Source organism: Vipera berus (assembly GCF_964194415.1).
Source record: "Vipera berus genome assembly, chromosome: 5".
Lineage (NCBI taxonomy): Eukaryota > Metazoa > Chordata > Lepidosauria > Squamata > Viperidae > Vipera > Vipera berus.
Window position 1 is genome coordinate 36377377 of NC_138207.1, and position 72089 is coordinate 36449465.

The 72089-nt window shown below is 37.1% G+C and overlaps 1 protein-coding gene across 2 annotated transcripts; it reads left to right on the plus strand.

Moving 5' to 3' along the window:
• Positions 1–6205: 6205 nt before the first annotated feature.
• NMNAT3 (nicotinamide nucleotide adenylyltransferase 3) lies at positions 6206–49176 on the plus strand. 2 transcript variants are annotated; one of them, XM_081328926.1, is made up of 7 exons: positions 6206–6244; positions 15664–15728; positions 21820–21997; positions 22076–22218; positions 35490–35673; positions 37880–37989; positions 48814–49176. In XM_081328926.1, exons 4-7 carry the CDS (start codon positions 22110–22112, stop codon positions 49152–49154), a joined length of 744 nt encoding a protein of 247 aa, XP_081185052.1. In that variant the 5' UTR covers positions 6206–6244; positions 15664–15728; positions 21820–21997; positions 22076–22109; the 3' UTR covers positions 49155–49176. The 2 variants fall into 2 exon arrangements, with proteins under 2 accessions (XP_081185052.1, XP_081185053.1); XM_081328927.1 differs by lacking the exon at positions 15664–15728 and having other exon boundaries at positions 6233–6296; positions 21820–22218.
• Positions 49177–72089: the final 22913 nt, after the last annotated feature.

Consider the following 72089-nt stretch of genomic DNA (forward strand, 5'->3'; position numbering starts at 1 on the left):
CAAGGCACCGCAGCCAAGCAAGGTGCCACAAGTTGTGACTGCTGAACATTTATTGGAAGAAGAAAGCATCTGATTAAAAAATGTTCAGGCAATTATTTCTAAATCTTGAAAGGAACAGAGTCTGGATGCATTGCACCTTCATAAGATGGTAGGTACTGCCGTGCCCAAGTTGTAACCTACCTATCCTGTGAGATCCAGCATGGAGGCATACGCTGGATTCATCCTTTAGGAATGTGGGTCCCTGGAGGAAAGCCTTTTCTGTTGTGGTGCTTGCCCTCTGGAATATCTTTCCCCCAGGCTTGCCCTGTCTCTACTGGCTTTTCATATGAACTTAAAAAAACTAGTTTTGTTGCAGAGCTTGTGGCCCAGGCTATCTAGTTGAGTCTGTATGTTGCTTATATTGACTATGATTTTGTTTTCATCTTGTCTCCTGTAATTATTTATTTGTTATTGTTTTTATGATCTCATCTTGCTTTAATTCTGTTAGCCTAGAGATGGGTGACCATATAAATGGAAAAAATAAACAAATCATCCTACAAAAGCATACTTTAAAATGTGATTAGCATTAAAGACAAAGATTTAATGCTATCCCTTTTAAAAAAGAAATCCAATGAAATAAACTCTAATCTCTAAAAATCAATAGAAAAGTAATATTTGCATTAGAACCCTGATTCTATATTCCAGTAATGGTGTACTTTACTGTCTTAACATATAAAATGCTAATAAAAATCTGAAGTTGATATAAATAAAATTTCCTGTAGCAATAAAATACCATTGATATTCTTTATTTCCCAAACATTTTTAAAAAGCACTATTGCAGATGAGTCATTGGAATAGTATTTGTTTGACTTTGTAAATATTGCTGTTTTCCTTGTCTCATAAATCCTATTCTCAGTCTTTTATCATTATTTACTATCTTATTTTTCATTGTATTATATTGGTTGCACATGATAAACACTTCTATTTAAACTGTGAATATTTTATAAGGTGAATACTTGTTAACATCTGAATCTGGAAAGGGTTTTAAAGAGTAAGCACAAGTTTCTGTATTGGGAGAACAAATTTGAAGTCTCGTTCTTTCTTTGTTTAGAGAAAATTAAAATAGACAATCCTCCAACAACACCATTTGTTCTACAAACATAAACAAATCAACATAAATTATCAGAAAAAATATCATAATTTAGAAAAAAAAGATCACTGTATATTTATCTTGACTGAAAAAGCAATGAGATTACATTGATCTAGCATGTTTTCAAACCAATGTTATCTGAACTGTTACTTGAACAATTTCAGTGTGTATTTCTGTATAGGTTTAAAGGTTTTGTAAAAAGGTGAGCACTCATTTACAATAACAACTGCTTTGTATTAGTTCACATTTTTTTCAGAGTTTTAAAAGTTTGAATAGTTTTTAAAGAAACTTAATCATAACAGAGGTGATGCTAACTGACTTAATTGTTGGGTTTATTATTGATTTAGAGACTCTTGTATATGGTCTGTTCATTTGTTTTCTGAGAATTTCTATTTGTGTTTCCCAAACCATGATGGTTTGAAGTAATGCCTGTGATTAATCACATTAACAACAGAAATTTAGCAGAACTGTAATAAAGTATTCAGACACCTCCCTTCAAAAAGTAGTAAAACTGAAATTAAGTGGCAGCTAAATAGTAATGAACTTATTAAAAGAAAAAAAAATATTCAGATGCCAACCGGGAAGCTATTTTTTTCTAAGATGTCATTAAACCACCCCTTTGTGCTTTTTAATTTGGATTAAGAAAATTAAAATTGTTGTTATGTCTCCTGCTGTTCACAGAGAGACAGAAAATATATGGCTTTCAACAAAGACAAAGAGCCCATGAAGTTAATAGCTAAACTTTAATTGATTTCGATGATCCTGGATTTCAAGAGCATTGCTTCCATTTTGTCTTTCTGCCTATTAACAGCTCTGCCAAGGACAGCAAAAAACAAATCAAAAGACTTTTCTCAGTGCTATTAGCATTGCTACTGTTAAACAACAAGTCAGCAAGAGGAGAATATACCACAGAGTAACTGGTAATGCCCAGAGAATGTTAATATTGGAAAGGTTTCATCTATTCTAGTTGGTTTACCTTTTCTCTCTTTTTATAGAAAGTGAGGTAGGGTGGTTTGAAAACCTTATCTGTCGTGAAAGACAAACTAGGATAGGCTTTCACTGTCTTCTGGGGCTAATGGGAGGGTTTCATTGGTGGCGGGAAGGTTTCACATGTAGATATTTTTGTTGAAGGAATAGCTCAAGGAGAGAGAGAGACTGAGAGAGAGGGGGGAGAAGGAGACGTAGGGAGAGGGAGAGGGAGATTGGAGTTAATGGTTAGTCCTTGTGGAACAGTAACAGTTGGTATTGGATGGCCATTGGGATGAGAATATTTTGATAAAATGGAGAGGATGCTATTCAATTATCTTTTTGCAACTGCCAACTGGATTCCATGGTTCTTCTAACCTGTATGGGAACTTTGGGAGGGGTGTTTTCCATGAAATTGTTATTGTCTTATTGGAGGACAGGAAGTTTCTAGAAAGAGCTGGTAAGAGGCTGTTGTGGTTCTAACATTCCATTCCTGAAGAGGGCATCTTTGGACCCAGTGTTGTTAGAAATTTTGTTGAGATAGTGGTGGTGGATCAACCTTGCAACACAGCTTTTGATACCATCAACCACTCTATCACTTGGACGACCTGCAAGGACTGGGGTAGTAGATGTTATTTCACAATGGTTTCACTTCTTTCTTAATGGGAAGTTCCAGTCTCTGTTGGTGGGGTAAAAGAAGTGAGCCTAGTGACCCCTGTCATAAAGGGTGCCACAGGAGTGAGTACTCTTTTTTTGGTTTCTGAATATCCATACAAAGTTACTAAGAAAGGTCACTCAATAGTTCAGCATGTGATATCATCAATATGTTAATATTGCCCATTGCTACTCCAGGCCATGAATAAGATGCTGTCTGGAGGCTGTCATGATCTGATTGGGAGATAACAAATTGAAGTTGAACCGTAGAAAGACAAAGCTGCTGTTCATATGTTGGCAGCCTCTGTTGCTGTCAGAGGTATTCCTTCATAGGCAGGCACTATCCATCAGGGAAAGGTTTGCAACTTGGGAGTGCTTCTGAATTCACGGCTACTCTTGCAACACAGGTACCCAAGCCTATCTTCAGCTGGTGCACCAATTGTAGAGTTACCTGGGAAGGAGAACTTTGTTATAGTTATTCCCACCAGGTTAAACTAGTGCCCTTTTCTTGGGCTATCCTTACAGAGTTTGGGGCTATCCTTAAGGAGCATACAGAAACTGCAGCTGATCTAAAATGCAGTGGTTAGCATCCTTTCAGGCTCCCAATGGGGAACTTTTTGACCAGTTTTGCAGACCCTACATTTGTTGCCAATTGGTTTCCGGCTCCAATTTAAGGTGATAAAAAGTTCTTTTCCCATCAACATTGGCCTGCCAACCTTCCCCAGGTTAACAACACAGGAAAGGCAACCAGATGAACTAATATTACTTTATTCTAAGGCTACATTAACATAATTTTTCAAGTCTGAAAGTAAACATTTCCCACTGTCACTTTTGACAGCCTGATCAATTAGGGTGGGTCTTTCCTAAGTTTCTTTCTCTGGCTGTTAAGCCACTGGGAGCTTTTATTTCTCTTGTCTAATCATTTTCTGGGCAGCATTTCTTTCCCTCATCCTTCAAGGTTATTCCCACATACCATTCCATGGCCTGACTATTTAGATCTATCAGGGAGAAACAGCTTAAATTCCATATTTTCAGATTTCATGGACTGACGCAAGAAAACATTGAAGAGGTCAGAGTGGCCCCCTCCTTTTGGTCTTTTAGAAATTTTCAAAATATAATTGCTTGGAAGAGCTTTCCCCTAATGTGAATGTTGCCGTCTTTATTTCTATTTAGGTTATTTATAATTTAGATTGTATGGTTTTTATTTTTATTCTGTTTGTAGTGGCTTTATTCCTGCCATGGATATTTTAATCTGTATCCGTTCAGAGAAAGCTGCCAAAAGTCTTTTTTTGAATTGCAGCAATATAAAAGTACATCCCATAAATAAATAAAAACTTTAGTCCTCTACTCAGTGTAGAAATCTAATACTTTAGCATCCCCAAGAGATGTCTATTTAGCCTCTATTTAAATATTTTCAGAAAGGTGAGTCCAGCAGTTCCTGAGATAACCTATTTCATTTGAATATTTATTGGTCGAACATTCTTTCTTATGTAGAATTAAAATCTGCTTCTTTGTAACTTAAGTCTATGGCTTCATGATAATGTAAACCTTTATCATTTTGATTGTTCTCATTTGGCCACACTATAATTAATTCACGTTCTTCCTAAAATGTTGTGCCCAAACTATTGTAGACACATTTCAAGAATACTGTGTCTCCTGGCACTCATTTTGTTGGACAGCCATTTGTCTGTAATGGTATAGGGTGTCCTGCTTGAATAAGTCCTTACCAACTGTTTTATTTTGTATTCTATATGTCCAGATTCTCTTTAATAAAATAGGAAAGTGTAAGCTAGGGGTATAACTATTAGTTGGATCCATAGTTGGCTGAATGGTCTTTAAAGATATTCATTCAGCTTCATCAAGGATACTGCTACAGGGCTTCTCCCAGGCTTCACATTATTCAATATTTTTATCAATAATTTGGATAACAGAGTTGAGAAGTTACTTATTAAATTGCAGATGACACTAAACTGACTGAAGATCTAATGCTATTATGTTAAAGGAGATCTAGATAACCTTGAGCAATGAGCTGAAATGAATAGAATTTAACAAGGAGAAATGTAATGGTAGGAAAAATGAAAGGGAAAAGTACAGGGAGGGAAAAACCTGACTGGGAAATAGTATGTGTGAAAGTTAAACCAGTCCTATGATTTATTCATTAAAAAGTTAAATATTATTTTACTTTCGTCAACTGGAACCCAGAGTCCAATCACAAGAATTAGTTCACTCCACTCTGCTGTTTATACCCCATTTGGAGCATGCAGCTCTTGAGTACACCAGTTTAAAAAAGGCAATAATAAATTGGAGCAAGATATTGAAGAAAGTCAAAATTGAGTTCAGAAGACGACTACCAAATATGAAGACTACCAAGATCTTTGAGAAACAGCTAAACAATCTGAGTATGTTTAGCTTTCAGAAGACTGACTGAGGAGAGATAATATAGCAATGTTCAAATATATTTGACCCAGAAGACAGAGTGGACTTAAACTCTATTGCCTCAGAGAGTAAAACCAAAACCATTGGATTAAGACTTATAAGAAAATAAGTTCAGGTTAGACATCAGGAGGAACTTCCTGACTGTATAAACTATCACCCATTGAAGTTAGATGTTATGCAATGAGTTGGTTTAAAAAAAAAAACTGGAAATCTCCAAACAAACTAGATAGGAACTTGTCAGAAATGCTTCAACCAAGCAGAAGATTGGACTACATCCCTTCCAACTCTATGGCTGTTCATTTCCAGTTTGTAGAAACTCAAATGGCAACAAATCCAGTTTCAGAGCTGCTGAGCTGAAGTGCTCCTCAAGTGTTACCAGAAAAGTATGTGTAAATAAACAAATACAGGCATGGCATTTACTGACTCACTATCTGAACTGTACCCTACCACTCTAGTTTGTTTCAGATCGCTGAAGTAATTCCCTTCCTTCCAAACTAATTGGTGGATAACAGATTATGTTTTTGCATTCCCCTTGGAAGAAGGTATAGTAAGAGATGAAAGGAAATGCCAGTTTAACAATGACCAAAGACAATCATTCTTGGACTGTGAGACGAAGAGAAATTTAGGGACACAAAGGTATGGGTTGGTTTCATCCAGGACATTGGCTTCACTCTATTCCGAAGTCATGGATCTCCCAGTACAATATTTGGACTCAAAATTTCTCCCCCAACAAGTGCTTTGTTATATTTCTCGTTAGGAAAAAAAAAATACTGGGTACAGCGGAATGAGCGCGTACTACAGAATTTAGAAACTATTTTTGCACTCCCCGCTGAACGCATAAATCAGAAGCGAGGAAAATAGGATTTGTTAACCATGCGTAAGACCCAATTAAGTTTATGTTTGTTTACGTTCAAAAATTCTGCTTTCTGGCTCGCCTCACACAAACCCCACCCCGCCTTGCCTGTCCGGGAGCAGCACCACCCCTCGAGGGGCAGAACTATGTTCAAGTTCGGGAAGGTGAAAAGACTCGGCGGAGGTTAGTGACGTTGACGCTGGCTGGTAAGGGAGGACAAGACGGTTCAAATCTTATCCTCCGCTTGGGAGGTGCAGGGTGAGGCTTCGGAAAGCGGGTTTGTGACCGTGCTTTCCCTGCGTTAAGTAAGCGGAGGCTAGGACCGGCCAAGAAGGGCTGTTCTTCAAAAGTGAAAATAAACCGTTCAGCATCAGGGACAAGCCTTTTCCTCTGAGCCTGAGGGCCCGCACGGGCTTGGATTTTCCACTTGACATTTTAAACTTAAAAGCTCTCTGCCTTTAGGTCAGAGGCAGCCTGGGAAAGTGGCAGGGTTTCAGTTTAGAGCAGACCAAAAAAAGAACATTTAAAATAAACAACTTTGCTGACTTCTGGGATGTCCTCGGGATTAAGAGGCAATCCGAAGAAGAAACGCTTTCATAAAGGGCATGGGGCTAACGGCTGTTAAAAGGCCCCGGCGCTTCAGTTGCCATAAGAAGCCACTGTGACTTTAAAAAATGGCTTTTCTCATCTGGATTAATGACTTTTACAAGGACTTCAGATAAATTTAGAGCCCAGTCGATTCAAGCGGATAAAACATTTGCTGTTTTTTTTAACTGGTTATTAATTATATATTTTGATATCTGTGCACACCAGACCTTACTGCAGATTGTTAGTACCAATCTTTAGTACAAAGTACAAAGCAAAGTGAAGCTTGTCATTTTTGAAATTATTTAATATCTCAATGATATCTGTGATGTTAACCAAGCTTCTATATTGTTTTATGCATGTTTACATTTATAAATCATTGAAATATTATCTGTTAAATTAATATCATCCCTTCTGTGCAGCATATGCTACCTTTAGGGTTTTCACTAAAATAAAAACAGGAAAGAATGAAATATAAAAGTTTTATACAAATTGTGTCTTAAAGATATCTGCTAGCTCCATGTTTAAACTAGTGAAATTTTTATAAGATCTTGAGCTCTAGAATGTATGTTTGTGCAGAATTAAAAGAGTTTGTAGGTGTAGGCTTTTAAAAAAAGAGTATTTCTGTGTGGAGGGTAAAAATGTAGGCTGAAAGTTAGCCATATCACTGCTTTGAAAGTGGGAACAAATATTTAAATGCATAAAAATGATCTGAATCCTTTTCTGCACCAAGCCTTTTTTAAAAGGAAATTGAAAATTATTTAGTATTTTAAAATACAATCTTTAGTTACTGAAAATGCTTTAGTTACTGAAAATGTTTCTCTTCCTATCCATTTAATTGCTGGTCATACCTGTCAGAATACCAACATATCTGTCAGTCCTCCATGCAAAACCTGGATTTTTGACTTGATTTAATCTGACATAGAAGTAGACACTCTGACATTTATTAAGAATATTAGGGCCATTCTATTAGTGATTCTCATCTATTCTGCCTGCTAAACTGGTTTACCATGAAGATAAAATGCATAAGGAATGTAAAATAATACTTTATCACTGAGAATTCTGACTTGGTGTTAAGGAAAATATTGCTTCTACAGTACTAAATATTGATAATATCAGAATTACTACCCTTCTTAGCTAAAAGCTACAGATCTGTTGATCATAAGTTTTCTTGCACTCCATGTAATATTGTTGTACAATGCTGAAAAATCACTATCATTTTAACCTGCAAAGTAAGTGATTATAATATGCATTATTTCTAAACTATCTGAATCCTTTTAACATTCCATGGGTTTTTATATCATTATATCATTAATTTTATACAATGGCACTCTTGGCTGGTTGTCACATTATGTTTGTTGTACCAGAGATATCCATTTTCAAATTTAACCTTTCTTTAGTTGGCCTCTCACCCAATTCCTATTCTATTTTTGCTGACACTCAGACAGATTTACAATAATCTTCTTTATATTGGGTGACTTTTGAGCCACTCTTTCTTTCTCAGGCCAACCTACTTTACTGTTGAGGGGAGAAGTAGAAGAGTACATGCTATATATTGAGCTTTTTAATGAATGAATGAATAATAATTAAGTAACAGGAAATAGATTATTTAAAAAATGGCAAAGCTGCAAGTTTAGTTGGTGTAACTCAGAAAATGTTAAAAATTGATGGGACAGTATGTTTTGTTTAACTCGTGTGGATTCTGCATCTGGCCTTGATGATTGGAATAATTCTATTTCTGTTCCCTTCTAAAGAGAAGGTAACATGTGAATGCAAGAACTAAACGGTGGGTTAGTTTGTTAATTGTGCTGGCATGGGAATCTTTGATGAAAGGATATAATAGATGGGGTTGAGCAAAATTTGGAAAGGTATGCAGACCAGATTTTATTCTTCCATAATCATTATTTAAGATTTTTTATCCCACATTTATTATTTTTATAAATAAATGAAAGCAGTGAACATATCTAATACTCCTTCCTTCTATTTGCCCCATGACAACAACCCCGTGAGGTGGGTTGACTGGAGAGTGATCAGCCCCAAATCACCTAGCTGTCCGTCATGTCTAAGGCAGGACTAGAACTCATAATCTCCTAATTTCTAGGTTGTGGCTTAACCACTGGCCCAAACTGGCTCATTTCTCATTGATATATACTGTACAGGAGCCCATATTTGCCTTAAAACGTACTATAGTGCTGTTGATTTGCAAAGATATTTCCCATATTTGGCAGAATCTTTACAACATACAGTTAGACCCCAAAACAAATACTAAATGTTTTTCAACATACTTAATAACGCATAGCTGCAAAATAACACATAGCTGCAAAAATGACTTATTTTTATACCTTTGTCTAATCAAGACATTATTTCTTATTATTATTATTATTATTATTATTATTATTATTATTATTATTATTTATAAATTTTTATTGAATAAACATTTAAAAACAGGTTGAACACAGTGTGACTTTTCTGGATGTTATTTTGCCATACATACTATACTATATACCGTATACCATATATCTCCCAAGTCTTTGATCTTTTATACCATTTACATATTGCATTTTATATTATTTATATATTTACATACATATTTACGTCTGTTTACAACATAACTTCCATTTCCATTCTTATTTCATATTCTTTCTGATCTCTAACGCTCATTTTGGGGTTGAAAATCTACACTTTCTCTCTTCTAGACAAGCTTTCTTTGTTCTGACTTTTTCTCCTCGAGTCTAACCAATAATACATCTTATCCCAAACTTTGTAATACTCTTTCATCCTTGTCGTTAATTTCTAAGGTTAGTCTATCCATCTCTGCACATATCAAATTTTTTTTAATTAATTCACTCTCCACCAGAGAATTTCTGTTTTTCTAGTTCTGGGCATACACCAACCTTGCTGCTGTTATGATATGCAACACTAGATATGTCTCTCCTTTGTTAAACCTCCCATCTATCATTCCCAGTAAAAACAATTCTGGTCTGAGATCTATCTTCAGTCCCATCATTTCCTCCAACCAAGTCTTTATTAACCGCCAAAATTCTTTTGCTTTGGAACAAGTCCACCACTATGATAATAAGTCCCTAACACTTTCTTGTACTTCCAACATTGTGGTGATATATCTTTTCTCATCTTTGCCTTTCTTGTTGGGGAGAAGTGCCACCTGTAAAACATTTTGTACAGATTCTCTTTATATGAGGTAGCCAAGGTTAACTTTCTATTTCTTTCCCATAAAGTTTGCCATTTGTCTAAATCAATATTATATCCGAAATTTTGGGCCCATGTTATCATCACTTCTTTTACCTGCTCCTCTTCCATTTTATATTACAATAAATATTTATATGTTCTTTTGATTGCTTTCTCCTCCATTCCTAATAATATTTTATCTAGTGTTGTCAGATCCCTCCGTATACCCCATTCCTTTTTGTCTTTCTTATAATGTGACTGGATTTGCAAGTACACCCACCATTCCAATTGTACCCCATTTTCTTTTAGCTCTTGTCTAGATTTAAGTTCCCCTTGTTCATTTAAAATATCTTTGTATGTAACTTCTTTTCCCAAGTTCATGAAATTTGGATGCACTAGCGCTTCCAGTGTTGAAAGCCATACTGGTATTTCTATATAGTTCTGTTGTTTAACTTTAATCCACACATTAAGTAATGCTGCTCTGATATGGTGTCTCTGGAAGTATTGATGAATGTTATATCTCTCATCCCACAAAAATGCGTGCCATCCAGATTGTAAATCATGACCCTCTAAAATTGATAGCCTTCTGTCTTTTAAATTTACCCAATCCCGCACCCAGGTGAGTATTGCAGCTTGGTAGTACAGCTCCCAATCAGGTAGTCCGAATCCCCCTCTCTTTGGCTTCTTGTAGTAGTTTTAATTTAATTCTAGATTTCTTCCCCTGCCAAATAAATTTCAATATTATTTTATTCAAATTTACAAAATATTTTTTCTCTAATTTTATGGGGACATTCTGAAATAAGAGTAAATTAGGTAAAATGTTCATCTTTACTGCTGCAATTCTCCCCATGAGAATTGCAAATTTTTCCAGCTTTCTAAATCTTTATTTATCTGATTGTTGAAATTAATATAGTTATCTTCTTTAATTGTAATACATCTTGCTGTTAGCTGTACTCCCAAGTATTTAACTTTCTTCACTATTTGGATATTTACTTTCTCCACTAGGTCATTTTTCTGTGTACTAGTCATGTTTTTTAACTATCATTTTCGTTTTGTCTTTGTTGATTTTCAGTCCAGCTACTTCTCCATATTCTTCTAATATTTCCACAAGTCTTGTATCCAAATGTAGCGGTTCCTCTTAAGATAAATACAAGGTCATCCGTGAATGCTTGCAGTTTGTAGGTTTTTTTCTTAATTAAGCCTCTAATATGACTTTCCTTTTGAATCATTCTAGTCAGTACTTCGAGAGTTAGTATAAACATTAGCGGTGAGAGCGGACACCCTTGATTTGTACCTTTCCTAATTTGGAAGCTTTGTGTCGCTTCTCCATTGATTATAACTCTCACCTCTTGTTTATCGTATATAGCTCTGAATATATTTATAAAATTTCCGCCAAAGTCCATATAGGCTAACTGCCTCAACGTGAAGTTCCAGTTTACGTTGTCAAAGGCTTTTTGTACATCCAAGAACATCAGAGCTACTTGTTTTTTACTGTGAATCTCGTAGTATTCCAAAATATTCAAAATCGTCCTCATATTGTTTTGAATTTGCCTTCGTGATACGAAACCATTTTGATCTACATGTATAAATTCGTTTAGGTATCTTTTTAGCCTTCCCGCAATTATTGCCATAAATATTTTGTAATCCGAATTTAAAAGCGATATTGGCCTATAATTATTGATTTTTGTTAAGTCTGAATTTTCTTTTGGGATCAGCACAATGTTTGCTTCTATCCGGGATGCTGCCATTTTTGCTTCTTTTACGACTGCATTGAATGTCTCCAGTAATATTTTGCCAAATGAATCTTGAAATTCTTTGTATATTTCTACTGGCAATCCGTCTGGGCCTGGTGCTTTTTTGTTCTTCTGTTTTTTCAATGCCTCAGTTAATTCAATCATTGTTATCTCCGCATTTAACATACACTTTGTTTGATCCAAAAATTTTGGTAAATCAGCTTTTTTAAAACATTGAAGTATTTTTTCATCCGTAGCCCACTTATTCTCATCATATAGTTTTGTATAGTAATTTTGAATTATCTTTTTCTTCTCTTCACTTTGATGTTGTATATTTCCCTCTTCGTCCTGTAATTTATTAATCCAGCTTCTTTCTCTCTGCTTCTTTAGCTTATACAATAACCATCTCCGTGGCTTGTTCGCATTCTCAAAGAAATTCTGGCCACTCCTTTTAATTTGTTGTGCTAGTTCTTTGATAAGAGTGGTCAGCTTATGTTTAATCACATCCATTTGTTGTTTCAGGCTTTCATTTTGGGGCTTGTGTTGTAGTTCTATTTCTAATCTTTGGAATTCCTCTTCTAGGTGTTTTCCCTTTTGTTTCTTTTTATTTTCTCTTACCATGTAAGCTATAGCCATTCCTCTCACATACGCCTTCGTTGTATCCCATAAATTTTGTATATTCGTATCCTCTTATTTTCCTGGAAGAACAACTTTAGCTGTTCCTCCAGCTTTATTTTAAATTCTTTGTGTTTAATAATCGCTATTTTTAGTGTCCATCTGCCTATTTTTTTCCCCTCTCCACCTTATTCTCACTGGGTTGTGGTCCTCCCAAGGTTCATTTCTATTTCCATTTCCCCCATTAGTTCTGTCAATACCCAAACCATATCGCCTCTCCTGTTCAACATCTACATGAAACCGCTGGGGGAGATCATTCGTAGCTTTGGAGTAGGGTACCATCAGTATGCTGATGACACCCAGCTTTTCATCTCAACTCCAAACAGCATCAGTGATGCCCTCGACGTGATGTCCCGCTGCCTGAAAGCGGTCCGGGAATGGATGGGGAGGAACAGGCTTCAACTGAACCCGGACAAGACTGAATGGCTGTACGTACCGGCAAGCCAGGATACTCAGAGCATCCCACCCCTTAACATCGGGGATGAGTTACTACCCCCTGTTGATAGGGCCCGCAACCTGGGTGTCCTCTTAGACTCACAGCTTTCCCTGGAAGACCACATAGGAGCTGTGACCAAGGGGGCCTTCTCCCGGGTTCGACTGGTGCGCCAACTACGGCCTTATCTGGACCTGGATGCCTTACGTACAGTCACCCATGCCCTTGTGACCTCTCGCCTAGACTACTGTAACGCTCTCTACATGGGGCTGCCCTTGAGATCCACTCGGAAGCTTCAACTGGTGCAAAGTGCAGCGGCACGGACACTTTTGGGAGCCTCCCGATACTCCCATATCACACCTCTCCTCCGTGCGCTGCACTGGCTTCCGGTTGCCTTCCGAGTGAAGTTCAAGGTGCTAACAATGATATACAAAGCCCTACATGGCATGGGTCCGGACTACCTACGGGAGCACCTTCTGCCAATGTCAACACCCCACCGCCCTGTGCGCTCCCACAGAGAGGGCCTCCTCAGGGTGCCACCGCTCAAGGAATGTCGGCTGGTGGCCCCCAGGGGGAGGGCATTCTCAGTGGGTGCGCCAGCCCTCTGGAACTGCTTACCAACTGAAATCCGGATGGCCCCCGACCTCCGCACCTTCCGGCGCGACTTAAAGACTTACCTGTTCCAGCAGTCCGGCCTGGCCTGATAGCTCTAATTGGGGTCCCAGTTTGTTTTGATTATTGTTTTTCAGTACTGTTTCATTATGTTTGCCTACCTTACTCTGTACACCGCCCCGAGTCCCTCGGGAGAAGGGCGGTTTATAAAAACAAATAAATAAAATAAAATAAATATCTATCCTGGACCACGTCTTATATCTACTCGAATAGTACGTGTATTGGCTTCCCCCTTGGTTCCTTTCTCTCCAAATATCTCGCATCCCTATTTCTTCCACCAACTTAAAAAAACTTTTGGAAATATTCTTCTAGGTCCCTTTCTTTTTTCCTTGCTTTTATAGTCTACCTTCCTGTCTATTGCATTAAAATCGCCCATAATACAGATGTTCTCACAATCTATTGCCCATAGTATATTATATAGTTTCCTATAGAACTGTTCTTGCCCCTCATTTGGGGCGTAGATTCCTACTAATATTATTTGTTTTTGGTTAATTGTCATCTCCACTAGCAAAATCCTACTTTCTGTATCTTTATAAATTTGCTTGGCTAAGATTGACTCTCTGATATATATCACTATTCCTCTTTTTTTGTGCTGTGATAAAGATGCAAACATCTTGCCCAGTTTAGGGCATTCCAACACCTGTCTATGCTGTTCCTTAATTTGAGTCTCTTGGATAACTATAACATCTAAATTTCTTCTGATCAATTTATTAAAGGTTTTTTTCCTTTTTTGAGGAGAGTTTAAGCCATTAATATTCAAAGATAGGATTTGGAGTTCTCCCATCATGTTTCTACTTATATCTAGTTTTTATACCCCTCGTTATTCTAGTCTCCCTTGGCTCCTGTCTCAACTCTTGTTGTTTCCTTTCATAGTTTACTATTTCCTCGCTCTTCTCACTTCTTGTTTTTCCCTGTTGTCCCTCCTCTTCTGCTCTAGTCAACCTTGACTCCCTCACTTCTTTGACATCTTTCTCTAGATCTTCTTCACTGCTAAAATTTTACTTATAAAACTCCTCCGCCTTATCTGGAGTATCTATTCTAATCTTCTTGTCCTGCCACAAAATCAGTATTTCCCTCTGGAATCAACCATCGAAGGTTAACATTATATCTAGTCAATTTCGTTGTCAAGAAGTGATTGGGTCTTTGTAGATCTCTAACTCTTTTCGGCACCTGCTTTAGAACAATCAGCTGTTTCCCCCTATATTCTAATGGCTCATCTCTTGCTCTGTGGAGAATCTCATCCCTAATCGACTTTTTTACGAACCTAACATGAATCTCTTTAGGCAGGTTATGTCGTCTTGCGTAGTTTGTGTGGATCCTATAGACCTCATCTATTTCACTCAGCATTTCTTCTTTCCCTATTCCCAGAGCTTTTGCTAGTAAGTCCATTATCATTTCCAATAAATCCTCTCCCCTTTCCTCTCTTATGTTCTGAAACCGTAGGTATCGGTCAGCTTTTTCAGATTCTAGGGCGATGACTGCTGCTTCTAGTTTTTTGTTCGCTCTGGTTAGCTTCTCATTTATTTATTCGACTCTTTTTTTTCCTTTTCCATCCTTTCCTCCATCTTTTGTAATTTCTGTTCATTCTTTGCCATCTGCTGTTGGAACAATTCCAGTCTTCCATCCATTGTTTGCATCCGTTCTTTAAGATCGCTTGTGTCATTCCTCACCTCTCCAATCTCTTTCCTCAACTCCTCATGATTTCTAGTCATGGCTTCCTGCATCACTTGTAACATAACCTGTAGGTCTTTAAATGAATTAGACCTTTCTCTTTGCAAAAGCTCATCAATTGATTTTTGGCTTGATGGACTTGAGGTAGCTGAGGCAATCTGCGCCCCCTTTTTCGCTGTCCCTACCTTGGATAGGTTTGGAATACTCGTCATTTTGAATAATTCTTTAAACCAGCGCACCCCACCCTTTATTCCTTTACTGTATCTCTCCACACTTCAATCAATAGGATATCTTACTTAGCTTAATTATACTTAAAATAACAATAGTAATAACAATACAAATAGCCCATACAACTTAAATTTATTAAGTTGAAACAACTGGCCTATGTCTAAAATATAAACTGTTTCCAGTATTTAGTCTACCTTTTCTAGTAGTATATTCCCGAACTGAGTCCTGCTTGTTTTATTTCATAGTTCTATCTTACTATAATAAGGTATTCGGATCTTCCTTGCTTAGTCCCAGAATAGGATAACATTTCATTTACAGTGGTGAAAAATAGATTGATGTAGCCTATCTTTATGGGTCTGTATTACTGGGCTTGAGATTTTCTGAACCAGTTATCCTTGTCCTATAATTTTCTAATTACTATATCCCATATTATTTATTCTAGATGTCTGTTTCTAGAATATTGCAAAGTAGAGAAGAATTACAGTCAGAATTTGGAAGATAAAAACTGTGAGTAAAGAAAAGGTTAAACCTTCCCAGCTCCTTTTTATTTAAAATTCACATTAACTCTGTCTAACACACACTCATATAAATCATTACACGGGCTATACTGCATTGATGTGTAAAGTGTTGTTTGCCACTGAATAGTATTATAAAACAAAATTTAGATTTTGTCTCTCCTGCTGCTATAGACACCTTACATTAATATGTTGCATTCAATAATTTCTTTTCTCTGCAGGTGTTGGATTACTGATGGAATTCATTGTTCAGCCCTAGCTAATTTATGCTCACCATGAAGTAGAAATTATAAATAATTATAAAAGGAAAAGAAGTAGTTGCAGTTAGGGCAAATAACATCAAACGATTTTAGTATGAAATATGTTGCAAATAGTTGTTTATAAATTTGGGGGTTTTGTCCAGAGATTTTGAAAATCTAAGAGATCATCTTTAAATTGTTATATATTTTTGAATGTAATTATTTGATTTTTCTGAGTATTGATCTCTTATGCCTAACTACTAAAAATTAAGATTCATTGAGTATATCTAGATGTGTCCATCCTTGCTATTAATTATATGTTTGTGTCCTAGGTAGGTTCTATGGCAAACTAAGAAATAATAAACTTTTTATCTAAGAATGTAGTGCCATGTTCACAAGGATATTTCTCATTAAATCTCACCCATATGCGAGCTGTGATTGCATAATTATCTCTCTCTTTTTTTCTTTAAAATTAGCCAAACTTTGCTATGGTCTGTATTACTGGGCTTGAGATAGAAAGATCTAAATTATTTTCCCTTCTGTTTTTCCAGGACTAACCTGGAGGGAGAAATAGTTACTAAATGGGTTCAGAAATCCTAATAGAAAGACAGGTTGTCAGTAGATTCAATCTGACTTACTGTATGTACATTTTATAGGGGAAACCTTAAAGGAAAGTATCTGCCAAAAAGCTTTTAAAGTGTCCATCTATATAGTGTATATAAATTATGAAATACTATGCCTATGTCAAAATTATTTAACATGATAAAGTGGTAAATATCACTTTAGTTATTTCTTAATATTTTCTAAGGGTACCTAGGAGCTTAATTTGCTTGATTAAGCCTCTGAGGTAATGTAATAATGTATACCAAATCAGTACTGCAACTGGTGTGTTTTTAAAATTAAAGTTAAATGTTTAATTACATTCTCATTGGTATTTAGTTTGTTAACAATTGACATAAACACAAAAACAGTTGAATGTCAAAGACATTCATGGGACTATTATTATTTTCAGAGTAATAGTGAAAAGTACATGTAAAAATAATGAGAGCAAGTGTTTGGAATAGGATTCTTAAAAGAATATGCAAAGCGAACCCCAGTGTGTTCATTGTGGGAGAAATAGCTGGTGGAAAATAACTCTTTTCATTGTGACTTGCATTTTCTCCCTAGCCAGATAAGATGCCATGCTAAAATAAAAAAGCTTGCTATCTCTACTAGTCTACTCTTGCAACATAGTTTTGAAATCTTTGGTGAAGATGGGAGAATCTAAAAGCAAGATGCAACTGAGCTTACATCAGGCATGTCCCAACTTGGGCTTTTAGGAAAGAAAGACCCTCGGCTCCATTTGTAGCGAAAGGTATACTTTTACTAAAGCAAAGTGGTTACAGCATAAGCAAAGCCCGATCTGAATATTCCTGGAACACCCAGTGATTTTCCCTTCTCCCAGGCCCTCCCCCTTTGATCATTTCGTTAATGCCCCAATAGTATTCAAACTAGGTGTTTTGGTAAGAGTTCTAAAATTTGGCGCCTCTTTAGAGGCTGTTTGCATTCCATTCTCACAACTAAGTCCTTGGATCTTTCAACCATTGTCTCTTATCTCGGGTTGGCACCTCTGGTTCCTTATATATGCCCATTTGCCCAAGTCCCACGATAGAAATGATAAAAAACACAATTTGCAATTTAACACAGAAAACTTACAAACTTTTAATGTCCACTCCTAACTTTACCCTACTTTCTCCTCCCTCCTTTTATGGCAGAATGCCATCATAGCAAAGCAGGACTGAAGTAGTGTGATGGTAGATCTGGCAGTTTTGATCAAATATATATAAAAAAAATTTTGCTATTTTCCCACCCCCCCCAAGTTAAGATTAAAGTAATTTTACAATTAAATATAGAGATGAAATTCTTGAGTTTGGAGTATTTGTTTTAAATATATTTTTGGAGTGTTAAGTTTGAACTAACATTGTCAGATACAATGCTAAACTGGAATTGTAAACTGTTCTACAGATAATTCCTTTCTCAATTAACCTCTTGGACCTTTAATATTAAAGATAGAAAAATAGAGTGTAAGTTGATTGTTATGAGTTATGCCCATAAATGACCTATTACCATTTACTGATTAAAACCACTGCTTTTTATTAAAAATATAAAATGGCCATTGGTCTGCCTGCAACTGAAAAATAATTATCAGAGCTTTAAAATCAAATTTTAGCAGCATATACGCCCATTTGCCCAACTCCCATGATAGAGATGATAAAAAACACAATCTGCAGTTTAACAGAGAAAACTTTTAAAAACTTTTAATGTCTACTCTGAAAAGATTTTGATTTAACCATCCATATCATTTTGATCTATTAATGTTAATACCCAGCTAAGTCTACATATCTGATTTTGAAAAAATGAATTTTTAAATTTTGTAACAAATTTGGGTAAAAGAACTTGGACATAAACACATGTCTGAATTCATAAACACATGTTTAAAATATAGCTGAATTATAATTTCTATATTGATCAAACTATGTATTTGTAAGAGGTTTTTAAAAAGGGACACAAAGTTTGCAGATTGTTTTTCTCTAAATTATAGTGCTTACTATTGTGAGGTTTTAGATATGTAATTTATGCATATTCCCAGTAGGTAAAATGACATTGGTGTAACAAATTATACACATGCAATTCTACACAGAAAATTCCAAATGGAGCCTTTTTAGAGTGTCTTAATCACAGAACATCAGTACTTTCACTTCAGGGATGACTAGTATCCTGACTCAGGAGGGTGGGGGTGGGAAGAAGAAAAAATAATTCCTTTCTAGATTCCAGAATTTTTGTTGGCTATTCTTAGTGATGTTCTCTAAAAGCAGCCCTACTTTCTTCCAGCTAATCTTTCAGCAAACCTCACCCATGGTTTGCTTATTCCTGTTGGTTCTTTAGCTATAGATTCCATCACCTATGCACAGGCCATACTGTGCAAAAGCAGATCCAGCAATGTCCAACAACCTCCTCCTTCACAGCTTAACAACTCTGTTCTTTAATATGTTTTCAGCTATGGCAGATATGCCTGCATTCAAGTGTTTCCATTAGGCCTGACATTTCATGATGTTTACATGACTAAGTCTGGTTTTGCCACACAGGGAAATTATCTTGCTACAGAAATACTTTTCCTCCTCTTGGTTTATCCGGTCCCTGCTTTTAAGAATTCCGTTTTTTTCTGGATATTCTTCCATGCAATTGTCATATTGTGGAAGATGAAAGATAAACATGTTCACAAGAATAAAGTCTTTGCTTTCTGATTAAAATAATCAGAATCTGTTTATGCACAAACACTGAGGACCAGTACAAAAGGAGGACATAAAAGGAAAGGAAAGGACAAATCAGTTGGCTGGCAGTTGATTTCAGGATCTGAAAAGATCACTTAATACAGTATGAAGAATGTGATGCTTAAATCAGACACCACTTAGAACTAGTCTGTGACTATTTCTCTCCCTTTCTGTAGTATTTTAACTCTTTGGTATCAGATAGTGGGGTATGTATATTACTTGCTTTAATGTTTAATTACATAATTCATAATCTTCACTGTGTTATTTTGTGAACCTTTAAAATATAAGCATTCACTTATGCATTATTTATAGACTAATACTGGATAGTCATACAAACAGTTGGTTAAAGAAGTATGAAATAAGGATAGTTTATCTAGCTTTCCTCACATACTCATATAAAATATTGTATAGATTCTTCCTAACCTTTCTTTGGATAGAAATGTAATGCCTCCCACAACTGTTTTGGCCCCCAGTACTGTATTAGCCAAAATTAAATACTTAAACCACGGGTGTCACCAATACACGGACCAGATGCGTCACGCGGAAGCCGTGCCCACCCCATTGGCAAAACAGCCCCAGTATATTGCGCGACGTCACATGACATTGCAAGTTTGACATGTCTGACTTAAGCATGCAAGATCATGCAAAATGAATAGCAGCAATATAGTTGGGAAATTTGTGAACAGTATGTTCAGCTTGTGGTATTGCAGTATAGGATTTCTGGAGCCACGTGGATGCTTAATTTGACATACTTACTGAGCAGAAATGAGTATTTTTAGCCATAGGCTTTATTTGGCTTTCTTCATTGTTGTACGCACATTATCAGTGCTCTGTAACTACCAAAGAAAAAGTTATATTTCTAAAGTATTTCTTTAAAGCAATAATCCTTACAGCTGTGATTCTTCGTTTGATCTAATGTTCTACCTCAGTGTCTTTATTTAAAATACAATGGATTTTCTGTAGATTGGTTTATATTTAAAGATCCCAAATTTAATAGAATTTTTATGATGGAAATTGGAAGAATAATTACTTATAAAGAGATGTCAATATTAGAATAAGCAGCAACCTCTAAGCCAGGGGTGTCAAACTCAATTTCATTGAGGGCCGCATCAGCATTGCGGTTACCCTCAGGGGGCCGGGTGGGCGTGGCCTACTGGGTAGGTGTGGCTAGAGTGCATATGGCCTACTGGGTGGGCATGGCCAGCTCTACATCGTTCGCATCAAGGGTGCCTATGGGGGCACGGGCAGGAGTGGGACAGATCTGAGGGTCTCTGGCAGAAGGAGGGTCTCTGGGCAAGAGCCAAGGCAGTGGGGGCCGTTCCCTCACTGTCTCCAGGATGACTTCGCGGGCCGCATGAAACCACTTCGCGGGCCGGATCTGGCCCCCGGGCCTTGTGTTTGACATGTCTGCTCTAAGCCATGTAGCAGCAAACTGCTTTCTGAATATGAAGACAGATGAAAAACACCCAATAAATTGTTCAGCTGAGGATTCTAGGGACATTTCTTTTTTTTTTCTTTTCTGTTTGAGAAGAATCAGTGCCATACTAACAGTTGCAGAGAACATTGTTGAATATCAGAAACAATTTGGTATTCTGGGCTTGAGGTGAAAGAAAATGTACTTTTATTTTGTATTCTTTAGCATAGTTAAGGAAACATTCTCAGACGGAAATAAATAAGCCAGCCTTGTCTTTAAACAAAGAAATTCTATTTTAACTTGTGGAAAGCTAGTTACAGAAGAGGTTTTCCTTGCATTAGATTTCCCTGAGACCTGAAAAGTGTCTCTCTCCACCCTTGCTTTTTTCTTTGTTATTCTATTATTCAGTCTTATAGATAGAAAGAATATTATGTAGAAATCTTTTGGGTATATAGACAGAGATAACTTGAGTGGGTTATATAAGTCTATTTCAAATGTTCCTACTATTCCCAGTGTTCAGAATATGCTATTTCTGTAGCCAAAGAGAAAATTAACAGCAGGCTTGATTTAAAAAACCCCAAAAGTTTCTGGAAATGCAAAATAGCTTTAGAATTAAGCCTAAAGGAATGGGACAAAAAGGTCAAGGAAAATTATTTGAACTTGATAGACATGGTAGGCTGAGAAAGATGAAATGCAGATAGAAAACTATGGGGGAATGGAATAATTCTTCGAATCCTGACCTGATTTTGTTTCAGGTACCAATTATCTGTGCAACTGTGCAGAATCATATAATTGACCAATTACAGTTAAAGAATCAAATCCAACTGCCTGCACAGTGCACAAATTTTAAAAAATCAACCTCCGTGTGAATTCATTTGCCTGTCTGGGTAAGTTGTATCATTATTAAATCTGTTGTTAATTTTTTTTCCTAACATTGAATTGAAATCTGCCTTCCTATAACTTTTCATAATTCTTTGTCTTGCACTATGGAAAAAATAAGGAAAAGATCTTGACTTTCTTCTGTATGACATCTTTCTAGGTGTTTGAAGAATGGTTATTACGTCTAATACATCTTTGTTTTCTTCTTAACTCTAAACATACCCATTTGTTTCACCCTAGTCACGTCCATCTTTGTTGTCTTTCTCTGAACCTGTCAACATTCTTCTGAATTATTTTGACATCGTGCTGATAATTGTGGACCTTGTCTGTTAAGCAATTGCAACTGGCAGGTCCCAGGAGGGGCGGTCTCCTCTGCCATGGTGCCAGCCTTGTGGAATCTTCTTTCACTGGAAGTCAGGTTATTAATTATTTATTGTTTTCAAAAATAATTGAGAAACCTGAATGAATTGTTGCAACTGTTATTTTCTCCTTCCAGATGAGAGGTGTGCTATTGAAAATTACTTGGTTCAATGAAACATCTGACACCCCTCATTCTTCTTGCCTGTGGCTCTTTTAATCCTATAACAAATATGCACATGCGTTTATTTGAACTAGCAAGAGATCACCTCCATCAAACAGGTTAGTTTTATTTAAAGTTTCCAAAAACTGAGTATGCTATGTTGCAATAAGGAATCATTTCTATCTCCAAAAATGGGGCAACATTCCACATTGTTTCAACACATTTTAATTTCTGTTAATTAAAAGTTCAAAACTTAGACCAAGTACTTCACAGCATCTAAATTGAAAATTTACACATTTACTTCTTGAAATAAAACTGATGATAAGCCAATATAAAATTGTTCCCCGTCAGTATAATTAAGTTTTGCCAATGGTTCAATAGAATAATTGCAGACTAACTTGTGATGAAAGGGGTCTTAACTCTTCTCCCAGATGCTCTCTCTTTCTCTTTTCAAGGTGCCATGAAACACTTAAACTGCAATGTCACATCTGTATGCTAATTTTATCACTTAAGCTAAAGAAGTGATACAGTCTGCAATTTTAACTAGGAAGAGAAATCAGAAAAAAGCCTCTATGTATTCATTATGACTTTGAACCATTTCTTCAAAATAGAAAATACAGGAGGAAAAACCATGTTTTAGCTGCTTGTGTGTTCTGCTGTAATGAGATCCAAGTAGCTAATGATCCAGGTAGTTGACTGGGTTATGTTCACTGAAGCACTAACAATGATCTAAGATATGGATGAGCAGGTTCATTCAGTCTCAATATCACTGATAAATGGACTGTAAGATGTGAATGCTTGGAAAGCATCAGGAAATAGTTCACAAGCAATAGCAGTCAATGATGGGCAATTAGGAAATATTATAGTATAATAGTATAGTGATACATAAAGTCATTCACAGTTAAGGCTTAAATTTCAAGGTTAACCAGAACCTTATAGTTTCACTTTTTGATGATGATGCAAATAATGAATATACTTGCAGGACCATCTGCTGCCGGGAACAAATTCCCATCGTCCAGTACGCTCACACAGAGAAGGCCTCCTCAGGGTACCGTCAGCTAGGCAATGTCGGCTGGCGACCCCCAGGGGGAGGGCCTTCTCTGTGGGAGCACCAACCCTATGGAATCAGCTCCCCCCTGAGCTTCGGATAGCCCAAAACCTCCAATCCTTTCGCCGCGGCCTCAAAACACACCTGTTCCACCAAGCTGACCTAGACTGACAGGCATCTTAATTAATTTATATTTAGTATTTTTAATTCATTTTTAAATTCTCTAATTTTTTATTGCACTGATGTTCTCAATTTCATTTATCTTGATTTATGCACTTATTATATGTTTTATTGTGAGCCGCCCTGAGTCCTTCAGGAGATAGGGCGGGATATAAATCCCATCAATAAATAAATAAATAAATATTGATATCTCTGTTAGTTGTGGAAATAGAAGATAATTCTTACAAACTGCTAGAATCAAATGATACCCTGGATGTCTTCCTGACTAGATGACTTAAAGTGTTTTTTTTATTCTCAAAGCAGAGAACCTATACTGTTTTTAAAAATTGCTGTAAACCATTTTTTCTGTCCACTCAGAGCAAGCTACTTATTTTTAAAAATTTTTTATTGAGGCAAGATAGAGAGCTATATGGAGCTATACAAGGTTCTTACAAATGTTTTATTCTATAATTCCCATGTGTAAACAGAACAGGGTGGAAATGAGATTGTTTTGAAATTTATTCGATCTCATCGTGCAAAGTCATGGGCTTGTGGTGAAGCATATTCTCTCTTAGAGTTTCCTTTGAATTATTCACTTTTAGGGGATAGAAGAAATAATTGTTTAATATTACCATTTAACATAGTATTTCTTTCATTATCTCTAATTTCTGTTAAGGAACAAAAACTCAGGCATGTTAATAAAGTTCTGTTTTATTCATACCAATGGATGAATTTTGTGTAATGATTTCTTAAATATAATGCATAGGTCTATATCTTAGTGAATAATACATACTATTGTGTTTTATTATTAATAATGTGCAACCTTATTTATTTTCCATTCCTTACGCTTGTTTAGGGTTTTTTTTCAATGTGATTCAATTTATTGTTCTATGAATGACTCTTAGTACTGACTGATGGTATCTGATGCCAATATCTTTTGGCAGTCTCTTATGGCTAACACTCTCCACTCATGTATTCTTCTGAACATTATTATCTTGCACAACTTGCTATGATTTAAAAAGTCAGAAATGATCTATATATTTTACTTTTAATGAAATCTTTCTCGTAAAATGAAATCAGGGGAAGAATGTAAAATGCGACTTCCGGTTTGCCTACGCACCCGACATGGATGTCTGGAGGACGGCTTTCGTCTTCCACATCCAGTTTCGCATCGCTGGGGGGCCCTAAAAGGGCCGAAGAGTCACCCTGGAGGGGTGACCAGCAAGAAGGGGCCTTTGCAGAAATGCGGGGGAGCTGCAACCCCCCCGTTAGTGCCTGCATTCCCTTTGAACCAGCGGACGAAAGACTGGCCATAGCAACATGGCCGGTTACTAGGCTGCAGACAGCTGAAGTCACACCTACCACCAGGCAACATTAAAGCAACGTGGAAGAGACTGGTAAGATTCCTCTCTGATATTCCAATCTTCTTCCTTTCACCTAAATAAGCTGCTAAGTATTTCCCCCCCTGTGGAGAGGGAGGGGGGAGTTTCAACCCTCCCTTCAAGAGACCGGCAATCTAGCCTCCAGGGGCGTTTAAAAAAAAAACATTGAAAAAAACCGAATTGATCTCAATTAGAACTTTATAACTTGTGGACTAAAAGCTTTTGATTATATACTTCTTATTTCCTACTCATATTTGAAAATTTGGCTTTGTTCTTCCAAAATAGAAGAAATAATTGAAAGAGATTTACAGATACCCCCCAAAAGAAACAGAAAAGAAACTCTCTAAGCGCTTGGGGGACACTCAGTGGCCAAACTTAAAATTGCAATTGAAATTGCAATTTGATACTCTTTAAAAAAACAGAGAGAAGAGATTTGGCTGGCTCCTTAGAAAAACAAGATAAGACTAGCCTTCAACACCAGATGTGAGACTCCGCCATGGAAGAAATGCAAACACAAATCTATGTTATGTTGAAACTATCCTACCAAACGTATCAGTTTCTGTCTACAGCTAGTGATGAAATAAGAGCTTTTGGGGAAAAACCAGAAAGCGTCTTGGAGAAGCAAACTCAAATTTTGACTACAACTAATAATTTATTGGGACAGAACACAACAGAAAAAAATGAACAATTAAATACATTGATGGAAGAATTAACTACTCAACAAACACAGACACTTGAAGATAAAAATGAGAAACAAATGGAAGAGAAATTATATAGTCCAGGACAACTATATCAAAAGATGAAAATGAGAGGATTTGGTTTTTTCATCAGACCCCCTCAACCCTTCAAAAAGGAAGACTGGAGGACCACTTCAATACGATATAACAATACAAGAATTCTTTCATGGCCCTGAAGCAAAGAAGCGAAAAATCATATGGCAAAGGAAAAAAGCAAGAATAAGACTGAAAAAGAATGGACATATCTAAGGCCTGAAACGGAATACCAGATTAGACAGGATTGTACTTGGATTATGAGAGTGTTTTGATGAGTAGATTAAAATGCTAGCTAATTAAAAAAATAAAAAATAAAAACAAACTGAGATGTATGAATATTAACTGTTAAATTGAAATACTGAGCTGTTTAAATGAAATTGATTATGATGTATATATGTTAAGAGTGATATAAATGTAATCAATATATGGATGTAGTGATATGAAAGATGAAAGGATGTATTAAATGTTGAAATGGGAGAAATTTTTGGCTAATTTTTAATATGTGGAAATTATAATGAAAACAAGAATATTATATTGTTTTATCAACTGGTTGATATGGAAATGAAATAGATAAGAAGTGTATCTATATCACCAGGTATTAGAAATTGTGTAAAGGGAAGGGAGGTCACTTAGAAATATAAAATTGAGAAACTTTCAAACGTTTAATTTTAATATAAATGCAAAATTAAAGCTGGAAAAATATATAAGGTGTTTGATGTCTTAAAGATGGAATGTTAAAATATAACACATATTAAAGTATTGATAAATGTAAGAAAACTACTTAATAACTGATGGATAAAAAATAAGTATGTTTATTTAGATAAGAGATAATATGTATCAAAGGAAAAAAGAGCGGAAATTTTGGTTATAATAAATTGGAGATTTGTAATAATATGTATTTGTACGAAATGGAACTATTGTAACCCAGACACCATGTTGCTTTTTAAAGATATTATTGTAATATTGGAAAATCAATAAAAAACGTATAAAAAAAAGAATGTAAAATGCATTTGGGGAGAAAATACAGAACTAAAGAGTTGCTCACCTCTTTACTAATTGAGATGGATGCTAAATGTATGGATGTAACTCTACCAAGACTTGATCAGTAAGTCCTAGTTGAAGCTGAAAGTGTTAAATCTGGTAATATTCTATTTAAAAAGAAAACCATTTCCTTCAATATCCTCCCTTTTATGGAAGGAATAAATGATTATACAAATATGCCATAGCATTTAATATTTTAAAATAACAAGAAAAAAGTCAAGGAAACAATCGGTCCACTAAAGAGAGAAGATGGCAAGGAAGTATTTGTGCTTAGATTGTAAGCCGCCCTGAGTCTTCGGAGAAGGGCGGGATATAAATGGGATTTAAAAAAATAAAAAAAAGTAATAGGCAGTAGAAAACAGAACTTCTTGACTCTTTGCATCAGTCTTCACACAAAAAGAAACTATAGCCCAGCCTACCAAAAACATAACTGTAAGACAGGCTAGAAATAAAAATTAAAATAAGAAAGAAAATGGTGCCTGCCTGACCTTGATGAATATAAATCACAAGGACCTGATGGTTTACATCCCAGAGTTCTGAGGGAGCTGGCAAATAATTATCTCAGAACCATTAAACCATATCTTTAAAAAATCCTGGAGCACTTGGGAACTACCAGAGGATTGGAAAAGAGCTCATGTGGTTCTTATTTTCAAAAATGGGGAAAAAACCAGAGCCAGGAAACTACAGACCAATCAGCCTAACATCAATACCTGGGAAGATAATGGAAAAAATACAAAAAAAAAACAGATCTGTGAACATCTAGAAACAAATAAAGTTATAACTTGTAGCCAGCACAGGTTTGTTAAAAACAGATCATGCCAAACCAATCTTATTTCATTATTTGACAAAGTGACTAAATTAGTAGACCAGCAAAATGTTGTGGACATAGTATACTTATATTTCAGCAAGGCGTTCAACAAAGTTCAGTACAATTTATTTCTTGATAAACTAGAAAAATGTGGGATAGACAGCATCACCACCAGATGGATCTGTAACTGGCTGATAAACCATACTCAACAAGTAGTTCTTAATGGTGCTACATCTACATGGAGGGAAGTAAGCAGCGGTATACCACAAGGTTCAGTCTTAGGGCCATTACTCTTCAATATCTTCATAAATGACTTAGATGAGGAAATAGAAGAGGAACTCATCAAATAAGCTGACAGGAATAGCCAACACCCTAGAAGACAAGATCAGGATCCAAAAAGATCTTGACAGACTTGAACAATGGACCCTATTCAATAACATGAAATTTAATGTGCAGAAAAGCAAGGTTTTACACGTAGGCAGGAAAAACCAAAAGCACAGGTACAGAGTAGACAGTAACTGAGAGGGATCTTGGAGTCCTAGAGGATGATCACTTAAACATGAGTTAGCAGTGTGCGGCAGCAGCCAAAAAAGCTAATAAAATCCTGGGTTGTATAAACAGAGGCATAGAATCAAAATGACATGAAGTATTAGTACCGTTTTATAAAGCCTTAGTAAGGCCACACCTGGAATATTGCATCTAGTTTTGGTCACCACATTACAAAAAAGATGTTGAGACTTTGGGAAAAAGTGCAAAGAAGAGCAACTAAGATGATTAAAGACTTGGAGATTAAAACATATAAAGAATGCTTGCAGGATTTGGGTTTGGCCAGTCTAGAGAAAAGAAGGATTAGGGGGAACATGATGCAGTATTCCAGTATTTGAGAGGTTGCCACGAAGAGGAGGGGGAGGGGTCATCTTATTTTTCAAAACACCAGAAGGCAAGACAAGAAACAAAAGATGGAAACTAATCAAGGAGAGAAGCAACCTGGAATTAAGGAGAAACTTCCTAACAGTGAGGACAATTAATCAGTGGAACAGCTTGCCTTCAATAGTTGCAGGGGCTTCATCACTGGTAACAGCCACCTATCTGAAATAGTATAGGGCACAGGTCTGCAACCCGCGGCTCCGGAGCCGCATGCGGCTCTTTCAGCCGTCTCCTGCGGCTCCCAGTCTTCTGCCATGTGCAGTCCCCCCCAAAAAAAAGTAGGACTAAAAAAGTTCAACCAGTCAATTCAAATATGCAGGGTAGGTGCATATCTCACCTTGGCTCCACTCTTCAGTCAAACCCTGTTCTGCGCATGCGTGCATGTACGCACATGCGTACACATTTTTTGCGGCTCCCAGTTTTTCCTTTTGTGAGGGAACCGGTTCCGAGTGGCTCTTTCACTGTTTCAGGTTGCTGACCCCTGGTATAGGGTTTCCTTCTTGAACAGACCTCCAAGAAGACCTCCAAGGTTCCTTCTAGCTTTATTCTTATGGATTGAAAATAAAATCTTACCAAGAATAGTTAAACCCATATTATGATACACTCTTGGCATATAAAACTTATTTGCTTTTAGTTTTTCTTTAATATTATATAATTACTAAATAAATTCAGTTTTAGAGGCAGCATTTGCAATGTAACATTTTTCAGATTCTTGTTCATATTGAAGACTTAAAATTTCAAAGCTATGTGTCTATGTAATTCGTTACTACATCACTACCTTAATATCTAATTCAGTTGATGAAGAATAATCTTACAATGTCTAATATAGAGATACAAAAATGGATTTAGCTAGTGCTTGACACATTCTGAATGCCATTTATTTATATGAGCTCTTGTATATATATATATTGACATTTTTGGACAGACACATAGCGCACACAGACACAATATTACAAGACCATATTTAAAATACTAAAATCTCCCAAAATTTGATGTTAATGGAAAATATTATTATCCATGGAACCCCAAGAAACATTTAGATTCTTATCTTTTTATTCTTCATGTAGTATTTTGACATGTATGTATTGTAATCAAAAAGATGGCACATATTGTTACTAGATAGACATAAAAAGGTTTTTCTAGCGGCAAGATGTAGTTCTGATAACATTCATTAGAAATTGCCCTTTAATCCTCAAACAGATGCTGAACATCTTTTGAGATTTCAGGTAACGAAGGAAATGGTCCATGTACTACTATTCTCTTCCTCATTTTCTCAAGGATTCTATTGGGAATATTTCAGTTCATCTCCACCTCCCCGCTGCTTCTGGAAGTACCAATCAGCTGGAGCCCTGCCGGTTCCTGGGGCTTCTGCCGAGCCCAGACAGTCCTGTAGCTGCAGCTGCCTCTCTCTCAGGCTTGGCTCGCTTTGGCTCATTCCCCTCCCCTGCTATACTTGGCTAGCAGTCGCATACCACCTGCCACATGGCAAAATACCACAGGTGGTATGCATACCACCAGTTGAAAAGCTCTGATGTAAAGAAAAGATTAGAGCTTCATTTAATAACTCTTTAGTCTTGCAACAGAATCATCTTCAAACTTCTGAAATGCAGAGGCTTCTTTAAACATAAATTTAAAACCCTTTATGCAGTGGTGGGATTCAAATATATGAACAACTGGTTCTCTTGTGTGGATGCCACTTCCGGAAGTCCATTCTGGGCCTGAGCAACAAAAAATTAGCTACCGGTTATGCCGAAGTGGTGCGAACTGCTTTTATGTTGCATTTATACTTGGTTTAGCTTTCTTTTTTTTAAAAAAACTGCTTAATAATGGAAGGTTGGTCTCCAGAAATTGCATCTAAAGCTCTAATAGTATGCTTCTTGTTGTATTGTGCACTCTTTCCTCAAAAAACAATCACTAGACTTCTAGAATATCTCCAGCCTTCCCATTTTATGGAAAATATGTGTGTTGATAACATCCAGCTGTATTTCTCTGACTTTAGCTGACTAAGCAGTGCTGTTGAGGTCCTATCTCAGTGTCTGAAGACTGCAATGTATGTATAGAGAATAATTGAGCTCAGATCAGGCCTAGTAAACTGAGCAGCTTTAAGTTTTAGGTTTTCTGAATCCAGTTGTTTTCCATCTTTAGTTCTGGATGAGATAACACTACTTCAGATAGTACTGCCATGCAAACTTGGGAATCCTCCTGGATTTTCAGCAGCTGTTCAAGGCTTTTTGAAAACTTTATATAGTACATCAATGTATGATACACCAATTTCATCCCTTCCTGTATTGAGAGGCACAAGAGAGGCACAAGACACTCATGCTTATGAGTAGATTATTGTAATATGATATACGTATGACTGCCCTTTAAGAATATCCGAACTTGCAACTATTATAAAATGCAATGGTGTGAGAAATTATGGGCATTCTTCAATATATCCATGTTATACTTTTGTTACATGAGCAGAATTGGCTCCCAATAGCTTTTGAGGTGCAATTCAAATGCTGGTTGTCACCAGTAAAACCATTTTAAAATGGGCTAGGATATTTAAGGGACAGCATGTCTCTAGTTGTTGCTAACAATATCATTAGATCTGCATGTTGCTCATCTTGTTGCTTGAAGAGTGTCATTTAGTGCAGAGGTCTCCAACCTTTTGGGCACCAGGGACCGGTTATGTGGAGAGAGGTTTTTCTATGGACCAGAGGGGCCATGGTTTTGTGTTCTGCCTGCATCCCATGGATGGGGCTTTGCTTGTTTGTGCGGCCTGTTGCTGGCATGCTGCAACCCAGTACCGGTCCACAGACTGGGGGTTGGGGACCCCTGATTTAGTGGGACTTAGGAAGTGTGCCTTCTCTATTGTATCACATGCTCTTTGAAACACTGTTTCACCAGGAGAAATGTCATGAGGATTTGGAAGTGGTTGAACTGATGAGCTGTGTAATTTTGTTCTGATTTGCCCTTAAATGCCATTATTTCCTTTGTTTCTGTTTTCATGTGCTTTTATCATCTTTGTTATTTGTTATTATACAGTGTTTTTTATTGCTTAGTTACCTGAAATTGCTTTGCAATGAGTGGCAAATAAATCAAATAAATATTTATGCTGTAGGCTGGGCTCAATTTCTTAAGTATTATCTTTGACTGAACTCAGTGAAAGTTCTGAAATGAAATTTGTATTGCCCATTCCTCCATGTTGTAAATTCTTCTTGGTCTTTTATGTAAAACTCCTGGTTATATTTGTAATAGCTGCTTAATTATCTTCTATTATTACTGCAACGTTTGTCTTATTGCTTTACTTGTTTTGCCTCTTAAAGCAGGATAGTTTATTTAACAATGTTTTTGCTTTCTCTTTGCTATGTTCCACTATAGCTACCAATGCAGCCTAAATTAAAAGGTCAGGAAGCCCATGCCATCAATACTCAAGGAATATCAGCCCTTTGAGAAAATTTCTGGATAGCCTTTTTGTGTGTGTGTGTTAATTTGGGATATCTATGTCCAAATGGAAGGCAGCAGAATAGTAAGCTGGTACCATGCATTCCTGAAGAAAATGTTAAGATGAGAAAAATTACAGTAGTCCTCAATTACCAATGGTAATTGGGACTAAGAACTTGGTTGTTAAGCAATATACTCATAAGTTCAAAAACCATGTGATTGTGCTGCTTAATGACAGCAGTTCCGGCAATACACTTGCCATTATTAAGTGAGTACCTGACTGGGTCATTAAGCAAGGGCCTCATGTGACTTCCAGGTTCTTGCTTCCTCATTGACTTTGCATGTGGGAAGCTGACAGGAAAGATTACAGATCGCTATTGTATGACTGCAGGGTTACTGCACCAGCCATATTTATAAGATCCAGTCATAAGTATTACTTGTTCAGTGACCAAATGGTCACTGAATGAGTGGCTCATTAAATGAGGATTACTTTATTTTAAATTGTACACTTCAGTGACTTCATGGAAAGATATATATATATATAGTCAGTAATAGTTAAAAATCCAAGTTGCATAGTATTTTATGGGTGGTATAGATTTCTCATCCATTCATAGTACCAAGCTAGACAGACTAATGTTAAGTAGGACTATGCAAAGCATTCAAATGTGTGTTAAATGTGACAAGTGAAGCAAAAAGCAAAGGAGCAAAAGTAAAGTGAGACTGACAAGGACAGTTTTCCAAGTAGCTATGTGAACATCTCAAAAGTTGCAGCTACTTTAATGATTCAAGGAGGGATGGTTCATTTCTACAAATACATGTTGCAAAGCCTCAAAAAAATAACTCTATAAATAAGTTTGGCAAAATCACTCTGACCTGAAAAATATCACAACTGTTATTGTAGAAACATTGGTAGGAGGAGCTGCTATTTTAAGTCATGGAAGAAAAGTGGGCTAAAATCTAATATTTATTTTATGACTTAGATTTATATAACTTGAAATGATTTGGAAAACAGGAATATTATTTCAGGGAGTTTGGTTTTCCTGTATACGTTGCTGTTTATCCAGTTTTATAATTTATAGGAAAAAAGTGTTATTAAACATCATAGTGGCTTTTATTTATCTGAATTGTGAACTTTAGCATCTATCTTGAAGTAGACATTAATTAATTATATTTCAGTGCATTTTTGAAGATCCTTGACTTTACCTTTTAATTAACATTGTCACTCATATAGAGAGATGACAGCACATAATATTAATTAAATTAGTCCCTTGTAGCTCTTCACACATGGTCTAAAAATCTGTGATAATTACTTTTTTCAATGGCTAACATTATTATGAAGATTTGCAGAAAACATTTTAAAGCACAGTACTTTATAATAAGTACAAGAATTTAACAAGAATGCATTCTACCAAGAAGCAAATAGTTATTTGATAAAGTGTACATTAGCTAGGCTATCTTGGAGCTGTTCTTATAGTTCTGGTACATATTTGAATTAATCATTAACCCAATCTTAAATTGTTCTAATCCTATACATTATACATGAAAAATATTTCCATTTGCAGAGTGATTTATGATTATCTGCTCTTCTTTTTAGTAAGGTCACAGGGCCAGGTTATCTTCAGGACCACCTCTCCCTAAGGACATTATCCTGTCCTAACAGATTGGAGATGGTGGGCATGCTCCTAATCTGTCTCTTAAATATTGTCTTACTTGGAGATCTGGGGATCATGCATTTTATTTGTTCAGGGATTGATATAATTTTTTCATTGTTTTTAACTCTTGTATTTTTCGTTTTAATCACCCTGTAAACCGCCCTGAGTCCTTCGGGAAAGGGCGGTATATAAATATAATAAAATAAATAAATAAATAAATAAATAAATAAATAAATAAATTTTCCATGGCAGCCCCTGTCCTGTGAAACACCCTGAGGTTTGTCAGGCCCCCACCATCCTAGCCTTCCAAAGAGCACTTAAGACTGGCTTTTCATCCCAAATACTTGTTGGATAATCATTTTTTGTGGTAGACTGCTTGTTAAACTTTATTAAGGTACTATTTGTCATTTTAATATATAGGTAGATCCATACATATATTACATACATACATACATACCGTAGTTTCCGGCGTATATGACTACTTTTTAACCCATGAAAATCTTCTCAAAAGTCAGGGGTCGTCTTATACGCCGGGTGCTGAAAATTTAGGGACAGGGCTGGCTGGAAAACCTGGAGCGGATCTCCCATTTAGTCTGTGCAGGGAAAGCGGGAGCAATTGGAGAAGAAGCTGCAGTCTGTGATTTTTTACAGGCTGGGGTCTGGGCGTCTTTTCTTCTAAAGTTGAAGAGCAGCTGTAGTATATCCCAACTTGAAAGGCAGGTGGGGAAGGCAGCAGCCAGAGCAGCGGCTTAGCTCTAAGGACACATTTGACTCAGAAACTGGGCGGGCTGGCTGGAAAACCTGGAGCGGATCTCCCATTTGGTCTTTTTTTTTAAAATCCCATTTATATCCTGCCCTTCTCCGAAGACTCAGGGTGGCTTACAATTTAAAGCACAAATCAATGTGCTTAGCAATAGCCTTCATTCTGTGTATATGCCTGTTTATTACGGCTTTCACACACACCCCAAGCAGCATTATTACAAAGTCAGCTTATTGCCCCCAACGATCTGGGTCCTCATTTTACCTACCTTGGAAGGATGGAAAGCTGAGTCAACCTTGAGCCTGGTGGGATGCGAACCTGCACTAATTGCAGGCAGCTTGTGTTACTTAAGGCTCTGTGCAGGGAAAGCTTTAGAGTGAATTAGGAAAAGTGAAAAAGTGAATTAGGAAAATAGAGAATGGTTGCTGGAATCGGGCTGCCACAAAGAAGAGGGAGCCAAGCTATTCTCCAAAGCACCTGAAAGCAGGACAAGAAGCAATGGATGGAAACTATTCAAGGAGAGAAGCAACCTAGAACTAAGGAGAAACTTCCTGACAGTTAGAACAATTAACCAGTGGAACAACCTGCCTCCAGAAGTGGTGAATGCTCCAAAAACTGGAAGTTTTTAAGAAGAGACTGGACAGCCATTTGTCTGAAATGGTATAGGGTTTCCTGCCTTAGCAGGGGGTTGGACTAGATGACCTCCAAGGTCCCCTCCAACTTCTTCTTCTTCTTCTTCTTCTTCTTCTTCTTCTTCTTCTTCTTCTTCTTCTTCTTCTTCTTCTTCTTCTTCTTATTATTATTATTATTATTATTATTATTATTATTATTATTATTATTATAGTTTAAACCACTTGCACTGTTTTATGTTTACATGTTTGATGACAAACAGCCTTATGTTTATAAGTGACAGTTTTCCTACTAAGCACCTGCATGTCATAAGCATTTGAATTAAAATTACCATATTAAAATCAAATCTGATGTTTTTTAATTTTTATTTGGTGTGCGTTGGAAGAGGGGTAGTCTTATACGGCGAGTATAGCCCAAACCCTATAATTTAACAGGAAATGTAGGGGGTCGTCTTATACGCCCAGTCGTCTTATACGCCAGAAAATACGGTACATTTTCTTGTGAGGGCAAATTGTAATCATCTTAGCATTCCTAAAGTTGCTGAAGATGCTGTTTTAACTGTTGCTTTGGAGTACCCCAGAATTCAGTATAAGATGGGTGGCTATAGATATTTAAAATAAATAAATAACTTAATACTTCAGTAATAGAACTTTCAATAGTTTAATTGCAGAAAAGAAGGAACTATCATTTTTATTGTTCACACAGTGAAGAATTTCTCAGTCTGTCATTTATCACTATTAAAAAATATAAAACATTGGATTGTATTTTTTTCTCTATCAAGGAAAATACCACGTGATAGAAGGTATAATTTCACCAGTTAGTGACAACTATGGGAAGGAAGGATTGGTTGCAGCAAAGCATCGGATTGCAATGGTTCAGCTTGCAGTTGAGACATCCGACTGGATCAGAGTGGATCCTTGGGAAAGCGAGCAAAATCAGTGGACTGAGACTCTCATAGTACTAAGGTAATATTACTGATAGTTGCTGGCACTGATAGAATTTAATCAAATATTTTAGTAAAAGGTATAATCCACAAGCAAAGAAGTTAGCAAACTTTATTTTGCTTGGAATAAAACAGATTGTAAGTAAGAGTCCTCTCATATATAGAAGATAGACTAATAACTTTCAACACTTCCATTTTTCAGAATTCTTATTCTTTTCAGAGTTGGCTACAGGTAATCCCTGAGTTATGAGTGTTCGCTTAACGCTTGTTCAGAGTTATTTGATGAGCGCCCCATAGTGCTTACAAGCAAGTCCTGAAGTTACAAATATTGCAGCACCACGGCAGTCATTTTCCTTTATGAGTGACCACAGTGGCTCTGAAACATTCACCCTGGTTATTCCCTCTAATATTCATTTGATTACTGAAATGCAAGATTCTGTATATTTTTCATTCTAAATTTCTATAAGAAACCATGTAGATCAATTATATATAACTTATACTCTGATAACAAGGATTTTTTTCTAGTTACTTGACTTGTAATCCTTGCTGGGTTTTTCCTAGTACCGTAACATATCTTTGCTTGGGAAAAATGATTTGCTTTTCATGCAGGAAATCTACTGCCGTCTGTCATACTGCTGTCAGCACAAGGGAAGTTGCTTAATACATGGCCAAGGCCTTTGAAAAGTCCTGACTTGCTTGATTTCCATCTGTTCCATTCCTATTAGTTCCTCCACTGCTCTCAGATCTAACAATCCCTTTCGTTTAGCCCTTAGTAAGCCATGTAGTTCTTGTGTAGACAGCAATTACTAAGTTCCTAAACCGAAGGGCCTTACAGCACCTTCTATTTCAGGGACTCATTTGGCTCATTTTTTTAAGATACAGATATCTGCAATTTTTGCACATTTAAAGAAATGTAGAAAATATAATAAGAAGGGGAAAAACAACGTAGGCAAATATAATATGGTTGGATATCCAGAAAATTGCACTAAACCAGCACATCAAATGTACCTTAACACTTGCTGATATGATTGATATGGTTGTCAGTCTAACAAGTGATTCTGGACAGTGTACAAAGATTCAACATGTATTCTAGTGTACCATTTACAACTTAGAGTAGTATTAGTCATTTCATTTCTGTCCAAAAAATGTCTCAACATAACAATAAAAATAGCTAATTAACAAAATCAATGTCAAAAAAAAGAAATTAAATAGTACCCAGTAAAGTAACAGAATATAGTAAGTACTATAATGTGTATAGAACTCAAATGGTTTTTAAATAAGATTAAATCTTACATCAACTTACATTTAGATATGAAGTTATTCAAGACATCAAAACATATTTTCCCAGTTTAATTATTCATTATTCCAGAGAAGATGTTTTACATTCTCAAAATCTCAAATTGCATAGTATTTTCTCTGAACAGGTAGTACTAGATTTTTCATCCATTCATGATATCAAATTAGATAGACTAATATTAAGTAACGGGGCTTAATATTTTAGCACCTAAGGTACTGTTAATTTTAACATGCTCTTTGTGATAATCTATTTTGTTTTGAAATTTGCAGGTAATCACTAGGGCAGAAAGTTGGGTTAGAAATTAAATAAATTAAAACACAGCACTATGTTACATACAATGTTGAAAGCATTAGAGGGACAAATAGTTTTGCTTTTGCAGCTCAGGTCCTCATACTTCCCAGAATAGATGGGAACAGAAATATTATTTTTTAGTCATTGCCTTTTGGGAAGCTGGGCATTTAAGGCAATTCTTAGAATTTGGGAAACTCTCTTGTACTTTTTTGGTACAGTGTCAGCATTCACCACAAAGCTTGACATGAGCCGACAGATATTTGGCATCTGGTTTAAATTATAAACATTTGTTAACAATTATTTAATTGGCTTAGATGATTTCATTGCAACTTTTAAAGCAATACATGAAAATCATTTTATTTATTTTGTTAAGAAGTGATTGAACAAAATACTATCTCCTAAGAGATTATATAAATAACAAATGGGCAGTAGTCATTCTAATTGAACAAGAGTCTGAAGTACTGTTTGCACACATCTTGCAATGGACAAAATTAATCTGGCAAATTCTCCAACCCTATCATTAAATTCTGACCTGAAGTTGGCAACAAGCCAATTGAATTTTAGAAAGTACCAATAGAAGATAATCACAAAATGTATCCCTGAGAGAATTACCTTATATCGAGACCTTTATTTTGTACAGGCGTCATTACAAAGAGCTACTTAAATTACACAATAGCAGCAAACTGTGTAGAGAAAATACTTGGTCCAAAGAAGAAGCAACTGATTCATCAATCGGATCATCAGTGACAGGTTTGTTTATGCTGTAACTTAAGTAGTACTTCTTGTTAAGTGACAAAAGCCTGTTACTTTAGTAGACATGTATGGCTGATGTTAGACATTCAAAATTTTGTTAGCTAGAGCTAATGGTCAAGGAACCAACTATAATTGAGCTTTCCATGTTCAAATGTGTATATATGGAAGGGCAAAGTGGGAGGGTGAAGCTAATATCATGAATATCTTCCCCCTCCCTACAGAGTGCTGATCCCAAGCATCTGAGATTTCTGCCTTTATTTCTGCCTTTATTTCTGGATTCCCAGTGGGAAAGCCCTTTGCGTGTATTTTTTCATGTTCTAATGAATGTGCATAAAGATGCATAGTAGTGCACTAAGACCTAAATGAAATATTTAAATAAGCTCAAATAATGTGAGAATATCCTACTTATGTATATCTATGCATATAGGTACTGTATGAACTATGTGTGTGTGTTTATTTATTTTGTATCCCATCTTTATTATTATTACAATTTACTCAAGGTGTTGAACGTAACCAAAACACCTTTCTCCTCCTATTTTCTCCACAACAACCCTGTGAAGTGGGTTGGGCTGAAGGAGAGTGATTGGCCCAAAGTCACCCAGCTGGCTTTCATGGCTCAGATGGAACCTGAATTCACAGTCTTCTGCTTTCTAGCTTGATGCTGATTGATTGATTCAATTTATATGGGCACCCATGTCAAATTCATGAATCTGAGTAGCTAACAACAATTTAAAACACTGTAAAACAAAACTATAGAAACAATGCATACATAATGCATTGGCTAGTCTGAAGAAAAGAAGAAATAGGGTACATGATAGCAGAATTCCAGTATTTGAGGGGTTGCCACAAAGAAGAGAGGGTCAAACTATTCTCCAAAGCACCAGAAGGCAAGACAAAAAACAATGATTGGAAACTGATCAGAAAGAGCAGCTCCTTGCTCTGGCCATGTGGCTGCTGTGCAACTGCCACTGCCCTGCCTGACCTTGGCTCTGTTCACCGCTTGCGGCGCCCGAGATCAAGCTCTCAGTGTGCCCTGGTCTCTGCCCACCCTGCCTGCTGGCCCTGCTGCTGCTGGGACATTTCTTGGCCGTGTTGGGTGCCGTCTGCCCGAATGGTTGCCCGTGCTGCTTCTGACCTCACGGCTCTTTCTCTCCTGGCCACACTGGTCTGGGCTGCTCCTGCATGGTGTGGGGTGAGTTGGCCCAGATCTTCCAATGAAACGGTGCCTCTGCCTTCGGTCTGAGCATCAACCTTCACAATCTACTCAGTGCTGCAGATGCTGGGCTACAGGCTGAGCCTCCCCCAAGCATTTTTTCACTAACCTGCCTTTCAGCTACATGGTGTTTCTCCGTCCATTTCTCAGCTGCCGCTGTGTTTTTGTGGGACTAAAAAAAAAGTTCGTTCAGACCTTCCAATTTCACAGTATCTTTTTTCTTTTGTGAGAAGTTGGAAGGTCTGAACTTTTTCTTTTTAGTCCCACCACGCAGTGGTGGCTAAGAAATGGACAGAGAAACATGATGCAGCTGAAAGGCAAGTTAGTGAAAAAACGATTGAGAGAGGCGAGGGCATCTGGGTGGGGAGGAGGGTGTGGCAGTCTCCAGCTCTGCAGGGGCATTAGCAACTCCACGCTCTTTGGGCCCTGGCGGGCACTTCAATTCTCATGCCGGCTATTCAAGGCAGGCGTGGGGCTGCCCCTGGCTGCTTTCAGACGTTACCCTGAGTGGCTTTGGCAGGAGTCTGGCAGGCAGAGGGAAGCAGCTTCACCTCTGCCACCTGCCTCGCCTTACCTCATGGTGGCGGCATCAGCTGGATGGGCTGGGGCAGCTAGACCGGGCGGAAGGCGAGTCAGCAGCAGCAACTGGCGGCAGAGTAGCCGCAGGTGAGGTAGAGGCCAAAAGCGGCCAGGGCCCACCCATGTCCGCCTCACACAGCTGGGACGAGAGCTGCAGCACCCGAAAAATGCCGGGCTCAGCCTGTAGCCCAGTGCCTGCAGCATCTAATAGGTGTGCAGGCTGGCGCTCAGACCCAAGGCAGAGGCGTGGGTGGTGCAGTTCCACCAGTGGCTGTTGGCGAAGGGGCCTTGACAGGCTGGTGGCAGGGAGACGCTCTGGAGGTCAAACAGAAGATCTGAGCCAACTCACCCCACATCAGGCAGGAGCAGCCCAGAGCAACATGGCTAGGAGGGCCAAGAGCCCCATGAGACCAGACGTAGCATGGCCAACCAATGGCACATGATGCAGCCAAGAAATGTCCCACCAGCAGCAGGGCCAGCAGGCAGAACGGCAGAGACTGGGCTGCGCTGAGAGTTTGGCTCGTTGCAGTCACAGGCAAACAGACAGTGGGACGAAGAGGGCAGGGCCAGTTGTAGCAGTGCTCCCCATTGGCCCCTGCGCTCTCTGTCTTTTGTACATGAAAATAATAAGCCTTACCCCAGTGCCTTTTTTGGAGGCCAAAAAAAAATAAGACTGGGTCTTATTTTTGGGAAAACACGGTAGGGTTCAAAAAAAAAGATTAATATACCCATGGATGGCTGTGCTTGTGCATCCAAATTCCCAAGTTGGATGATACAATCTTGAAAGACAGCAGGATTGGGGCCAATTTAATAGCTGAGGGATTATGCTCCAAAGAGTAGACAGTATGGCAAAAAATTCTCTCTTCTTGGGTTCCATCAGATGGCACTTACTAATATCTGGAACATGACTTTCCTGCTAGATTTAATGAGATGGTATGACATAACTGGGGACAAGCAGTTCCTTCAAATAATATACTCCTGGAAAGCACATAAAATGCTATAGATAACAGCAATGTTTATGTTTCTTAGCTATGTGTATTTCTCCTAGTTGTGCTCACTCATCACTAGGTACTTTAAATGAACATTTAAACTAGTACATAGTCAAGCCAGGATAAAGGTTTTTCAGAAGAGTTGTACTTTGATCTAGATTCTAAGAGAAATTGTGAGTTGTAGCTTGTATTATCACACTATCTGAGTTACCTTTTCTCTTTGGATCCAGCTCACAGTAAAATCCTACTTCAACTACCTACAAGCAACCAGTGATTTCAAAATTATTACTCCTAAATTATATTTAATCCCATGCATGCTGTTGATTGGCTTGCCTGATGTTAAATATTTCTGTATGTCTTGTACCTTGTATTAATAATTGTGTTGTGAGTCATAGAAAGTAGTCCTAGTACAATGTACAGTCACTTTTTTTCCTACCCTATAGTTCACAATAGAAAACCAATGAAAGCACATAAAGAATATGTAGTACTTGAAGATTAAGCCAGATAATTAGAAGATAGTAACTGCATCAAAATGTGAAGGCTAAACAACAGTGTAATAACCAAGTTATATTTTGCATTGGAGGCAAAAATAAAATGTAAGAGATCTGTCCAATAATCATAAAATCAAGATAATGACAAATGAAAACTAATGTTCAAGTCACACAATGTCTGTCCTAGAATGCCTTTGAAGGGAGAGAAAGGGTCTTTTGACAGGTTTTGACCAAATTATAAAGTATAACTTAATATATTCTTTAACTTTCCTTGAAAAAAAGATAAAGCTGTTCTAAGCTTATGTTAAGGTTCTATGAATAACCTGATTCCTTCTGAGAAAAACTTGAACATCTGAATTCATCTGGCTAAAGAAAACATTCCATCTTTCAGTCTGAAACCTATTCAATAAACCTATTCAGTAAAATGATGCTGTTCTATAGATTAAATAAAAGATAGTAAAAAAGTAACAGGAGCTGAACCTCAAAATGTAGGAGAAGTCCAACTTGTTTAAAATGTCTATATGATTTATCTATGCATATTTTTACCAATTCAGTCTTTCATATTTAGACTGTCTGCTTTAAAAGCTGGAGATTGTATGTATGGGTAAAATAATTGTTGGGTATCAAACATGTCAGGACCAGTTTTTAAAATATTGGTAGAATCTTTCAACACTGATTATGCACAGCTCTATCCAACAATGTATTTTGCTAGCTGGTAAAGTTAGAACTGAGGTGTTGTAAAATTTCCTTTTCTTAGGTATGGCACAGTCCTCAAAGTTTGTTTTTGAGCCTATTGAGAAAACATTATTTCTACATTCTTAGTTTAACAGCTTGAGAAGATTTCAGTTATTTGCAGTTTGCCTTCAAAAAGAAAAAAATCTACCCAGGCATTTTTAAGGATTCTGACTGTTTTATATCTTTTTTTCTTCAAATTACTATTGTAGTGCTTCACATTTCTAATTAGGATCACTAATTTAGCACTATATACACAGTTATTTCTTTAAGATGGAATATCTATTTTAATTTCAACTCAGCCATATAAGTTATATGTTGTTTCCATGGTTGTGTGAGAGTTCTGCCTCTTAGTAAGATATTGTTGAGTGTTAAATCTAGCTGTTTCTATCATGCTGTTAGTGATCTCTACATTGTCTAACCTGGCTAAGCTTCTGGAAAGGTCTTAGAGAGTGTTATAATAACTTTTGCACTATGAGTATTGATTCTGATAATACCGGTGAAAAGTGTACAAAAACAAAGGGTCAAGAGTTGGAGTATTATTATTATAGGCACTTGACTTCAGCAAAAGCTATTATCTGTTGTGAAAGTGCAAGATCGTTATTTAACAGTAGCTCTCAAAAATCGAAGGATATTATATACTCACTTTTCTTTCTATTGAAGTTGATTCTTTTGTCAGCCTTCTTTGAAAAGCCGTTTAGTTGTTCAGTTTTGGCTACATATCAATATTTGATTTTTTTAAAAAGAGATCCCTGTTTTTCTCATGTTTTATTCTGTCAGGAAATACATCTTTTATCCATCATGTCATTTAATGTCACCTCTCAAAGATCTTCATTTTGTTTACTCAGGAGAAACCTGCCATACAGTCTTTAGTACATATCCTGATTTATGCCTATGATATCTCCTAATCTCTCCTTCCTGATTTTGTATTTTTCCTGTTGTTTTAAAAAAAGAGATAATATTAGTACATTTGAAGTGATCTGTTTATTTTCAAAATATAAACCCAACTACCGGTAATATGTTTAGTCTCAATGAATTTATTGCAATTGAAATTAAAAATCCATAACTAGGGGGTTGTTGTTGTTGTTGTTGTTGTTAGTTGCGAAGTCGTGTCCGACCCATCGCGACCGTATGGACAATGTTCCTCCAGGCCTTCCTGTCCTCTACCATCTTCTGGAGTCCATCTAAGCTCACTCCTACTGCTTCAATGACTCCATCCAGCCACCTCATTCTCTGTCGTCCCCTTCTCCTATTGCCCTCAATCTTTCCCAGCATTAGGCTCTTCTCCAGTGAGTCCTTCCTTCTCATTAGGTGGCCAAAGTATTTGAGTTTTAGCTTCAGGATCTGGCCTTCTAAAGAGCAGTCAGGGTTGATCTCCTCTAGGACTGACCGGTTTGATCGCCTTGCAGTCCAAGGAACTCGCAGGAGTCTTCTCCAGCACCATAGTTCAAAGGCTTCAATTCTTTGGCGCTCAGCCTTTCTTATGGTCCAGCTTTCACTGCCATACATTGCAACTGGGAAGACCATAGCCTTGACTATACGCACTTTTGTTGACAGGGTGATGTCTCTGCTTTTTAGTGTGCTGTCTAGATTTGTCATGGCTTTCCTCCCCAGGAGCAAGCGTCTTTTAATTTCTTGGCTACAGTCCCCATCTGCAGTGATCTTGGAGCCCAGGAAAATAAAATCTGTCACTACCTCCATTTCTTCCTCATCTATTTGCCAGGAATTGAGAAGGCCAGATGCCATGATCTTGGTTTTCTTAATGTTTAGTTTCAACCCAAGTTTTGCACTCTCCTTCTTCACCCGCAACAAGAGGCTCTTTAGTTCTTCTTCACTTTCTGCCATTAGAGTGGTATCATCTGCATATCTTAGGTTGTTGATGTTTCTTCCAGCAATCTTAATTCCAACTTTTGATTCATCTAGCCCTGCCTTTCTCATGATGTGCTCTGCATATAAGTTAAATAGGCAAGGCGACAGTATACAGCCTTGCCGGACTCCTTTCCCAATTTTGAACCAATCAGTGGTTCCGTGTCCAGTTCTCACTGTTGCTTCTTGGCCCGCATATAGATTTCTCAAGAGACAAATAAGATGGTCTGGTATGCCCATCTCTTTAAGGACTTGCCAGAGTGTGTTATGATCCACACAATCAAAGGCTTTAGCATAGTCAATGAAGCAGAAGTAGATGTTTTTCTGGAACTCTCTAGCTTTCTCCATGATCCAGCGTATGTTAGCAATTTGATCTCTAGTTCCTCTGCCTCTTCGAAATCCTGCCTGTACTTCTGGTAGTTCTCGATCCACATACTGCTGGAGTCTAGCTTGTAGAATTTTAAGCATAACTTTACTAGCATGAGAAATGAGTGCAATGGTGCGATAGTTTGAACATTCTTTGGCACTGCCTTTCTTTGGAATTGGAATGTGAACTGATTGTCAACTCCTCGTCTACGCCGGGAAACGCAGGCAAGCAGAAAAAGAAACCACGACGTAGTACGGATGACTGCGAGAGTACCTTTACTAGCAGGATCTCCAAGCAATTGCAAAGTCAGCGTTGGGAACCACTCGTCCCAACGCTTCTTTTAAATGATGCTAATAATTGATTAACAGCCTCACCCGTTAGCCCCACCCTCCCCCACACAGACCAGCATCCGCCTGAACCGCGTAAAACCCCACCCCCCTATCCTGTCGCCCCATGCCCTGCTTCCTCCCCTGACGCCGAGGTCCATACAGTGTGAAGGAAGGTGTAAGTCCAGTATCCCCCTCTCCCGTACCCTGAAGTTCCTATTGTGCTCCCCTCCACCAACTCGGTATTCCGTGTCACACCCGCAGCCCCTTGGTAAGCCCCATCGTCCGATTGTAGCTGTAGGGCGCCCTGCAGCTCTGCCGGCATGCAACCGGCTGAAACATCCGTAGGTCTTGTCTCCGACCGCGTAACTCCTGCGCGATGGTCGGGGTCCGCCCCTCGCTGTTGCTGCCCCACTGTCCGGACCGGCGCGGCTCTTGCGTGACTGACGGGACCCACTGCAGGCCGCCGCACAGCTGCTCGAGCTTGCGCGGCTTCCCCTTGCCTGCCGGGACCCGTTTCAGGCCGCCGCACAGCTGCTAGGGCTGGCGCGGCTTCCCCATGTTCGGCGAGGCTTGTTTCCGGCCGCCAAACAGCCGTTCGGGTAGGCGCAGCTCCTCCACGACTCGCTTCTGGCCGCCGAGCAGCTGTTCGGGCAGGCGCGGCCTCGGCGTGGACTCCCGGGGTCTCTGCCGGCCGCTGAGCAGCTGTTCGGGAAGGCGTGGCCTCGGCGAGGACGCCCGGGGTCTCTGCCGGCCGCTGAGCAGCCGTTCGGGAAGGCACGGCCTCGGCGAGGACACCCGGGGTCTCTGTCGGCCGCTGAGCAGCCGTTCGGGAAGGCGCGGCCTCAGCGAGGACGCCCGGGGTCTCTGCCGGCCGCTGAGCAGCCGTTCGGGAAGGCGCGGCCTCGGCACGGACGCCCGGGGTCCCTGCCGGCCGCTGAGCAGCTGTCGGGCGTGGCTGCGGCTGCGGGCTGCGGCTGGATCCCTCTCCCGGTGAGTATGTCGAGCCCGAGGGGCTCGACACTGATCTTTTCCAATCCTGTGGCCACTGTTGAGTTTTCCAAATTTGGGTACCTTAGGCTAATATAAGATGCAATTTCTAAGGAGCTTTTCTAATCACATTCCTATGTGAAAACATCCTGCATGCAATTAAGTTTATAATTCAGGATTAGATTCTGACATTTCCATATAAAAGGTTGTAGGCAATGAATATTGGAAAAGAGTTTCTAGAGAAGCCATGATGCATTGTGGTTTAGGTGGACTAATGACCTATGCAAGACAAAAAGTTTCAAGCAATAACTTTCAAGAAATCAGAAGCTTAACTAAATATTCATTTTATATAAAGCATCTTTATTCCATTCTTCAGATAAAACGGTATAGCAGATATAGCAGTAAAATGACAGTTTTATACAATAAAAAGTTAACTAATTTTCAAAAAACCTTTAATAGCCCCATCAAATATTTCTTTGGGAATCCATTGTAAAAAAAAGATGTCAGTATCATAATGCCCTTATAATAAATCAGTATTGTGTCTACATTTGACCTACTGTTTACAGCTCAAAAATGGTATAGTAGAGCTATAGAAAGTTCAGAGGAGGGGCAGACAAGATGATGAAGGGGCTGGAGCAGCTTCCTTACAAGGAAAGGTTGCAACATTTGGGCAAATGAGAGGGCACATGATTAAGGCGTACAAAATTATGCGTAGTGCAAATGAAGTAGACAAGGAGAAGCTGTTTTCCTCTTCCCAAAATAAAACCAATGAAACTGGATCCTGGAAGAATTGGTACACGCAAACAGAAATAATATTGTTAAACAACACGTAATTAAAATTTGAAATTGACTACCAAGGTATCTGATGCTGGCTAGCAGCTTGGTGGTCTCAGAAAAGGGTTGGATCAGTTCATGAAAGTCATGAGGATCAATAGCTATTAGCCTTGATGGCAGTCTAATGTCCTTTGAAGGCCAACTGCTGAGAGACTAGCAGACTTCTTTGGCCACTTTGAAATCCGACTGCAGAATGGTCTGAATCAACAAGGCCCTGTTTATATTCTTATAACAAAAGAAAAAGAAATTGGAAAAAGAAAGGAAAAATCAGAACTTTTCATTACTTTAGTAACTTGATAAGGAGAACAAACAGGAAGAGGGTGAAGATACTGACCTACTGTCTCCAGAAGTGAGCACCAAAATGAATTTAGTATCTGTGTGAAGAATCCAGGACTACAAACTCCAAATTGTAAAAGAGTAACAGAACAAACATTTAGGACAGTTCCTAAAGAATAAAACAGTGTCTGCTAACTTGTGGAAAAGTACAAAGCCAGTGCTGCAGGGGCTGTTTTACAATTTACTGAACTGCATCAAGCAAAAAGTGTGAAATACATTACTACCTGCCTATATTACATATAAGCTGGGTTTGTGTTCAGTGCTGTTTGCTCTTGGCTATCATGTAAGAAGTTAGTCCCCTTGAAAGCTTGGTAGCTAAGATAGAAAAACGAATGTAGACAAGACTGTATAGGATGTGAGTCCATTCCCAAATGGTAGATGATTAGCGCTAAAGAAAAGGGGTTACAGGAAGAAGGACATTTTGATAAAATATTTTTTTCATAGGAGTGATCCCATCTTTGGATGATGAACCCAAATACTGTCATATCAATGATATTTCACAGAAAGTAAATAATTTTATGCTTATGGGCTATTTAAAAATTAGAAACATGGATAAAGTGTTTCATGAAAGGTGTATGTGCATGGTGACTTATCTGACTGATAAAGTTGTGGATATTCATCATCCAGAGTCATGTCTGAATAGCATGATAAAGAAGAATGGCTTGTCATTCCTATGGGTATCCGTGACCCTGGAAAAAATGTATTCAGACAGTTTTGGAAACAAAATCGAAACTCTTCTGGAAAACAAAGTTAAGAAAGGCAGGCTGGGAGAAGTCAACGCAATCTAGCGACACCAAAGTTCAACACCAATGGTAGAATAAAAAAAGCAATGGCTTTGTGGGGCTCTTTAGTGTAGCAGTTTTCAAAAAAATAGACTATTTGTATCACAGAAAATAGTAAGCTGTCAAGTTTCTAGAAAACTGAAAGATCAATATTCCAATGGCAATAAAGGAAAAAGGAACTTTAATATACCAATGGCAGGCAGGAAAGGGAAGGAAGGAAGGAAGGAAGGAGAGAGAGAGGACTGAAGGACTGATTTGTCAAAATAAAAGTTAAATAGATGATTGGCTGTTTATAATACAAGAAGAACAGAGAAAGAAGAAACAGGAAGAGCCCAGAGCCCAGCCTTTGCCTATCATGTGCTCAAGAGAAAAACTGATAGATGGTTTTCCTAAAAGTAAATGATGCCAGGTATGTGGGGATGGAACAGCAGGGAGCCACCAATTGCTATCTTGAACCCTTCCCCTGCCCCCAACACACACATACAATAAAGCAGCAGCACTGCCACGTTGCTAAGGCATGGTCAAAATACTCCTGTGGGAGCAGAACTTTTTATATCAGCATTTTAGCAAGTGAAAGGAAGAGCATATAAACTTAAAAAGAAAGTACCTGAGTTCTAATATATAGTGAGCAGAATAAGTTATGGCATTGAATGTAAAGTATTCATGAAAAGGGGTACCTTAAGCTTTATTTCTACTGCTTTAAAAAAGGAAAACATTAGAATACAAGGGGCAGTACAACTAAGATTTGGTTGCTGTTCCTAAATCATAACTTGGGATGAGTATGTGGAAAGTTGGGTATAGGAAAAGCAATGCATCTTAGCACCTTTTCCTAACTTTATGTCCTTGATTGTTTGTGAAATAAACTACTAATATGCATCTAAGGCCTAGTTGGAGAAGTGAGTGTGTCAATGTAATGACATGACATAACACCTGCTTCAATAATTAAATTACCTCTACTAATTAAAGTAGCTATTCTGCTACTAAGTAATTCTGTACATATGTAAAATTGTTTTCAATAAATAAATGGGAAATGTCATTAGATTGTTCTTCATGTATATTATGTGATCAGCACCGATGAAGATTCACTGAGAATGTACATTTTATGTGAGGAAAAGGAGTTTGGAGATATACAATTCTCATTTGAAATTGGAAATAGTAAAAATTAAGAAAGTCTTTGTAGCCATCTGGTTTTTGGAAAGTACAAAGATTGGTGGACTGAGTTTTAATATTTATTCTTAAACAAAGACTGCATGTCAACAAAGAAAACCAACAATAAAAATAATATTTCTCACAATATACTCTCATCATTCTTGCAGTTGTTCCAGAGCTAAAACTTCTCTGTGGAGCTGATGTTCTGAAGACATTTCAAACACCTAACCTCTGGAAAAAAGAACATATTATAGAAATAGTGGAAAGATTTGGATTGGTTTGTGTTAGTCGTGCTGGCCATGATCCTTCGCAGTATATAACTAACTTAGAGTTTTTAAATAACTGCCAGCATAATATCCACTTAGTAAAAGAGTGGGTTCTAAATGAAATCAGTGCTACGAGCATAAGGTGTGCCTTGCGCAAAGGACAAAGTGTGAAATACTTGATTCCAGACTCTGTTATTTCTTATATTAAGCAACACAATATATATATCGAAAAGATTGAATGAAATAAATAAAATGGTGTAGTCCTTTAAAGTGTCCATGCTGTTTACTTCACTTAAAAAAAGATATAATATTGAATGAGTCCAAAGACGGGCAACAAAAAAGGTGCAAAGTCTGAGAGACAAAACATATCAGGAGAGATTGGATGAACTGAATATGTACAGAAGGGAAAGGGGGAACATGATTGAAACCTTTAAATATATTAAGGGTGTGAATAAGGTTCTAGAAGGAAAATTTTTCAATACAGGTTGTCTTCAACTTATGACTTAAATTGAGCCCAAAATGTTGCTAAGCAAGACAGTTGTTAAATGAATCTTATGACCTTACTTGCCAGAGTTGTTAAGTGAATCACTGCAGTTGTTAAGTTAGTAACCTGGTTGTCAAATGAATTTGACTTTCCCATAATTTTTACTTGTCAGAAGTTCATAAAAGTTGATCATGTAACCCCAGGACACTGCAACTGTCATAAATATCAGTCAGTTGCCAAGATCTAAATTTTGATCACATGACCATTGGGGCTGCTGCAATTATTATTAAGTCAAGTTTTTTTAGTGCCATTGTAACTACAAACAGTCACTAAATGAACTATTGAAGACTACTTGTATTAAGCGAAAATCAAGAACCTGGGACATAACCTCAAACTGACAAGAGTTCAAAAGTAATTTTAGAAAGTATTACTTCACACAAAGAGTAGTGGAAGCTTGGAATCAACTTCCAGCAGAGATAGTGAGTCAATCACTATCTTGTGATGCTTGGGATAAATACATGTTTATCATCTGACAAAAATTTGAAAAAATAGAATAAAAATAATGAAATAAAAATAACAATTAAAATATTTAGAAGAAAGTGAACCCAGACAAACAAACAAAACACTCAAAGGGCAGGCTCAATGGACCATTGGGCATTTTTCTGCCATCAGTTTTAGCTCCCACTAATTCAGACATGTCAAACACAAGGCCCGGGGGCCAGATCCGGCCCGCGAAGTGGTTTCATTCAGTCCGCGAAGCCATCCTGGAAACAGTGAGGGAACGGCCCCCACTGCCTTGGCCCTGGCCCAGAGACCCTCCTTCTTCCAGAGACCCTCAGATCTGTCCCACTCCTGTCCAGGCCCCCATAGGCACCCTTGATGCGAACGATGTAGAGCTGGCCATGCCCACCCAGTAGGCCATACGCACTCTAGCCACACTCACCCAGTAGGCCACACCCACCCAGCCCATATCCACCCGGGCCCCTGAGGGCAACTGCAATGCTGATGCAGCCCTCAATGAAATTGAGTTTGACACCCCTGCACTAGTTGGTTTACTTTCTATTGACAGAAGTGTATGTGTGTTTTCTATTGACAAAAGTGTGCGTGTGTGTGCATATGTGAGACCTATTAGAGATAATTTGGAAGAAATCCACTAAATGCAAAATTTGCATACAACAATGTAAATATTTCTCGAGATTGCATTTAAAACTGGATTTCCTCACTCTACATAAACAATCAAGATTCATGACATGCTGTTCCTGTATTAAAGTGAATAAATAAAGCAATTTAATCTCACCTGATTTCATGATACTAAAGCTTGAAAGTATTGGAGTCTTGTGTACACATTGGAAACAATATTTTTTAATGAAGCCTTGGCCTAATTGAAATATGGTAAAGTAAGAATTTGTTAGTTTAAAAGGTATTTTGCTTTGTTTTGGAGGAAAATGTTTTAGTTAACATTACAGTGTGGGGGTTTTTTATACATCCTGAATTATTTCTCTAAACCTTTCATCATACCAAGTGCCTCAATGCTCTTAATGGACCTATTTTAGCATTAAATTGTCAGCCACTATCATGTTAGAGTAGAAGAAACAATTCTGCTTGTCAACACTGGATTTGTAAGGCTTATCTGGTTATATTTATGCCATTGCATCATTCACATTTTCTAAACATTAAAGAAAAAAGCTACGTAGTTTTGGTTAATTACTATCTATTATCTATGGGCATTTCACTAGTCCTTCAAATAAATTCAAATAAATTCAAAGAAAATTAGTTCATTTTCAGATATGTAAGTATTTTAACCATGAATGCAAAGGTCAGAAGACAAAATGTTGCATGCTGCTCCATCTTATAGGACATCAGGAAGCTATTCAAGCAAAACATTGCCTGAAACTTGAATATGTGCTTCAACAGTGAAAGTTGGGTTCCTCAAAGCCAATCAAAGATGTTGATTAGCTGAAGGGCATATTCCCTTTTATTGGTGGAGTCAGCAAGCTATGGAGAAATTTGCCTGTTCCTTGATTCTAACTGATAGCAGCACAAACATTGTCTTAAGTAAGCTGGAACTAGCATTTCTTTTCAAACAGCAAACATACTTTTTATTGCTTTTTCCCCTCTTCTTTCTCCTTTGACCTGCTTCACAAAAGGAAACCATTTACAGAAACATTTTCAACCCTCTTATTAGGAGGAGACAGTATCAGTCAAAATTCTGAAGGATACTTATTTTGGTATACTTCCGCAGTCTTCTGGTGGCAGAATATAATTCAGGCTTAAAGAAATGTTGGTTTCTATACAATTTTATACAAAAAAATATTTTGTATGCTAGTTGTTTCTGATAAAACTTCTTTGCTCCAGAAACTAATTTCAATGCACTTTCTTAAAATAGCTGGTCTGAGCTTTGCCATTCTCAAATAACATAGATTTTTGTTTTGAGGATAAACAGAAAAAGAAAGTAAATAAACATCTGATAAAGGACGATTGCCTTTTCGAACCCTATAGCTACAATACAGGACTTTTGATATTGAGGCCTGGATTCAGATTCTACATCTTTGAAGCTGAAGGGTACATGTTATTCTGAACATGTTAGGCCATTTGTTTGTACAATTATATTGTCTTACAAGCATTTCTTTTCAGAAGTCTTGTCAACTCATGGTGTGGGCATGGGTGTGAGTATTAAAACTTAATGATTCAGGATTTAAATAAAAGGAATCAAATTCAGTAAACTTTTGATAACTGTGCTCAGTCTTGAAGACTTTGGAATGAATATATGAAATTAAAAACACATGATTTATCTTGATATAATTCAGTGGAACTTGGATTATAACATTTTTCAAAGATCTCTTTATTTAGACACAACAAGAAATATTCCATATTAACTAATTCAACTAATTTAATCTTGTTTTCATGCTACACTGAAAAGCATTTGTTCTGCAATAGGATTGTTAAAATTTCCCTTTGTATTGCTAAGTGATGAGAAGACTTTACAGTCAAAATGTGATTCCTTTCAAGCAACAGCATATTGTTGAATAATGCAGTACAACATGTATTTTTTCTTTACTTGCTTACTTGCACAGGAGTTAATGGGTTTCTGTGAAGTACTGCTTATTCCTCAGCCTGAAAAGACTTCACATTCTCTTAGCTGAAAACGTGTTCTGATTAATAAAATGCTCACTTCTGCTAGAGATGCTGGGTGTTAGTTCAATAATACAAGGTTGAATGAGTAATGCCTGGCACATTTTCAGGCATCTATTAACTAGCTAGTTAATATCTGCCATCTTATATCATTAAGGAATTACTGCATTAAGCATGGTTTGTTGAACAAATTTGGTTATTCATAAAAGAATGTACAATTCCTTTTTAGTGGTGTAACCTCTTTTTGCAGTTGGAAATAAGTTTTTAAAGACTATCATACAGCATCATCCTTATTAGGTCAAATAAAATACCCACTCAAAACAGCGGCTAGAATTTATCACTATTGGTAAAAGACATCTCTTTTTTTTAGTCATTTGAAAGCAAAAATCAGCCATTGTTAAAAACAAAAACCTGTCCAGATAATCAGTGACCTTACAACTGTCCTGTAGAAGGGGAGTGACATACTCCATTGAAATCAAACCATCCCGCAAGCAAAAATGTTCAGCTTTGTAGAAGAACCTAAAAATAACACTTCAATGCTAATCAGCTTAAAGGAACTAGCTTAGCTGTACTGCTAGACAAGCAGATAAAATAAACTAAGAGTTCAAACTTGCTTCTAGAAAAGGGACTGAGCTGGATGATGCAGAATTAAAACACTAGACAAAAGCTTTGACTTTTAAATAGAAAACAAATAGGACTATGCCTGCAGATTTCAATGGTTATTGGAAAATGGTCAGTAATGAGAATTTTGAGGAGTATTTGAAAGCTCTAGGTAAGATTTTTTTTCCACTTTTTTCATTTATTTGAGCCTCAGGTTGAATTATACGATTTCACTAGATATGCAATTTGCATGAAAATATTCTTTTCAGCTAGTTTCTTTATTAATATTGCTCTTATGACTACAAACAAGTAATTTTTAAAGAAATAAAATCCATAAAGTACATAATACAATTGCAATATTTTAAATTTATCCAGAATAAAATTATCAGAATTTTATTCTAGAACTTTATTTATTCCATATATGGCATAAGGTATAAAGTTTAATGACTTGGAAGGGCAGGTTTAAAATTATAAGATTTTCCCCCCCCCCCCTAATTTAAACCATAAATTCCACATGTTAAAGAATAAGAAACCAGATCTGGGACACTTAGTCAGCAAAGAGCCAGTTTTCTCTGTCTTCATCTAGAAATTGGTTTTTTTTCAGGCCAGATCGGGTAATCTTATTTTAAAAGGAAGCATGAATTACTATTAACCTATTTTGAATTTTAGATTTAAACAGCAGCAGTTTTCAGTGTTTCCTCAAATTTTGTATCATTTAATTTTATAAATTGTTCTAGCCTCTTTTTTTCTTACAGGTGTAAATATTGCAGTCAGAAAAATTGCCAGTAGACTCAAACCTGACAAAGAGATTATTCAGTTTGGAAACCATATGATCATTAAAACCCTAAGCAGTTTTAAAAACTACATCATGGACTTTGAAATAGGGACAGAATTTGAAGAGGATTTAACGGGTGGATAGTTGCAAATGTATGGTAAGATTTAGAATGTTGCTCCTGTAGGACTAAATTATTAGCTTAAAAATCCTGTTTCACTATTGTCACTGGTTTTGTGGCAAAACCTTTCAGATAATCCTGCTTTGGTATTCAGCTACATTTTAGCCAAAAAAATTCAGTCCACTATGTACAGTATTTTCAAAAAAACCAGGTGAAATTTACAGTTGTATATAACATTCAGCAGTAAGCCATATTAAATTCAGTGGCCCTTACTTCCAGGTATATTGGTACAAAATATATTTTTTCATTAAAGCTTTGTTGTCCATAGGGTTTTCATGGCAAAGATACTTGAGTGGGTTGCCATTTCCTTCTCCAGTGGATCACGTTTAGTCAGAACTCTCTGCTGTGACCTGTCCGTCTTGGGTGGCCCTGCACGGCATAGCTCATAGCTTCATTGAATTACGCAAGCCCCTTCGACACGACAAGGCAGTATTTATTTGTTTTTATAAACCGCCCTTCTCCCGAGGGACATGAAGGGGTCATTAAAGCTAGAAACCCACAAATATATTTCTGCATTGAATTCTTGATGGCATTAAAGATATTTCCATGTAATACTGAACAGCATTGTAAAAAAAAATCCTTGATTTCTCATTTAAATAGATAAATTTACAAAAGTGGTTTCTAGGCACATTGTGATAGTTATATAAAGTAATACTTAGGTATATTTGTTCATCTGATTATCCTATAAATATGTTTCTGCATGGAAATCTTGTGGCATTAAGATTATATCCATATACAATGAACTGCATTATAAAAAATACTCTTGATTTCTCAAATACATTCATAAATTTACAAAAGTTGTTTCTAGGCATATTTTGGCAATTATACAAAACAGACCTTCACTTCTCAGGTATGTTTATTAACCTGAATGGAATTTGTGATAGAATAGAGTCCTACTTGTTATAAATTGAGTGACAGCAACAGGTATTTATTACTTTTCCTTTTATCTTTTCACTAATGACTAAATAAACCAAGAATGAATGCACATTTTCTTGAAAAGATACTTATATCAGAAACAACATGCTTAATGGAAGTGAAAATTTAGGTCTTCCTTTTGACAGTATTGTGACTTTCATAAGAAATAATATTAATTAGTGGCACAAGCTCGCTAAATCAAAGCCTAAAATACTGTATGCTGCTCTGTTAGTCTCAGACAAACACGAATCAAGGAATTTCCAACCACAAAAAGCTATTTAAATGGGGAAAAGGTTTATAAATGAAAAAGAAATAAACATTCTGAGCAAGCACTGCTTCATTCTATACTTAAGAAAACAAAAGATTCTCATATTACAGAAGGTGAAAAGATACGTTAGAATTTTGTTTTGACACTAAGCAATGAAACCTTATACTGGGCTATCAAAACAGCATTGTAATGTGGAAATGAAAAGAATGACAGTTTATTGGTTTTAAATAGATAGTATAGTAATATTTTCTTTATAAATGGCTTAAAATCTTTCAGTCTAAATGTATGAAGAAAAGATACAATGTCTTCCTGAAGAATCTAGTCATCTAGTCCAACCCCCTGCTCAGGCAGGAAACCTATACCATTTCAGACAAATGGCTGTCCAGTCTCTTCTTAAAAACTTCCAGTGTTGGACAATTCACAGCTTCTGAAGGCAGATTGTTCCACTGGTTAATGTTCTAATCATCAGAAAATTTCTCCTTAGTTCTAGGTTGGTTCTCTCTTTGATTAGTTTCCATCCGTTGCTTCTTATCCTGCCTTCAAGTGCTTTGGAGAATAGCTTGACTCTCTCTTTGTCGCAACCCCTGAGATACTGGAACACTGCTATCATGTCACCCCTAGTCCTTCTCTTCATTAAACTAAGCATACCCAATTCCAGCAACCATACTTTATATGCTTTAGCCTCCAGTCCCCTAATGATCTTTGTTGCTCCAGACCTCCAGTCCTCTGAAGAGCAACAAAGATCATTAGGGGACTGGAGGTTAAAGCATATAAGGAACGGTTGCTGGAATTGGGTATGTCTAGTTTAATGAAGAGAAAGACTAGGGGGGACATGATAGCAGTGTTCCAATATCTCAGGGTTTGCCACAAAGAAGAGGGAGTCAGGCTATTCTCCAAAGTACCTGAAGGCAGGATAAGAAGCAACGGATTGAAACTAATCAAAGAGAGAAGCAACCTAGAACTAAGGAGAAATTTTCTGATGATTAGAACAATTAATCATCTGCCTCCAGAAGTTCTGAATGCTCCAACACTGGAAGTTTTTAAGAAGAGACTGAACAACCATTTGTCTGAAATGGTATAGGGTTTCCTGCCTGAGCAGGGCGTTGGACTAGATGACCTCCAAGGTCCCTTCCAACTATTCTTCTTCTTCTTCTTCTTCTTCTTCTTCTTCTTCTTCTTCTTCTTCTTCTTCTTCTTCTTCTTCTTCTTCTTCTTCTTCTTCTTCTTCTTCTTCTTCTTCTTCTTCTTCTTCTCCTCCTCCTCCTCCTCCTCCTCCTCCTCCTCCTTCTTCTTCTTCTTCTTCTCCATGAGTATGGCTGTTTCCATAAAAATAGGAGTTGTCACTGATACTACTATTCTCCAAAGAACCTGAAAGCAGGACAAGAAGCAATGGATGGAAACTAGTCAAGGAGAGAAGCAACCTAGAGCTAAGGAGAAACTTCCTGACAGAACAATTAACCAGTGGAACAACCTGCCTCCAGAAGTGGTGAACGTTCCAACACTGGAAGTTTTTAAGAAGAGACTGGACAGCCATTTGCCTGAAATGGTATAGGGTTTCCTGCCTGAGCAGGGGGTTGGACTAGATGACCTCCAAGGTCCCTTCCAACTTATTATAAGAACCAGCATTCTCTAGAAATGTCTTCCAGATTTTCTGATTTATTGGACTAATAGATTGCAAGCATTTCCCCTTTTCTCTGAGATCCCAAAGCAAATTATCTATTTTAATTTCATGTCCACAACAAGAATTCTATGAAGTAAGTTGGATTAAAAGAAAGCAAGTGTCCTGAAGTCATTCAGAGGACTTCCATGGTTGAGGGAGAATCTGAAACAGGCTTCCATAATTCTAATCATTTATTAACCACTATATTATATTGGTTGGCCTGCCAAATTGTAACTGATTAATTTGCTTTTTTTCTTTGGTTCAGCTGTTATACTTGGTTGCCACTTAATTTTCATTCTTACTTGCTACATCTTTCCATTATGGCAGGTTTGTCACAAATGAGTTACTTTGGAATCACTAGAAGAAATGCTCCGTTACAAATGAAATGAAGAAGTGTGTGGTCCTATATTCTTTTCTAAAACATGATTGTCAAAAATTGTTGCAATGATTTCCAAGTATACCAAACAAAACTTGGTGCAAAAAGTTCTTGGCTCCCCAAATAACCTTAGGTAAAAAAACAGCCAAAAGGCGCAAGGTGACCTTGCTTTTTGCATTACCATTCCCTTCATCATGGCTCTCCCCTGTCCCTGTAACATTAACTTCTGCCCTTAAGTACCTGACACAGTGACATAGATAGAGGTGATACATAGCCGTAGGAAGAGAATAAGATTCTTGAAAACTTGGTAAGGAAAGGTTTCCTTCTTGGCTATAATCTGTAGCAGATGGATTTTAAATATGCATAACAAAAATGCAATTTGTTTATAGTTACTAATAAATGCGCAGGGTAAATCATTAAGTATTCTAAATAAATTAAATGACAGTGTGCTTAAAAATTGATTCCTGCCTGTGCTCACACCAACTAAGCACTATAATCTGGCACTTTATCCTTCTCAAGGCTGCACAGTAAGCATTCTACATTTTAAAAGTGCCCAAACTATTTTATTAGAATACGAAAAGCAATTTATGCAAACAATAAAGAGCAAAAGAAAACACCATTTACCTAAATGGTTGATTTGAAAATCTTCCACGAACTACATTGCCTTGCATACAATTTTATATCATGCATTTAATTATTTCCTTCAATATTAAATGAGCTTTCTGTACCCGCCATCTTTTTGAGTATTGATTCTTATCGGTGACTGCAGTTTAGCTTCACCATTGGTTCCTTGCTGACTCAAAAAAAAAGTAATTTTCAAATTTAAAATTCTATTCTACAAGGTTAAAAAAATGCCTTTTTGTCCTAAACTTGGAAAATTCAATAAGCATCTATGCTGCTGATGGTTTCATGTGTACAATGCATTATATATGTTGTGTATTTTCCTGTTTTTATGTAATTTGCAACTATTGGGCAATATTGAAACAACCAAATCTACTGTATTTATTCAAAAAAATATGGCAGCTTTTCACTCTACTTATAAATTAGTAATTTTTATTGTAAATATTTTATTAATTTTCTAATTTTACAATCATAAGTACTTAATAAGCAATATGTTGTCTGGGTCTATTAGTAATTCAGTGTATATAATAACTTTTTCAGTCTAGTCCAATGTTACACCATCTAGGGCTTCCTTGTTCCTCTCTTCTTTCAGTAGCATGCATTTTTGCATATTGGGCAAATACAATTCTTGTTACTGTTAATACATGTACAATTCAATATAGACATCTTCATCACATTTTTCTAGTATTATACATAATATTAATAGTATCAATTATAGTATCTTCTCTAGCCAAAACATATCTCAATTGCATTTGCACTTAAAATCCATTTATTCAATCAATATCAACTTTTTTCAGCTTTTTTAAAATTTTAATTTCCCATCAATGTTCAAAATATCTCTATCGTTTATAATTTTCTCATGGTAAATTATATTTGGGTAACCAAAAGCTTCCCTTATTCAAACCCTTTTAGAATTTTCATATTTCCCATCACATAACAAAGTATATTCTAATTACAAATCCTATCCTTCTAATTATAATACTTTTATTTCTAACAGTTATCTATTTTCTTAGCCATATTCAAACATCTGTTTAGTAGTATAATATCCCATCTAATAGGTCAAAACCTCTATTTTCTTCAGTCTTACTCTAACTTTCTTCCTTTGCCAAATAACTTTCCAAGTGGGTACATTTAAATCATCAAGTAATTCTTCCTCTGTTTTTGTATACATTGTTTGGAATGAGGAAAAGAATTTGATTGAAGTGTTTTTGGAAGAATGCCCATTTATATTCATTAAACAGTTTCCATCCTTCTTCAGTTTTTCTTTTCATTTCTTGTTTGTCAATATTCAGCATTTCTCCTAACAGCTTTATCATCCATTCAATGAGCTCTTCTTCCTTATCCTTAAATGTGTTCTGAGATCTTGACAACTATGATATCTCTTCCATTTCCAGTTTTACCACTGCATCTTCTGATTTTTCATTTGTCTGTATCTGTCTGTTAATTCCTTCCTTTAGGTCAGGGGTGTCAAACTGCCGGCTCACGGGCCAGTTTCATCATATTGAAGCCGCACCCATGCCATTGCCAGCAAAGCAAAAAGAGTCATGATACATCGCGACACATCATGTGACATGGTGAGTTTGACACCCGTGCTTTAGATCCTCCATCTTTGGATTCGTTTCTTCTAATTTTCCTTCTGTTTTCTGTGTTATTAGTTCCTTCTTTGCAGTAATTGTCTAGTTTGTAAGTTTATGCCAGAAAATTGTTCTTTTATCTCATTTGCGTTATTTTTAGTCTCATCCTGAAATAAAACAATTGTCTCTTGGATTGATTTCAACATAGAAAGAATTTCTTTCTGAGATTCATTAACATTTTCTTGTTGATATATCAAGCTGGGAGTTTTGGAGACAGGTGTTAAAGATGATTTTTATCATTTAAGGCTGAGTATGGAACACTCATTTTGTTTTTGTATGTAGTCTTTATAGTCCAATAGGGTTCCCAACCCAGATAATCAGCCCAAGAGTTTTTGTTTTTTCCTTTTCCCAGCTTCAGTCTGCAAAAGTGAAAGTTTCCAGGAACAACAAAGAGTCTTATCTGAGTCTGGGCTTCAAGCCAAGTTTACCTTAAGCATAATAAATTGTAGTGCCATAATTTGCCACGAGATGTTGTTGACACTGTCTTCCAGCTTTCCAAATCCAAGTTTATTTTGCAAACTTTGAAATATTTTTTCTAAAAAAGAAGTCTCAAAGGTACTTTTAGTCCCCAAATTCCGAAGCTATCTATATTAGTTCAAAATTGATCTTGTAGTTTCCCCCAAAGCAATTAATTCTCCATTTTTCTTTTCCTGAGGGAACCGGGCAATAACTTCCCTTCCTTCTCTCATCGGGGAGGATCATTGCTTTGGGCATTCTTTTTTCCAGGAAAGTAGTGTTAAGGTCATAAAAAGAGGATAAAGTCTCACCCAGTTCTGTCCACGTTGCTAGTTAGTGCATGTCTCCAGTTGTCAGCAGCTTCTGACTGGCCACACAAATTTAGCCAGTCTTTCCCCCGCTGATTTGGAGGGCTTCTTCAGATCCAGTGGAAGGGCTGCCACCCCTCCATGATTGAAGAGGGTCCTCTCCTTCTTCGTCACCTGTTTGGGGTGACTTTCATCCCTTTTTAGGGTCCCCAGTGGAGAGAAATCAAATGTGGAAGATGGAGCCCCGTCTTCGTGCACCCATTACGGTGCAATGTCAAACCTGAAGTCCCATAAATTAGTAATTTTTAAGAGATTGCTATATATAATGGTCAAGATGGAAAAAGTGTTATGGACAATTTTCCTTTTATTACATCCCTACAATCTCAGGACAAGTAAAATATATACATATAAGCAATCCAATTAATGCAGGCAGCCACATTATAAGGAATGGAATATACAGTGAGTTTCCCAGATGTAGATGGTTGGCAACTATGTGACTATAAATGAGCTGTCAAGCTGATCCAGCAAGGTTCTTAAATGTTTGCAATATTCCACTCACTGCATGTTCTGCCTTCTTCTGGAAAGTTCTAATTTAGGATTAGAAGCCGAACTTAAAAATTGCTAGCACCAGGGATTGTTTTGCATATAATGTGCCTTCATAATGTTTAAATTTCATGCAATAAAAATGACCTATTTAGGGAGAAAACATAACTGATAAGAATTGGCTATACTATCTTGAATTCAGCTGTTTCAAATAGTATTACCAAGAAGAAAATCATGTCCCCACTAACAGTGACAGGGCAAGCTACGATATATAAACAGTGAACAAACCCTACACCAAGGGTGTCAAATTGTCAACCTGCAGGCTGGATGTGTCATGTGTAGGCCACACCTACCCTGGCTCTGCAAAAGCAAAAAAAATCACAATACGTTATGAGCCTTGGTGGAGCAGTGGGCTAATGCCTCCTTAAGTAACACCAGCTGCCTGCAATTAGTGCAGGTTCGCATCCCACCAGGCTCAAGGTTGACTCAGCCTTCCATCCTTCTGAGGTAGGTAAAATGAGGACCCAGATTGTTGGGGGCAATAAGCTGACTTTGTAATAATGCCGCTGGGGGGGCGAAAGCCCTAATAAGCAGGTATATACATAGAATGAAGGCTATTGCTAAGCACATTGGTTTGTGATCAAATTGTAAGCCGCCCTGAGTCTTCGGAGAAGGGCGGGATATAAATGGGATTAAAATAAAAAAATAAAATAAATACATTATGTGACGCGATCAAGTTTGACACTACACACCCTAGCACTAATTATTTTACTTAGGCAATAAAACATCTGCAAGCAAACAACCAATGTCAGAAAAGACCAAGGATTCCACAAACAGTACTATTTTCATTGGTTGTTCCACTCCTAAGAAACTCCCCTTCTGTAGAATTACCAGAACATTTTCAGATATACATTGTAAACACTGAAATGAATTCTCATATTTAGAGGCAGTTATTGAAGGCTAGATATTGATGTTCAGCTCCTCAACAGAAGTGGCTTTTTAATTTTACAGTAGAGATGTTTGTTTCACATAGCCAGTTCAATTATTATTAGATCAAATCTTATGTATTAAATTGATTTTACAAATAAATTAAATTGATTTAACAATTTGATGGCCTCCTGCATAGGCATCAGCCTTTGTTTTCCCTTATCAAATTAGGGCAGCAAATTCCCTCAGTTTTCCAAACAGATTTGATTTTCACAGGTCTACTTGATTTAAGTTTCATTTCCTACTTTTAGGATGTCACATTGAATAAATTTTTAGACTGGTCAGCTGCATGGTCCAGCACAACTGGGCTCCTGTGCTATTCTTATTCTCATTTACATAAAATTTGTACCTTAATAAGGAAGTTTTTATAGGCATGCAAATTGGCATCTCTAGTGGGACATTCTTCAATTTCTGCTATTTAATGTTATAAGGATGCAAGTTAAAATAATGGAAACTATAGTGAGATTCATGTCAAATTCATCCCAGTTAGCAGTGACATATTCAGAATAAATGAATTTTTGGTGTTATTGTACCTACGTCAGAAAATCTAATTTTTATTCTAGAAATGCAGAATAAGTCCTTTAGCTCTTCCACACCAATGTAGGGATCTTATGATGCAGCAAATGTAATGTGATACACTATAAATGCTATATCAAGGTTCTCTTGGGGACAACATTATTGCCAGTAACTGTGGAACTCTAAAGTTGCTGCAGATGAAACGCTCATAATTATTTTCAATGCATGAGCAGCATCTATAGTGGAAAACCAATTAGGAGGCAGTCCTATGGGCTACTCATTTACTAACAATTCATAATATTGTCAGCAGCATCCTGCCTTTCCTGAAGTATCAGAAATCTTGTATATTATTTTAGTACATCGATGGTTGAATGACCCTAGAAGACACTGAAAATTGATACTGGGGAAAGAAATGTACTCAGTGTCGCTCATATGAATATTTGCTTCTGATGGGTTGGAGTAGGAGGTTGACTAGAGGTTTTTCTTTGTTTGTCTTCTTTGCCTTTAACAGAAAAATTGGTCCTGTCTTCTTTAGTTCAAGAAGAGCTATAGTGATATCTGGGTTTGTTTTCTCTGTTCTAAACTTTTGGGTCCTGCAGACAGACAGGTAGCAATGCCAAGATCTACCATTATCTTCAAGCAATCTTGTACCACACTGTATCTTTTCTGTACAGTTCCAAAACCATTGCACAGTTTTGGGTTTCTACCACTACCATGACAGGTACTGCTGCTGCATCCTGTATCAGTAAACTCTTCACAGGAGTATACTTAGAAATGAACATATTATATCTTCATTTTCACATTGTGCTAGTCCCTGGCCTTTTAACCATGGTTGTTGGCTAAGTCATACTTAATATGGTTTGTTTAATATTAAGTATCAACTCTTCAAATAGAACAGATTAAGAAATTACTCTTTGGGAAGATCAGAACTATACTTTAATAATAATAGAATGTTGCAAATCTGATTGTTATTCTCCTTCCCTTTCTTGTATAAAACATTAAATCAGAGAGGAGACAACTGCAGGCTCTTCTTAATATTTTCTCCTTCCCAGGAGTTAAGGAATGTTTTCTTTGCATAATGGTTTCTTTCAAGCTGTCTCCTGGTTCTTCACACCAAGCCAACTCTAACACTTAACTATCCCAGCCAGAGATTCTTTCCTATTATTGTTCCTTTGAAGAAAAAGTTCTCTTTGCAATGATAATTGCGAATCTCACACTCATAGCAGCTCTAGAGCAGCTGTGAAGTTGCTGTGCAAACACCTCTAATTGACAATCTCATTTGCACATAATGTGATTGAGCTGAACCATGACTGCAAAGATTGTTTAGACACATCGTTTCTAGAATGTCTGATATGAGTGGGGAAAAGTGCTGTGGCAAGTGATTCTGAGAAGAACTATTGTGTTTATCGTGACTCTCTAACTGTTGTTCAAGAGTTAATGTAGCAAGGAATATTTTTTCCGTGTGATTCAAGGTTTTGTAACAAATAACCAAGTACATATTCTCTAGTAATTTTAGCATATTCTAGAATGAGGGGTCCTTGGTGCTCTCTGAGCTTGCTCTCTGAGCTTGTTTTCTTGCAGACGTTTCATTACCCTAAGTAACATCATCAATGCTAGTAAGAGTGCTGTTTGCTGTCAATTTATATTCTGATATCTCGCCTGTCTGTGTGGGTGGGGGTGGTCTTAGAGTTTCTTTGTTTGGGCTACTGACTAATGGCTCTTTGGCAGTTTCTAGATTGAGGTATTGTTTACTTGATTGTTGGTCAGAAGTTGATCTTGCAGTTCATCTATGCTGTTCTGAGTGCTGATTACTGGTGGGAAGGTACTGGAGTCTTTTTGTCTTTTGGGCTAGTTAATTGTCTCTTTTGCATAGTTTATAGATGTTGTTAATGTCTATGTGTCTATTGATGGCTGATTTGTCAGAGTGCCAGGCTTCTAAAAATTCCCTGGCATTTTTGGATTTGGCATAGTCTAGGATTGTCTAGATATTCTAGCACAAGTGTGTGCCTCCACAAATGATAGCATTCTGCAAAAATATTGGACCAGTCTGCCCTGAATTAAGGTTTGCAAAGTTGATTACAGAACTATTGATTATGTTAATATAACATTTATTGGCTCCCTTATGATATGCTATTTTGGGCAAAGCTGCTAAATTAAAGAGTGAAAAGAAGAAAAGCAAACCACCAATGCATGTTTGGTCAGTACAAAGTGAAACTTATTAAAGGTGAGTGGTTATTGATGAAGATTTTTTTTCATTTAGTTGCATTTTAGCTAGAAGTGAAATATTTTAGTGGTCCTGCAGATCATTTTAGATACTTGGTCAGTGAATAAAGCATAAATAAAATATGGAATGTTTTATAAATGTTCCAAAGGATTTTTTGTATAGATCAGTGGTGTCAAACTCGCAACGTCACATGACGTTTCACGACGTACTGTAACTTTTTCTCTATTGCTGGCAATGGGGAGGGTGCAGTTTTGGCATGACGCATCTGGCCTGTGGGCTGGCAGTTTGACATCCCTCTTATAGACCATAAGGGCAGATACATCATTTACTGGTATAACACTTACTTTGGCCATTACCTCTGTAAGCTGAAAAGATCAGTATTCTTGTCCTTATGTCAATATGTCTACACTTCTTGGCCCTGACAAAATACACCAAGGAAATACACAAATCTGATTAACAGCTTTATTTTGTTTTTTACTAATTTCCACCATTTAATAAATCTACAGTGAAAGCAATATCATAACTAGTGTAATTTGCATTTATTGTAGACTCTAATTTGCCTGGAGCTGATAGTCTCAAGCATACATAAACCAGTGACAGTTTGCTTAATAGCAGGAACCCTAATGAAGCTGTATTATCTTTAACAGAAACAGCATCTAAAGAGGATTTAGAATAGTCTTCCCAAATTGCTGTCCTCAAGATATTCTTAGACTGTGATCCCCAGAATTTACATGTTGGGAATTCTGGATATTGTTGTCTGGTATATATAGGGGGCACTTGGCTGAAGATAGCTGATTTGCAGGTTTCATTAATTACACTGCTTTTCTTAGTAGATGAAAAATAAAAGAACATTGGAATTAAAAGCAAAATGTGCAAAAAATATGTATTCTGCTTAAAATGATATTTGCTATTTGAATTCTATTGTAATGCTCACTGTTATTTTTTCTATGGGTAAATATACCGTATTTTCCGGCGTATAAGACGACTGGGCGTATAAGATGACCCCCTACTTTTCCTGTTAAATTACCGTAGTTTTCGGACCATAAGACGCACCTGACCATAAGACGCACCCAGGTTTAGAGCAGGAAAACAAGAAAAAAATATTCTGAACCAAATAGTACCGGTATGCTAAAACAGGGCTTTTCAACCTTTTCATCCATTGTACCACTTTTAGGACAAGGCAATGTCCGAGTACCACCAGTCGCCCAGCAAGGTGTCAAAAACTTGACCCCCCCCAAAAAGGAAAAAAATGATAAAGTACAGGTAGTCCTCGGCTTACAATGATTCACTTAGTGACTGTTCAAAGTTACGAAGGCACTGAAAAAAGTGACATGACCATTTTTCCCACTTATGACCATTGCAGCATCCCCAGGGTCATGTGATTTACATTCGGATGCTTGGCAATCGATTCATATTTATGATGGTCACATTGTCCCAGGGTCATGTGATCGCCTTTTGCAACCTTCTGACAAGCAAAGTTAGTGGGGAAACCAGATTCCCTTAACAATCATGTTACTAATTTAATTTCTCTCTCCTTCTCTTTCTCTCCCTCTCTCCCCCTCCCTCTCTTTCTCTCTCCTCTCTCTCCTTTCTCTCTCCCTTTCTCTCCCTCTCCCTCTTTCTCTCCCTATTTTTCTCTTTCCCTCTATTTCTCCCTCTTTCTCCCTTTATTTCTTTCTTTCTCCTTCTCTCTCTCTCCCTCTTTCTCTCTCTCTCCCTTTCTTTCTCTCCCTCTCTCTTTTCCTCTCTCTCTTTCTCTCTCTCCCTCTATTTCTCTCCCTTTCTTTCTCCTTCTCTCTCTCCCTCTCTTTCTCTCTTTCTCTCTCTCCCTCCCTCTCCCATTGTCCCTTTCTTCTTTCCTTTCTTCCTTTCTTCCTTCCCTCCCTCTTTGTCCTTTCCTCTCCACGTTAGAGCAGTACCTGCGGAGGCAGCCCTGCAGCCCGGCTTTCTCTTGCAGAAAGCAAGCTGAAACGGAGCAAGGGAGATTGCCAGGAACGCGAATCGGCCGATCTCGCACTCCTGCAATCTCCCTCACTTGGTTTCAGCTTCCCTTGCCACAAGAGAAAGCAGGCTGAACACGAGGGAGATTGCAGCAGCGCCAGATCAGCCGATTCGCATTCCTGGCAATCTCCCTCACTCCGTTTCAGCCTGCTTTCTCTTGTAGCAAGGGAAGCTGAAAGCGAGCGAGGAAGATTGCAGGAGCGTGAGATCGGCGTTTCTCAGCACGTGCCGATTCGTGCTCCTGGCAATCTCCCTTGCTTTCCACTTGCGGAGGTTGGGGCTGGCCATACGGATCAGCTTCGGACCATAAGATGCACCCTTGTTTCCCCCCCCTTTTGGGGGAAAAAGTGCATCTTATAGCCTGAAAAATACGGATATAGGGTTTGGGCTATACTCGCCGTATAAGACTACCGTATTTTCCGGCATATAAGACGACTGGGCGTATAAGACGACCCCCGACTTTTGAGAAGATTTTCATGGGTTAAAAAGTCGTCTTATATGCCGGAAATGACGGTACACAGAAATATGCCAACTTATTTCATGTTGGATAGTACAACACTTAGTCAGTGGCTACATTCTGTTTGGAATTACCTATTTTTTTTTTATTGAAAAGTTTTAAAATACAATTTTCCTTTAAGAATCCCCCCTTCCCCCTCCCTCCTCCCCCCCTACCTCCCCCCCTCCCCCCCGACTTCCCAGAGCTAAATACAAGGTATATATATAAAAAGCAATCATAAACAATCATATACTAACAACTATAAACTCTAAAATCCATCACTCTCTAGCTTATAAAGGATAAAACAAGCCTTAATAATATTGAATATATATAAAAAGAAACTAAGATAAGAAAAGAAAAAAAAAGAAAAACGAAAGAAGACTTATTCAAATGCTACATAAAACTTCTTAACCCTATACTTGTTCTGGATAAACTCAATCCATTTTGTCCATTCCATAATATAGCGTTCTTGCGAATGATCTTTCAAATAGGCCGAAATCTTCGCCATCTCTGCCAGGTCTGAAACCTTTAAAGTCCACTCTTCTATGGTCGGCAGTTCCTCTTTCTTCCAATATTGGCCTATCAAAAGTCTTGCCGCCGTGATTAAGTTCAACATCAACTTAGTGTCCACAACTGTAGCGTCTGCAATTATTCCCAACAAAAAAAGTTGCGGACAAAACTTTATCCTCTGTTTAAAAATCTTCTGCATATTCCACCAGACTTTTATCCAAAAAGCCTTAACCTTCTTACATGTCCACCATATATGAAAATATGTTGCATCTTCATCACCACACCTCCAACATTTAGGCTGATAATTCGGATACATACTTGCAAGCTTTTTAGGATCTAAATGCCATCTATAAAACATTTTGTAAAAGTTCTCTCTTAGATTTTGAGCTTGAGTAAATTTCACGTTCCTCACCCAAATCTTTTCCCACGTGTCCATTGTGATAACTTCCTGGATGTTTTGGGCCCATTTTATCATACAATCCTTAACAAGCTCTGTTTCTGAGTCAATCTCTATCAATGCAAGATATATCCGTTTGATATGTGCTGGTCCCTGATTTCTAATTTGCTTTATCAAATTTTCATCAGTCATTGTAAATCCATTTTTCTGGTCTTCTTTCCACCTGGCCCGTAACTGAGTATATTGAAACCAATTTTGAACAACCTTCTCTTCTCGCAAGAGGCTATATGATTTCAAACACCAAACATTTCTTTCCAAACTAAGGATCTCCTTGTACGTAGTCACATCATGTTTGAAGCCAGCATGTATATTTTCTATTGCGTGTTTTGGAATTGCCCACAATGGTATCTTGCAACTTAACTTATGTCTATACTTCTTCCAAACTCTCAACAATGCCTGCCTTAAAATATGCACCCTAAACACGTTGTCTACCTTCTTATCATACAACAAATATGCATGCCAGCCAAACAACAAATCATGGCCCTCAAGATTTAATAACCTCCCTTGCGTCAAATTAATCCAGTCACTTATTCCTACTAATGCAGCAGCTTCATAATATAATTTAAAATTAGGCAATTTAAGGCCACCTCTCTCACGAGTATCCTGCATAATCTTAAGTTTAACTCGTGGTTTTTTCCCTGCCCACACAAATTTATTGATACCTCGCTGCCATTCCTCCAGATTAGAATCTTTCTTAAGAATCGGTATCATTTGAAACAGAAATAAAAATTTAGGCAGGACATTCATTTTTACTGCTGCAATCCGTCCCAACAAAGACAATTGCAATTTTTCCCAACTCTCCAATTCTTTTTGAATTTTCCCCCATAGCTTTTCATAATTATTTTTATATAGCTTTGTATTAGAGGGCGACAAAATCACCCCCAGATATTTAACCCTTTTAACAATCTCAAATCCAGTTAATCCTTCTAAGAGGGCCTTTTGCGGTGATGTCATATTTTTGGCCAAAATTTTTGTTTTTTGTACATTAACCTTAAATCCAGAAACCTTCCCATATTGTGTTATTATCTCCATCAGGTCCACAACAGAGTTCTCTGGCTGGGTCACTGTAACAACCAGATCGTCTGCGAATGCTCTCAATCTGTAGTCCTGATCTCCAATTTGAATCCCCTTAATTTTTTCTGAATTCCGAATTCAGAATAAAATAGTATAAAATAGTAAATTATCACTGGCAAGAAAGAATCTGAAAGCTCACAGGTAAAGAAAAAAGAAGAATAATGCAACCCTGAAATATTTGGGTCTATGACAATTTGCCGCAGCCAACTCACCACGGCCAACCAGCTGCAGCCAACTTGCTATGGGACAACTCACTGCAGTTACATTAATATCAAAGAAATGGTGGAATAGAATTATTAAAGAAATGGTGCAAAAGGAGGGGCAAAATGAAATTTGAATGAAAAAAATTAAAATAATTTTATTTGAAATAATTAAATTGAATTGTTAAATTGTCCCGTGGTGAGTTGTCCAACGGTGAGTTGGCCGTAGCAATTTGGTCACAAAGAGTTCTGCAGCAAGTTGTCCCATTCCAGACATTTTTCAGACTATTTGAGTCTTCATGAAGCTTTTCTTAAAAGCAATTTGAAAACTCTGAATGTATCCAATTATTAGTCAATGTAGAATTGGAATCGCTTAAGTAATTGTATTTTAAAATTATAGTTTTATTTCTAACCCCAGTGCAAAGTGCTATTTTTGATTTACAAAATCCTAAATGATTTGACTCTTGGAATTTTGGGGCAGTCTGGTTATGCCTTTTATAATGACCAATAAGATCCTGTTTTCAAGTGTCAAATGATATGGGTGCTAAATGTTATGGACCCACAGCATTTTGTACTGATTTCTGCAGTATAGGTTGTTTAACAGTCTTTGCTATCCATATTTTTTTTAAAATAAAGCCTTTTGACACATTTTATCCAAATATATTTATCTGTATTAATATGCTTCCACGATGCCTAAGAATTCTTAAGTCGCCTGCATAATAGAAGTTTTATAACAATCTGATCCTGTTTCAAGTATTCTCACACATAGATTCTAAACAGTAATAACATGTGATGGAACTTAATAAGCCATAATTATAGTGCACTGTAAGATAAATGAATTAATACATACAAAATTTTATCTCTACTTCTCTATTCCATGTCTTACAGTACTGCCAGAAACCTTATTTAAGGACCAAACTAAATACTATATGACAGATCTTGTGCAGGTGAAGAAAATATAAATCAGATGTTTTTTGAAGGAATGCCATCCATTTTAGAGGGATTCTCGTACTCCCCCCTCCCCCGCATTATGATTCTAATTTAGAGTGTTCTTCTATTATGGCTATTTATCTCAAGAGGACAGTTAATTGGAACTGGCAAAGCGTTAAAGTGGTCCTCTGAACCAAATCTAAATAAATTCTTCAAGAATTATTTTTTATGAAGAAATTCTAAAGCCAGGATGTCATGCCTAACTTAGATTAAATTTAGTTTTTGTAACAGAGCAGTTTACTCTTAAAGATAATTTGAGAAAATATAGTAATTGTGATATGGTTGTTTTTAATTTGTTGACTATCAGATTTGTATTTTTAATTTTATATTAGTCTAATGTGCTTTCAAATAAAATCTTAATTGTTCTCCTCTGTAATTACCTCCTGACCTAGTTTCTGAGTTCTTCAGTATGCTACACTTCTGTTGATATCCAATGATTAAGAATATCATCAATGGAATTAAACTAGTTGTAATAAGTATTCCAGATCTAAATCTGAAGCTCGTTGTGGTTATTTGGTGTATAGTTTTCAATTTTGTTTCTATTTTTAACAATATGTCAAAAAATGCTACAAAACCCTACTTTGCTAGACAATTAATTCAAACATACAAAAATCTGGATGAAAATTAAACCTGCCATGTCCATTTGAAAAATAAGGCTGCTGTTCCATTTCTTTATCTGATCAGCAAATAATCTATTAACATTTATCTTATATTTGTAATATTTTAAATCAGCTCTTACGATTTGTAATGTTATTGTTACATAAACTATTTTTAAATATATGAACCTGAAATCCTTGATAATAACAGTAATCCCATTAAGTCACAGTAAACAGTGTCTAAAACAAAATAGCTACAGAATCACATATTTGATTCTGATTTAGATTCTGTCTGTGTCTTGCAGTTGAATATGCAGATTGTTTAAAACACGTAGGTTTCTTAATTCAAACTACAGATGACTCCCTTAGCTTTTTGTTTTAGGAATTACCTATTATATGCACTTGTTTTCTCTTGGCCAACAAGAACTGCTAACATGATTGTAGTAAATATGTAGTCTAATACACATTTTAAAAAGGAAAAATATTTTTCAAATTGCAACCAATTTCTGGTTATTTTAATGGATATGTAATATATTCTCAGATATAAATTCTATTAAATTCAATAGAACTTTCTGCAGTTACATGTTTATATTAGTATCATGATCAAATCTAAAAGTTTCTCTGGAAACATTAAGGAAGGTAAATATGGCTGTGCAGATGTTGCTACAGCATCTATTTTATTGATCATGCTGTTAAGGTTGCTTGGAATTGTAATCAGCATCTGGAGAGCCCCAACTCTACATTAAAACAACAAAGACAGATTTCATTTATCAGCTTAAAGATATTGAGAGAAGTTTTACTAAAATATTGCTAATGAAGGAATCCTTACATTTGTCCTTCCCAAACCTTTAGAAGTTTGCAAAGAAACATCTCTGAAGAGTTCCTACTTGATATGTATACTCAAATGGGATATTAAATTATTTAAAGATGCATATCCTATGGAGCAGTATTAAAGATCATGTGGTAATCTGGTTGTTATGAATTATCTCTGTATCTGCAGGAAAAATAAAAAAAATATGCTTTCTGCTTTTCATCCAGCTACATGTATGAAGTTCTGAAGTCCCATTATTTAGACTCATATTTCAAAGAGATTTTTAAATAACTAATTAATCAGTGAATCTAAACCACCAGAAGTATAAAAAAATTTAAGGCTTTAATGTGTGTGTGTGTGTGTGC

Coding starts and splice junctions, on each gene's coding strand:
- NMNAT3 (XM_081328926.1), top strand. CDS start 22,110: ATGAAACATCTGACACCCCTCATTCTTCTTGCCTGTGGCTCTTTTAAT. Junction 22,219..35,489: donor AGATCACCTCCATCAAACAG/GTTAGTTTTATT, acceptor TTCTCTATCAAG/GAAAATACCACGTGATAGAA. Junction 37,990..48,813: donor AATCGGATCATCAGTGACAG/GTTTGTTTATGC, acceptor TCATTCTTGCAG/TTGTTCCAGAGCTAAAACTT.